The 72,089-nt window shown below is 42.8% G+C and overlaps 1 protein-coding gene across 1 annotated transcript; it reads left to right on the top strand.

Moving 5' to 3' along the window:
• Positions 1 to 24,543: 24,543 nt before the first annotated feature.
• On the top strand, positions 24,544 to 71,721 carry dmxl1 (Dmx like 1). Its single transcript, XM_079269552.1, has 50 exons — positions 24,544 to 24,661; positions 26,282 to 26,407; positions 29,623 to 29,700; positions 30,207 to 30,285; positions 30,385 to 30,529; positions 30,856 to 30,922; positions 31,184 to 31,362; positions 31,730 to 31,934; positions 35,963 to 36,137; positions 36,657 to 36,833; positions 37,016 to 37,257; positions 39,226 to 39,943; positions 40,263 to 40,384; positions 40,726 to 40,815; positions 41,342 to 41,444; positions 41,589 to 41,708; positions 41,990 to 42,208; positions 42,864 to 44,095; positions 44,341 to 44,599; positions 45,948 to 46,081; positions 46,262 to 46,448; positions 46,572 to 46,682; positions 47,738 to 47,907; positions 48,106 to 48,203; positions 48,355 to 48,520; positions 49,691 to 49,819; positions 49,928 to 50,066; positions 50,700 to 51,481; positions 51,884 to 51,982; positions 52,371 to 52,538; positions 54,086 to 54,277; positions 54,557 to 54,633; positions 57,210 to 57,331; positions 58,151 to 58,408; positions 58,832 to 59,034; positions 59,287 to 59,429; positions 59,695 to 59,780; positions 59,903 to 60,104; positions 60,623 to 60,740; positions 61,182 to 61,244; positions 62,562 to 62,648; positions 63,654 to 63,772; positions 64,156 to 64,303; positions 65,644 to 65,704; positions 66,113 to 66,240; positions 66,853 to 66,930; positions 67,091 to 67,182; positions 67,385 to 67,437; positions 67,990 to 68,207; positions 69,170 to 71,721. The coding sequence occupies exons 1-50, from the start codon at positions 24,575 to 24,577 to the stop codon at positions 69,401 to 69,403; spliced, it is 9,288 nt and encodes a 3,095-aa protein (XP_079125678.1). The 5' UTR covers positions 24,544 to 24,574; the 3' UTR covers positions 69,404 to 71,721.
• Positions 71,722 to 72,089: the final 368 nt, after the last annotated feature.

Raw genomic sequence — 72,089 nt, 5'->3', positions numbered from 1 at the left:
TGACCTCTCTTACACTACAGACGTATGCTAACATTTACTGCTGAACTTTTGGCAGTTTTGTGATTGTTTTAGTCAAGGTGCGTGGTTGAGTGGGTCCAGATCTGGGAAGTGGAGCAGCGGATCCCAGTTTTGGAGTCAGCGGCCACACGCCATACAGCACAGAGGGTGAGTTGACTTTGATTCATGTGATGACAAGCGTGCACATTTAATACACACATTTGAATACTCCTAGGCTGCATAATGTTTACATTAAAGAAGCAGAGTAAGGAAGTAGGAGAACTGGTAAGAAGACTAAAATGTGAAGTAACAGAAGTAGAACGCATCAGAAAAGATTTGCAACAGCAGATAGAGGAAAGACGAGCAGAAAGTAAAGAAGACGAGGATATAAAGAGAATGCAGCTGCGACTGCTGAAACTGCAAGTAGCAGAGGTCGACAGAGAAATCAGTAGAAAACATCTGGCCAAGAAACAGATGGCCGTAGCCAAGGCTCAGGCCTCACAACAGCCCCAATATCCAGCTGCACCCCCGACCTCATACCAACCAAATCCAGCAGTACCAGCCCACACAGTGGTGTACTACCAACCTCCACCACATTATAGAGGCAGAGGACGTGCACGAGCATCTAACAGAGGGAGAGGTAACTACAGAGGAGGTTATGAAAGACCTGTAGGTAGAGGGAAGTGCTACGTATGTGGGAGAGAGGGTCATTGGGTGAGAGATTGCCCACATAAAAGGAGAGGAAGACAGATCAGTGCAGCACCACAACATGCTCCGTTCCCACCACAACATCAGCAGTACCTACGACCAGGTCCATCTGGACCTCCTCCCATGAGACATCAACAGATGCCCATGCTGTCACCAGGACCATGGGGAGGTTCAGTGTATAGCCAAGATACATAGATGGTTGCCATGTGATCCCTTACAGCAGAGATATCGAGGTGAAGGGGGGATATGGTAAGGTGTCAAACATTTTTTGTAGATCCACATTTAGAATAGTTTTCAGTAAAGGTGCTACTCACAATTTTTGAGATTTAATAACGTCATGATAAACCACAACTAGACTTGCTAACTCTAGAAATTGAGAAATATACGGGAGCTCTAACTAACATGAGCCGAGTGTTGTTTTCTCAGGTGACAAACGCAGAAGCAGCAGCTGACGAAAGGAAGCAGGCTGACGTGTCACCAGGCAGTCTGGTGTGGATAAGAGTCCATGAGCGCAGGTGGAGTGAACCAAGGTGGACAGGTCCATGGGAGGTAGTATTGGCAACCTCACATGCAGAAAAGGTAAAATGGGAGCAACTTGGCACCACCTGCAGCGAAGGTAACGAGTGAGACACTCGCAGAGACAGGAGTGAACATCAGACAGGAAAATTTGAAGCCAAAGACACCTCAAAAGAGGGGTTAGACAGTACTGAAGATGACGTTTTCCCCACAGTTTAAGCGAGGGCGTCCAGTAGGAGACTCTAGGTTCAGTGGGTTATGGAAGTCTGTAATTATTTTATTCCTGAGTTCAGTAGTTTACCTCTTAGTATGTGGAATTAACCACAGACAGGAACCAGAACACATGCATGACTACATCAGGATTCGACATTTAGCCTCTGTAGCTAATCAAACCGATCTTAGACCACGTAGAGAGGCTTCTCTGACGACACTCACCTATGAAAATGTAACTCTCACTCTTATGTTCAAAGAAGGTACAACATCAACGGTCCAGTTCGACTTCTGTGAAGTAGTCTCCTGTCCCAAGTATGAACACACCTACGGGTGGATGTCCAAAACCTTGTGCATCATAAACTGACGAGTGTGGGCCTGCCACACATAAGTATGGGAAGCTGTTATCATATTATGCCTGTGATGTGTACAAAGGGGGTGGGTAGATGTAATCCTTTAAGAGTCAGTAGTACAGATTGTATTGTGTGTTCAGGACCGAGCAACCCCTAGCAACACCAGTTCCTTCAAGATTCAGACTCATAAGTCCTGAATTTAGTTGTATTTTAACTCTGTTTACTGATGACACTTTGCCCCTCCATCACACTTGTCAGAGGCTACACTGAGATTACCCACCTGTATAATATAATACCCCACCTCTGTTCAAGGTTACAGAGGGTCCATTTGATTGTATAGTCTCAGATACCGCTAAGGGCCCAATGTAGGTAGTATTATTGCAAATTATTGCAAATTGTAGCAACAGTCACAATGCTAGCAACTATCTATATAACAGTGTGTTAAGACAGACAGCACCTAGAGCTGATTTATGATGGTGGGGTGGAGGAAGAACCATATATCCAATCCAGCCTAAAGATTGGACCAGTAGATGTGCGTTGATGCAACTTGTATTGTCATTCTATATCCTGCCTGTCACTGATGCAACTTATAGAGAACTCATCCCTCCACGCCCACATGCTAACAGAAGATCCAAAAGAGATGCCGGTGGCCCGAAGGGAGCCTTTGATGACCAAGTGTACATAAGATGTCATAAGACTGCCAAGGGGGGTGTCTAATGACTTTCAAGCCAGAAATCAAATAGCAGCAGATTTAGAATCTGTTTTCTCTCAGAGGGTGATGACTAATAAAAATGTCGATTGGATCAACTACATTTACTATAACCAACAGCGTTTAGTAAACTTCACCAGTGACGCCATATCAGGACTGCATGCAGCTGGCGAAGACTAGTTTAAAGACCTTGCAGAACAGAATGGCATTAGATATGATTTAGCAGAGAAAAGTGGCGTGTGCCAGATGTTTGGGTCTGCGTGCTGTACTTTCATTCCAAATAACACAGCTCCTGATGGATCGGTGACCAGGGCTCTGGAGGGACTGACAGCACTCAGCCAAGAGCTAGCAGACAACTCTGGTGTCACGAATCCATTCACCGACTGGTTGGGAAGTATGCTTGGCCAGTGAAAACATACATTTTTGGCAATCGTAATTATTCTGTGTGCTGTCGTCATAAGCCTCCGAGTTGTCTGTGGATGGGGGTTCCCCTGCATCCGTGGACCTCTACAGGGGTTTATTGCTCCACCGATGAGCCAGACACCAGTCCAGGCAACCAGTTATGTGACGAGGATGAGGACGAATTGGAGCTTCTGATGGCCACAGTCTAGATGAGGCCACCAGCGGTGCCATAGCAGAACTTCACAAGCGGTTCCTGACCATCCTCTCGGAGATCCTGAAGGACCTGATAAAGGCCCAGATGGACTTCTAAAACATCCAGTGAGATGTTGGAAGTTTGGAAAATAGACGGATTGTTTTGGATGAGTATTTGGAGATTACATTTTTTGTTTAATTGGGTTATAAAGGGATTTTAAGGTGTAAAGATTAAGAAATGTAATTTTGTCGTGTAAAAGAACAGTCAAGGCTTCTCAGTATGTGTTCTCTAGCCTACAGGCTGTATCCTGATCCTGCCAGCCCCAAGACATGGAAGGCAGTGACTTTCAACGCACTCTATCTTGAAACGAACTGAACAGAAATACTTGAAATGATATCTGTGTGCATGAATTGTTTGCCTCTGTTTAGATAGATAGGGAGCCTCTCCCTGGATTGAGTAGGGGGGAGGTCTCCAGGGACATTGAGTAAATAACTACATTTGAATAACCAACTACATTTGAATAACTAACTACATTTGAGTAGCTAACTCACAGTGAACTGTGAGTTAGGGGGGAATTGTAAGAAATTTGAGCAAAAAACTGTAGTTAGTAAATATAATAAAAGTGTTTAATAATTAATAATTCATAATTAGTCATAATCATAAGGGTTTTGGAATGCATAATTAAGATAAACATAAAGTGATATAGGATTAAGTAGCTAAAAGTGCATAGGGGAATTTGGCCAATAGAAATTGAGATAGATGGAAGGGGAGGAGTCGTGAATTAATATGTGGGGGGGTTAGAAGTGTTTTTTCTGCCTCTTTTAGCTTGTGGATCTGCAGGACGGCTGTGTCCTGGGACCAGAGGTAGTTTTTTTCCAAAGAGGGTTAATATTGTAATATTTCATGGGAGTATATACTCCAATGTGTTACTGTAAATGTACTTACATCAGTGGAATTAAATTCCTTATAATTGTAAACCAGTTTTGGTAGTTATTATTGCAGCGTGTGACGACGGCACAAGGAAGCCGGCCACATGGCTCCGGCCTTCTCTTTGTTATGAGGTAAAAATTCTACCTTAACAGTTACCAGACTCAATGCTGTCTGTTCTCTTAGTGCCAGTCATTAAAAACAAAGCTGGTAAAGTATGTAGCCGAGAGAATTACAGGCCCATTGCTTTGGCCAGCGTCCTGTCAAAAGTCCTAGAAAGAATTCTGCTGGACAGAATACAGGACTTCATCACCTCCACAGATAACCAGTTCGGCTTCAAAGCCAAACATGGCACTGACTTGTGTATATATGCCTTAAAGGACATTGTAAACAAATACAGAGGTCGAAACTCATCACTTCTTATGTGTTTTATTGATGCCTCCAAAGCTTTTGATCGTGTTAATCATAGTAAATTATTTTTTAAACTGAGCCAAAGAGGTGTCCCCACATATATAGTGAGAATTCTGGCTTACTGGTATGCGCACCAGAGTATGCAAGTAAAATGGGGTAAAAGTGTGTCAGCCCCATTTGGGGTTAGCAATGGTGTCAGACAAGTTCTGTTTAATCTGTATATTGATGATCTCTCCAAGCAACTGAAAGCCTGTAATACTGGGTGCATGATTGTAAATACTCTGGTTAATCACATCATGTATGCAGATGATCTGGTGATCTTTAGTCCTTCTAGCGCTGGTCTTCAGCAGCTCCTCACTATATGTACTGTGTACGGTGTGGAACATGACATCAAATACAACGCCAGTAAGAGTGCTATCCTGATCTGTCGAACTAAAGAGGACAAATGTCTAAACTTCCCTGACTTCAAATTGTCTGACAATAATCTTGGTGTCTGTAGTGAAGTAAAATATCTTGGTCATTTTTTAACAGAACACATGTCTGATAATAACGACATTTCCAGGCAATGTGGTATGATGTATGCACAAGCAAACAGTCTCTCACGCAAGTTTGGTCTGTGTACAGATGGAGTGAAGATGTCTCTGTTCAGAGCATATTGTACTCCACTCTACTGCACACTTGTGGTCAAACTACAAAAAAAAAGAGTCTACAGAGACTTCAAGTCGCGTACAATGACGCCATGAGAATACTTTTAAAGAGACCGAGATGGAGTAGTGCCAGTGAAATGTTTGTGGCTGCACGAGTCAACACTTTCCAAACAGTTTTAAGAAATCTCATGTACAAATTCATCTGTCGACTGAATGACTCTGTAAATGGGATCATACTTGTTTTAACCAACATAAGGTTTAGCACCACACGCTACCAGTCCCAGCTGTGGCGACATTGGTACAGCTGTCTCTTTGTAAGGCATTGCTAGGCCTCTGTACTTTCATTGTTTGTGTCTGTTTTTTTATGTCTGTCTGTCGGCCAAACATATCTCGCCTTAAATACAGAGCAGAAGGCAGAAAGTTGTGTTAGCTCATTTGTGTGAGAGCAGCTAGTACTGCAATTGTATTAGTACGGCTCTAACCATGCACTTGCTGTGGGGGGAATAAGTTTGCCTGCTGGTGCTATGGGCACTCACTTGCTTTGCTAAATGTATATCCGGGTTTTGTCGTACAACTGTCGTGGCCTGCGTGTGGGCCAGAGGGTTGGGGATAAAGCTCGCCGCATGGTTGTTGACAACCTTTTGGAGAATTGTGACATACTATGTTTACAAGAGACATTCTTACCGAAGCAAGACTTGGAAAAACTCAACTCTTTTAATGATAACTTTCATGGTGCTGGGGAGTCTACAACTGACTTTGGCATGGGAATAGTCAGAGGAAGGATTCCAGTTAGAGCGTTAGAGGTGGGGGATGGGAGAACTTACTGCCTCAGTCCAGGTGACGAGGGGGGAGCCCCTCCTCTTGATGGACCATCATTTAAGCTCAGAGTGAAGCAGCAGGGACACCTCAGTATTCTCAGCTTCTCCTCTGACTAACAGGCCTGATTTACAGCCTTAAATGTTGAAAATTTCACATTTATCAGCACAATTAGTAATTATGCAGTTTAATCCTCTGTCACAAGTAAAAGTTCCCACAGACTCACACTAACTTTAGTGAACACTTAACTACAGAATGACTCTTCCGAAACGTTTCCAACCTCAATATGGCTGGAAGAAAGTTTCCATGCCCAGTTCACTAAGCTATACAGAGCCACATTACATGATACAGTTGTGCAGGGGACTAGACAGTTTGCGAGAGGCTGAGGCCTGTTAACCTGTCCCATTTAGGTACCATTTAGGTCACACCAGGCAGAACACTCTCTAAATGACACAAAAAAGATGTTCTGCGTCACACACAGCCACACCCACAACACACGTGCCTGGCTGCAAAAGTGCATTGTGGGTGACGTCAACAGCTCGTGCACAGGAGGGGGCAGCAGCCGAGTGAGCCGAGCGGAGTCAGCCGACACAAATAAAAATGTGATAATAAACAAAAAATCTTAATTAACAGATGTCAAATCATATTATTTGTCGAGAGGGACAGTCAAATTCTTTTTCCATAGTGAACTATGGATTTTTGACCTAAGTCGGCCTAAATACCCATAGAAAGCAATGGGCTAGGACCCTGACATTTTCAAAGTCATTCCACCTTTGCCCACAGATTAAATGGTGTGAATATCAATTGTCAATGGACTGTTTATTTCACCCAACAGAAAGGATTCTAACCAAATGACACTTATGTTCTGAAATGGCCTTCACCAGTCTTTTCTCCCAATTTTTACACTTTAATTCATAGTAGAGATTTAAATCCTTTTCCTCTTTAAAGAGAGGCTAGTGAATATGAATTCCCCCAAATTTAGTGGTCGTAGCTGCAAGTTAAGGTACCCAAACACAGCCCCAAAGGTCAGAATTGAGGCACATTGCCTTAATTTCCGGCTTTTTTTGGCAAGTGAGAAACGGGCCGTTAAATCTTAGTGAAAGGTTGAAACTGCCTGATTTTTGCAGAAATCATTCCCCTGTGATAACGTGATGCAGGATCTGAAGCAAGATCTCTGTAGACGCTTGGGAAAGCTAACTTCCGTTAGCAGCATGCTAATGACTTGAATCCAATTGAACCTTGAAGAGGGTCCTCTTTTGTCCATCATATGTAAATTTCATAAAAGAAAGCCATTTACAAGTGTTTGAAAATTGACCATTCGGCACTTTCCCCACCCACTCCCATCCGTTTCCATGTTTTCAACTCGAAAAGCATAAATCGCCCCATTCGGCACATGCCCCACCCAATGTACTGCGCTGTAGCTACTGAGAGAAGTAGCTACAGCGCATTATGTACGAGTTCTGAAGTCATAAAGACCTATTAGCTCATTTGTGTGAGAGCAGCTACCACTGATTTTAACTTAGCTACACTAGATATCTTTGTAATCTCTAACCCACTGATTCCCACAGTAAGTCATGAAACTATGTTGCATCATGAAAAAAGCTTTTTATTGTGTTCTGTAATGAATACAGCTATACACATCTACACTAAATGATACAGGAATGGAGGGAGTTTAGTGCCTACCATAGTTTGATGGAGGCTGAGGCCTGCTATTCTGTCTTATTCGTGTACACCCAGTTTCATCTGACAAAAGCAGTAGTAATCTACGTTTTTAACTTAAACCATAAATACTACATGTGTATCTCAACATGATATTTAATAAATATGACTGATGTACAGCAGGATCTGAAACACCAACTGTTGATAACAAAATCACAGTATATTGCTGACCACTTAATTTCCTCAATGCCGGAAGGTAAAACAGAGACTGAAACATTATTAATATACAATCTGACTTGCGATGACTGAAAGTCATTACTCACAACTAAGTTGTACATGAAGAAGACCTCAATTTGGAATAAAAAAATGGTGCATTTTACTTTTAAAGTAGATATCAGGATGGTTTTAAAACAGTTTCAAATGTAGCCAATTTGTACAAGTTATACAGACAAATAAAAAAAAAACAATTCAGTAAAAAAGCTACATTTTATTAACTAAAATAAAATTTCATATAATGTATTTAATTTAACTAAAACAACCTACTAACTGTCCTTCTAAAGTCTTTCTCTTGTAAAAGTTGCTCTGGTGCAATACATAGGAAATTCCACAAGGGGGCGATATAGAGTGTATAGAGTGTACACACACTACACACACTTCTACCCTTTTTTTTCTCAGTTTACTATGTTTCTGAGCCCCTTTCTGAAACTTTGAGAGAAGCATTTTACCACCCTCTAGAGGCCATATCAGTGAAAAAAAAGTGAGGACCGGCCTAAATGTCCTCACTTTGCATTTTGGTCCTCACTCCAAAGGTTAATAACTCTTGATGGTCCTCACAATGATGGCTGTGCAAACACACACACACACACACACACAGACACACACACACACACACACACACACCATAGCCTTAATAACGAGCCAAAATCAACATCAATTTGTCAGATTGAAAACTGCAAGCCCGCCACAAAACACAAATATCTACTTTGCTCACGGACTCTGACGCGCGAACACACATTACAGTGCAGACATCTAGATCACACATATATGCTCCAAAAGAGCAAAGCCAGTGTTTGTGAGAGGCTTTGGGCTTATCATTATATAATAGGAGGCCACCTGTGAAAGCAGCAGTGTGTGTGTAATGTGTGTAATTGCGCTCCTGAGTAGTGGCCTGTCAGGCTCCATTGTTGTCTTGTTACTGTAACTGCTCTGTACAGTGCTACGGGCCCAGTGCCAAACACTATACTGCTGTTCTGTAATATAAACGAATGCGCTCGTGCCTGCCAACCCCTTCTCCTCATCTGATATCATTGCATTTGCTCCAAAAAAAAAGGCGAAACTCAGTCGCCGTCGCGCAACCGAACCAGGCCGCGCACGTCACTGAGACGACATAATCGCCCTTGTTGCTCTCCGGGCTGATTTGCATTCCGTTCGTGCGGTTTGGTTAAGAAACATCTCATTATAAACAGAGCAGATCAAATGTGGCGGAGGCATATGTGAAAACGCAAACACTTCCCCGGCAATTAAGTGCATTCTCATATCATACATCTCGTTTTACTGTTTATTGAGCAGCAGGCTTCTTTTTCGAGGTCATTCAAATTCTGTGTGAGCGACGTGCACGTTTACTGTGAGCTGACGACACATGCAGGTGAATCATTATGGAAACTGTATGAAACCAGATGGGGGAGCATTTTGATCTGCTAACATCAATGCAAATTGTGCAACCAAAACAAACTGTTTACGCACTCCAACTCTCTCTCTCTCTCTCTCTCTCTCGCTCTCTCGCACACTTTGAAGTGGGAGAGTTGTTCAGTGTGGGAGGCGGGCGGGGTATAATTCGAGCTCAATGATGTCAGGATACACACACCAGTTACCGGTAGTTTGAAATCTGGAAATATGCTCGTGTCAGAGCTTATCTCACTTATCTTGCTGAAGTTGTCCCAGGCGAATTAGGACTCTGCGTGTGTGTGTGGATAAGCGGTCGACATAGAGCAACCATCAGACCCAGGACAGGGACAGACGGCAGGCCCACACCAGTGGGTTTTTCTACAGAGACCCAGCTCATCCACACCCATGCGTTTTTTTGTGTTTTTTTTCATATCCTCAATAGAATCACCCTCTTCTACCCTCCAACGCCTGGAACTTGATCTCATCATTACCTTCACAGTGTCACAGACATCTACTGCTCATTTTACTGGCCCGCAGCACCTCCCACAGCTAATTCACACCTTTGTGCCAGCCTGAGAAGGTACGAAAGGAACTGCGCCCACCTTCCTTTAGGCAGTGCTTACTGAGCATTGACATCTTTGCAGCAACATGCATTCATTTCCTGTGTCTCTGACACTTCACCCCACTTTTCTCCCTGTTGATGAAAATCTGTCACTCCTTACTAGTGGTTGAAGGAATACTCAGATCTTTTACTGTGAAAGTACCAATACATTCATGTAAAACTACTTTATTACAAGTAAAACTCCTGTATTTAAAATCCTACTGATGTAAAAGTGCAGTCTGGACTTTAGGTCTCTGGCTCAGGCCCCTGCTCGAAAATGACATGCCCAAAACGTATAGAGTGTATCTCTGCAACGACAAGGTCTACTTGAATAATATTGGTGTCATAACAAAGGTAACACTTCTGAGATGTCTTCATATGTTGTATCCATCAGTATATATGTGACTGGGTCAGAGTAAACGAAGATGGAACACAGCAGAAATGTAAGATTTAATTTCCGCATTACAAAATTGTACATTTCTTGAGAGAATTTCCCAGTTGCCGCCAAAACCTCGAGCAAACCATAACACAAGATCTGAGCATTACCTGTGTACAGACTGGTGCTAATGAAGTGAAGCAGAGCAAAGTTGGGGAGGTTTTGGTCGAGGAATGATAAGGCAGAACCTTCAAATTGTCCATTTGGGTACCATATGTGCCATTTAAAATGTTCTCATGTCATTTAGTTTAATGTACATATCACTGTAGTTATTAATTGCATCTAAATACAACTGGGTTGTTTTTGCAATCAATCAATCAATCATACCTCTGTACATATTCCCATTCAAAGGAAACCATCCATTGGTCTATGTGGATAGCTCTGGACTGTATTGAAGCACTATGCTTGTAGATTTAGTTTATGAATACGATGCATCCACAAAATGGAGACAGAGGGTTAAATAATCTTACCAATCAAACTGTGCTGACTGCCTGTTTACTCTACTCCAACAATACGTGTCATCAGCCAGTCAAATGTCAATAACTTATATCTATTTGGTTTTCTACTTGCATCTCTCTCTCGCCCTCTCTCTCTCTCTCTCTCTCTCTCTCTCGCTCTCCCTCTCTCTCTCCCTCTCTCTCTCCCTCTCTCTCTCTCTCTCTCTCTCTCTCTCTCTCTCTCTCTCTCTCTCTCCCTCTCTCTCTCTCTCCCTCTCTCTCCCTCTCTCTCTCCCTCTCTCCCTCCCTCTCTCTCTCCCTCTCTCTCTCTCTCCCTCTCTCTCCCCTCTCTCTCTCCCTCTCTCCCTCCCTCTCTCTCTCTCTCTCTCTCTCTCTCTCTCTCTGTGTGTGTCTCTCTCTCCCTCTCTCTCTCTCGCTCTCTTCTCTCCCCTCTCTCTCTCTCTCCCTCCTCTCTCTCTCTCCCTCTCTCTCTCTCTCTCTCTCTCTCTCTCCCTCCCTCTCTCTCTCTCTCCCTCTCTCTCTCTCTCTCCCTCTCTCTCTCTCTCTCTCTCTCTCTCTCTCTCTCTGTGTCTCTCTCTCTCCCTCTCTCTCTCTCTCCCTCTCTCTCTCCCTCCCTCTCTCTCTCTCTCTGTGTCTCTCTCTCAGGAGTCGTTGAGACCTTCAGCTGTTCTGTTGTCCTCCGCTGTTCAAACAGGGATGCAGTTTGCAAAGGTTCTTTGAAACCAAACCATGATGTTTCCTTCCCTAAACCTTACAAAGTCATTTGTTTGCCTGAACATTAATTGTTTCCTTGGAAGCGGCTCGTAATTTAACACATTACGAGAGGTCGCGGTCATTTCACGTAGGCTGTTTCTGTGAGATGGTGTTGGGTGGAAGGAAACGAAGGTCCTAGAAATGTGCTCCCCTCCTCTATTGCAGGAACATATTATTGACTTACAGTAATGAGACATAAGTCAACCACACACACACACGCTCACAATCCCCAGTTCACATCACACTTTATTAGAAATAAACCCACAGACGACCCGTTGCACGGCAGTGGGACCGCTGGAGTCACAAGCGTTTTGTTGTTTTACAGCCGGATCGATGCAGGAGCATCATTTGTGCCACTGCTGCCAGAGTCCAAATGCCAGAGTCCACTCACCTGGATCACACAGACAGCTGAGAAAGGAGCAGAGCCCACTTACAGTGGTAACTGCCAACGCAGTATAGATGGCCAATCACTGACTCTGTAGCTCTCCTCTCAGTGCTTAAGGAGCACTGCAGCCTGTTTAGTTTCCCCAAAGGGCGTAAAGTGGGAAAGCGTAAACACATAGTTACATCTAGAAATTGTGGCTAACATACTGCTGATTGCTAAACTTTTTCCATATGTGACTTCTGGGAGCACGGCATGTTAGCATAGACTGTTTCTGTCATCTCATATATTGCTACTCACTTGTGGCTCGTGCTGACAGGAAAGTGGGGATTATAAAGATCTAGTCAAACACAGGCTTGAGAGTGATACGGGGGGGGTTCGGAGACATTGTCCATGTCCAGTGCACTGTATGAGTCTGCAGCACTTCCAAGACTGTAAGAGCGATACAAAATATTATGTTCACATAGACGCGCCATTATTTTTCCAGTAAGCCGGTAAAGGCCAAAGAAAAGTAGCCTATTTAAAGTGCACTCAGATTTTAAGTTCATGTGCATTTCTAAAAGGACAAACTGCACTATATTTATTGCACTTCACTGGGAATGGCAGCAGGCCAATTAATCAACAGAGGAGTGTGTGATGATATTAGACAGCTGGACGGTTAACAAAATCCATCTGTTGAGATACAATATAAGTAGGCTACAAAAGACTGCTTAGGGGGGAAAAAAGTAATATTTTCAGTGAAACGGTGATGTCCAAAAGCTCAAATATTCAAAAACATCATTTTCACACAAAAAAACATCTTAGAAATGATTAAGTACGAGGTGATTTTTTTACCAAAGGGGGTTTAATGAAGTACATGTCATGAATACTCTAAGTGCATTCATTCGTTTTCTCAGGATGCAAATGTCATTTTGTATGATATTTTAGAGAAATTGCTTTGTAAATGTGTTGTTTGTGGCATATTACCCAAGCTTCCCAAGTCAATTTGATGTGCCACAGTAAAGTAAAAATGAATAAGATTACAGCGTATGATTTATAAGTATTGCAGTCTTGCACTCAGTTTTTTATCAGCGGAAACCCATTTCTGAAAATGTGGAGCCCAGAAAAGGTTTAAATTAATCATTCTTTTAACTGCACCGAGCCCGTGAATATGAAGTGTCTACCAGTGTGCTCCACAGTTAGACGTTTTGCACATCGGTCTACAGAGGTGTCCCAGCTGTATTTTAGGCACCGAGGCTCATAAGAAGGAAATAATTTAGCTGGTGTATATTTTTCACTCCAAAACCCTTGAGTCAGATTGTTGCAGAGGCTCATCAAACAACATCATAATGTGCAAACTGAACTCCAGAAATTATACAATATGAATTCATTGGTGTGTTTGAATAACAACAACTGAAGCGTTTGTCAAACAATTTGCACAATTGCCACAAATTGAAAAGGACCATGGTATCACAGCAACCAAAGCCAAATCAGAAATGATCAGAACATCAGGTAATGGTATATTCATTTGCTGGAAGATATTCTTTGTGTTCGTCGGTGTATTTCCAGAGTGCGTGAATACATTTTAGCCTTGTAGATGTGCGGGTGACTAAAGAGCAATGTTCAACAGATCCTGCATGATAGAGTGGCAGTTTATATATATATATATATATATATATATATATATATATATATATATATATATATATATATATATATATATATATATGTATACCGTATATATATAGAATACATTTTTAAAAATCTACAAAAAAAAACTAAAAACAGAACAAATCCGAGATTCTGTTGCCCCTCAGCCTCTGTATAATGATCATTAGTTTTCTCAAACTAGTTTACACAAAGACACACATGCATGTATACAGTACTTGTGAGTGGAGCGTGGAATATATCATTAGAAAACACTAGAGAGTGACAGTCAGATGCCCTAGTTATGAATTCAATGTTGTAATGATCCCTCGCCCACACACACAAACACACACGCGCGTATATACATGTAGTACAAACACACACTCAGTTTCAGAGTGTATACATCTTGATAATCAGGAGAGAGTAAGAATTGCAGGAACTATGAATCACCATTGTCACAGGAAGAGCTTTGACATTTTTCAGCACCACCCAACACGTAACACAACACCTTTCACACTATTTTAATTGGTCTCCAAGAAAATTCTAGTTGACTGAATCTTTTATTTTTGTCTTTTTTTTTACTCCAACAGCTTTTCAAGTTCAAGCTGCACTGCTGCAAGTAACAAACTGGTTTGCTGTCACTATTTTCACCTCTTAAAATTGACAAGTGGGCAACCCTTGTTGTGTGTGAACGCTCATTTAACAATTTAATTAAATGATATTTTTATTATAAATTATTATTGTTATTCTGCTGGCATCAGTACTAAGCTGTTATATTGTTACATATTGGCCAACACAGTCCTGAAAGAGGCCATGCTCTGCAGTGAATACGCTGGAACAAATATGATGAGATAATACGTGGATAAAATGTATCCTCCCTTCCTCACTGCAAAAATGATTTAAATCCTGTCAGTATGAAGTCAACCATTGCCAAAAATAATATCAGCTTTATTAGAAATTGGCTCTGAGTGTAAGCCTGGAGCATCTACGTCAGCAGATACAGTATATCCTGAATGTGTGTGTGTGTGTGTGTGTGTGTGTGTGTGTGTGTGTGTGTGTGTGTGTGTGTGTGCGTGCGTGTGTGTGTGTGTGATTGTCTGACCTGTAATGGCAAAATGATGTAAAGCATGGCTGAGTAAGGTACAGTAAGCACAGTACTGTAAGACAGACCAAACACACACACACACACACACACTGGGCCTCGCCCCAGCCAGCTTCAGTTTCCTCTGTGCATCCAGGTTTGCATGAAAGCCATGAATAAGTCAGCATTTCTGCATGATAGGTCTGTAACTAGGAGTGACAGTTAGAGAGCATAGTCTTTAGAATCTCAGATGGGACTCAGTGTGTGTGAGTGCGTGTGTGTGTGTGTGTGGGGGGGGGGGGGCTGAGTGCTTGTGCCTGTGTCCTACCCCCTTTTCCAAATCTACCTCACAAATGCACGTCAAGCTGCCGATGAGATCTGAAAGAGACAGAGAGAGAGAGATTGTTGCCGTCAGTTGCGAATGGAGCTGAAGGGTGAAGAGGGAATACCACCAAAGGGGTTCGGATAAACAAACTGGGTCATCGCATAAACAAACAGCATTATTGCTGGGTTTTTTATGGATCTGTGACAAAATATTATTATGAAAAAAGGTTTACTTCCTTTCAAGAATATTTTACCGTATTCCCATTTTCAGTACACACACACACACACACACGTTTAAAAAAAAATATTTTTATTTAGTTTTTAACTTTTCCTCGTTGATTTTGACCTTTTGACCCCATTGCGCATACACCCGCAAACACCAAGTTTTAGTTTCACGCATCATACTGATAGAGCTCACGTTTAGTTAAGAGGTTCTCTTTACAGAATTCAGAGCACTTCGTTTGCCTCCACGCGGATGTCAACACGGAGTCGGCTAAAGCAAGCAAAGGTAACAGTGCAAACAACAGTAGCACTGCAGTGGGTTGGGACGTCGCTGGCGTTATTAGCGCAGTGCAGAGCTAGCCCGGATATGTAAACAAAGCTCAGAGAAGCTCGGATTACAACACACACAGAGGAAGAGTGACTTCATTACTTGTGCAGGTAGATATTACTTACACTATATCTGTACATACTGGTGGGTGTTTGCTGAATCCCATACATTGAACCTTTGACTCCTGTACAGTCTCACTTCAGCTTGTCTTTAGTCACACTAATTTCCATTTCTTCGAGTCAACAGTGCTGAGGGTGCTGCCGCTGTTTGCTGCTGCCGCTGCTGCCGGAGGGACATCTCGTCAGGCAAGCGCAAAAGATGCTGTCATGTACAGGAAGTGGCCAATCAGACTGTACCAAGTGCAAAATCCGAAAAGTTTGCCCAGTCTTTACATTCCATCACACATTTCTTTTGCAGGAAGCATTTACCTGACATTTATCTCCTCGCTCCGGCTACATGAGCAAGCAAAATGTTTGTATGCGCACCATGGAAGTAGACTGCAGTGTACCTTCCCTCACCTTGTTGCACCTACAGCTGCAGATCAGGTGTTGGGTGGAATTGATTTTACGAGGAAATGATGCCGCAGAGCACAGTCGAGCTCGGGAGGACTACGACGGCATACAAAGTGGAAGCAGATGTTCCCCTGACATTGCGTATTATTATTCCCATCTTCATTCCCTTCACCCCTTGGTCCAGATCCAGATCAGACTTCGGCGTCTCAATTCTCCGCCTGAGCTCCAGCTTGAACTCCACCTGGACAGCTGGATGTGGATAGCTGATTTAATGACATGTACACACTGAATAAGTCATCCTGCCTCTGCTTACACACCCGAAGTGCTCATCTATTTTTCAGTTCAGGACATTTCTCTGTCTTTTCTCTGCCCCTTGCTGTGTGTAAATATATGCTGCTTTAATGCCACCGAACAGCAGTAAGCAACATATTATGGATTTCAAAAGAGTAATTCTTTTTTCTTTTTCTTTTTTCTTTGGAGTCTGCAGGAGTTGTTTCCGTGGCACTATCTCTACAAAGCGGTTGGTTGTGGCTGTTTGGCGGTGAATGGATGAGCGGTCCGCGTTACAGGAGGGAGAACAAATAGTTGAAATTGGACTTTGACCTCGATGAACCCCAGTGTTTGCATTTACTGCAAGCCTTCGTAACAGCACTCACTGAAGACAATGTGCTTCCCGTTCATCACCTCTTGATGTATTGTAGTTTGCATTCCAATTTTTGTCCACATCGACAGAGTGATGCCACCTTTAGATACATAATATCCGGCAGTTTTTACAGCGTCGTCGGAGAATTAATGCCATTATGATCCAGCCCTCCGTGTCCCCCCACAGAGCATTTGCTTTGAAATGCTAAATGATTGATGGGTGAGATGAAAGTGAATGTAGGTCACTGTGGGTGAGGGTCCACAGAAGCAGTATAAATCAGAGAGGCATAATGACCAGATATCATGGAGGATAATGGCCCAACGAGAGCCATTACAGGTATATTCAACATTCATCACCGACACTAAAGGCTGGATTGGACATTTCACCACAAACGGATCATTTGATGTTGTGGAGAATACTGACAGTGCATCGTTCATGACGTGATACCATGATTTTAGGTCAACAAGAGTGATTGCGTTCATGTGATATCCACCTAAATCACGGATCATTTAAGTGAAGGTAATACAAACGGGATACTTGGACATCACTTCTACGTGAGTGTGGTTTCTTCTGACAGGAGCTAGAGACGATCCCTTTGGTAAAGTGTATTTCATCTGTATCTGATTTGTGATTCTGGACTTCTGCTCTGTGATCTCTCCTTAAAATCCTGGGAAAATATTCTTGTCTCCTCATTAAGCGAGTTACCTCCGCGCTCCCTCAGACAGGAGGAGGCAGCCAGACAGAGAGTGATGCCGAGGCATCTGACGATGAAGAGACCCGAGCTCCAACAAAGTCGAAACGTATCCAGGCGTGTGCTGCTCGAATACGACTGAACCGCGGAGCGTCTCAGTGCTGACTAACAAGGAGGGATCCGCAGTACAAAGACGTGCACAAGTTTGTGAATTTTAATATCTGATAAGTAAGATGCAAATCGCTAACCTCCAGTTTTCAGTGGGATACGTTTGTTTGCTCATGTGCTGTTTAAAACGTGAGTTAAGTGAATGAAGTTTGCTCGGTTTTCAGGCAGCTACTGTGCCTTGCAAAGATGGCTGAGAGATTTCACTTATATTGACTCGGAACATAAAGACATCAAATGACCATCTCTGTTGCTCGGTTTAGTCAATACCCATACATTATTCTATCACGGTACATTGTTGTGTATCATGAAATATTCACGATGACATAACATCCATATTGCATTACCACTTGCCCCAGATTTTAGCTGTATTTTTGAGCTATCAGGCCTCACAATGCGCAGCTAGTCCTCTCCTCCCTTGCTAAAAGACTCACCAGAGATCCTCCTCTGACAGAATGCAGTTCAGTCTGTCTGTGAAAGCAGCAGTGGGTGTATCGCTGTTGCAATCTCGAGATCAGCTGCAGACTCAACAAAAGATCTCAGAAAGAGGGACCCCTGAGGTCTCAGTATCTGCGAGAGAACATGGCAGGAATTGAAATTGAGAGTGATGTAGAGCTATCAAAAGAGAGACAAGTAAAAGGGCTATGAAAGGATTGAGAGCTGGGGAACAGATGGAGAGGAGGGGGAAACAAAAAAAGATGTGAAAATCATAAAGGCAAAGTCAGAGAAAAAAGAAAAGGGGGTGGGTGCCAAGCATGCTCGAAAAGAGCTAAAGCTGCTTCCGAGAGTAAAGGTTGAAGAGACGGAGGAGAAAGTTCTGTTGTCAGCACAGAGAGGACGGCAGGTGATGGAAGGATAATGACAGAGGGAGGGGCCTGCTTGACCTCTGCCGACCTCTTCCTGGGAAGAGTTGTAGCAAAGTGGGCGCAGCAGAAGCAGCCCTGATGTGATGGGATATCCTGCCGGCTGCCTGCTAACCCCTCTTCCTCCTGGACAGCCTGTTCCTGTCGTATCCCAGTCACCTCTGAGGCTCAAGAGCAGCACAAACGCACTCATAGACACCTAGTGCGGTGACGCACACTCGCACAGATGGATACACGCCGCTAATGTACGCAGGCCTTCGCGCACACTGACTGCCAAAAACACACACACACACACACACAAGCACACACAAGCACAACTCCAGTTGACTCAACAAGATTCACAGCCAAGGAAGCAGTTACTCAGGTCACTGCATTATGCAGAAATGTATGACAGTGTTGAAATGATGGTGCAGAGGAGGATGAGTCGGTGGATTACAAACAAGGAAAGTCTGCCAGAGATGGCAATAACAAAAACATTATTATCGTGCAGTGCAGTGCAGCTGGTTAGATTTACTCAGAGCACACAAAGCCCATTGTCCCTCTCGGTGCAGTTTTACAGGTACCAAAATGAAAGCTGATCATCTGATGAGCGTTTAAAAGATAATGGTAATTACCTCTAGATGAGAGTATTCATCATTTATGTGATTACCAAAGCTGAGCGTTAAATGGTTAGTCTCCTCAAAAGAGCAGTTGGCTTCATTTGCCATTATGCTTCGCATTGCTGGTTGCTCGTGTTGCCCTGTCTGTCTGACAAAGTTCAGCAACTTCTGGGTGTTTCCCCCCCCTTCCCCCTGTGGAAAAAGCCCCCCCCCCACACACACACACACACACACTCGGGAAACATCAAAGCACGGCCACACCAAAACTTCAAGCCCATTTTGGCATTGCCCTCCTACCTCCAGATCCAGTAATTACAGCTCATACAAGACATCAACATTATTACTCGTCAAAACCGCAGCATAATAATACCACAAACCACTTCAAAGAGGCAACTCACATTTCAGGGGGAAAATAGAAAACTCATGGATTATGCATCAGGAAGGATTGAATCAGGCCTCCAAAGCAGCTGGGGCTCACTTCATGTTATCTGGAGCGAGACCCCAATTTGATGATCAGGATTTATGTTGGTGTAATTTGAAAATGCGTTTTACATGGCTGTTAAAACTGAGCAGGCCAGTGGTTTGAGGGGTATTTCTGCCTGCCTGTGTTTTTGAGTTTGCAATGTACCTGTTTCACATGTAACAGTCGGATTACGCAGCAACCAAGTGTGTGTTTGGTCGTGAGGTTAAATTGCAGCGACTTGACAGGTAGGACAGACTCAGCTCCTCAGCACGAATTTTTATGTATTTCAACACTGCCCTCTTGTGTCTTATGTGACACAATAATGTAAACAGTTGGTTCTGACTGTTTTTTTAAAATTGTTTCATATTATTTTATTCCTCCAGTTAGATCAAAATGTAACCAATTGTCACACCACAAATCAAGAATTTCATGACCATGAGGATATTAACGGATTTTTGTTTCCTATTCTGCCTTTCAAAGAGATTAAAGAAGATAACAGATGCATCAGATGCACACAGTCGTAGCTCAGTATCTTTTTTAAAAATAGCACACGACATAGATTACGAGTACCTACAATACACCTAATGAAGTATCGGTGGGGGAAAAAATCAAAGGTTCTAAAAACTATACACTGTCATTTGTATTGAAACACAAATAGTAACAAAAGTCACAAATAGATCAAGGCGAGAAGGAGGTTGCGTCAAAATAAAGAGATGATATTTTTAGGACTTTCAGCTCCCTATACCACTGAAATAACAGTTGCGGCTGAGAGTGCATGCTCACTTTAACAGAAAATGCAACATAATCATTATAGCCTTGAATTCTGTATCATCATCTGTTGCCATTTAGACCATGTTGTTGCACAGCAGGGAGCTTCAACACATAACATACACTCAACTTTATCATAGTTATATCCAATTTCAAATGGGAGAGTGTAGAACAGTCATTTTTCTTTTCTTTCTTTTGGGGTGTCTGTACTACAAAGAAACTGTTGCTGGCAAAGGCGCTCAAACACAAACTCAGAGAATTCAATACCACACTGAACAGTAATATCCTCTATACACCGTGGACCAGAGTTTGTCTGTGAAAGAATTCTCTTTTATTTACTCTGTGGATGTTGTTCAAAGTCAAACCCATGGTAGAAAACCGAGATGGTGAAACGAGATAGGGTGATGTTATTACACCAAGGCGGATGGTGTGTCAGTGTGTGTGTGTGTGTATAGAGGTGTGCAGGTGTGCAAGAATATAATGTCAATTATTTCATTTTTTCACATCTAGTGCACATATATTTAACTTGCAGCGATACAAGGGTCATGTATGTGTTTATCAAAACTGCAAATCATATTTATCACAGTGATAAAACTGCATCTTTAATAATGCAGTGACCTACTTCCTGACTGGGAAGTCAACAGTTTCATCATTGCCACCATCCAACTGCCAAGGCGATAAATGTCGCCAACCTTCCCTAATGTCACTGACATGTCAGTCATTTTAATTATTCATGGCGACTGTCTGTCCCGTTTATCTCCTCATGCTTTAATCGAGTAAGAAGCCTTCCACACCCCCACACCCTCCTCATTCATTTCCCCATTCAACAGTGTTTTGCCCATCAACAGTGGAGCTAGGGCACAATGTGCAGAAATATGTGCAAGTAGAAATTAAGAAGTGAGCTGGAGGCTAAATATTATTTTGCCAATATTATATCTTACACTGTGTATGTTCTGTGCTCATTAATTGTCATATTGCAATGAAGGAGTTTGACCATATTTGCAAGACTTGGAGCCACCTTTCACTCAACTTAATAACAGCCATTCATTACATTATCTATAAGTAATAATTTCACATATTTATACAGGCTTGAATGTAGGAAAAAGCTAAATATGTTCAGGAATACCGTAAAAAACAAAACTAAGAAAACATCTGATCATGAGATATAGACTAGAATATAGTCCAGTTCAACCATTGTAAGTGGGCAGAGGAAACTGGAGCCCAGAGTATTGAGCAACAGTGACACCCTGTGGTTATCTATAGGCATAATACAAGGACCTCTCACTTCCCACCACAAATCTGTTCCTCATCTCAGACAAGAACGGCGATTAAAATATGTATTTAGATTGAAGTTACATCTGATGACCAAACGTTGTAGAATATAATTGAACAACATTAAGAAAGTTAGAGGTTTAAATCGTAGCGTTAGTGGTGGTCCAGCAAAATGTCTTGGACCTAAACAAGAAGTTAAGAGAGCCTGACTGACACAGAAACATAGTACATGTATATAGGATAATAAACAAACCCTTGAATCTACAAATCATCAGACACATTTAAATTGTGTGTCACACACTGTGTGAATGCAGCTGTGAGAGGGATGTTTTTATTTTGCAGTGAAATACTAGACACATTGATAGATGCTGACTTCTCACCTCACTGTGGTGATGCAACATGTACCTTTAGGGTGTGTCAGTTCACCGTGACATCACTGGTGGGTGTGGTCACATGTTTAAGTTAAGTTAAGTTTATTGTCATTTACATTTACACATATACGAAATTTGTCCTCTGCATGGTTTAATCAGTTTATGCGTCCCAACGGATCTGTGTTTACTTAGCTCACATGTGCTGGTTGCTCATCTTGACACTGCGGATCAGTTAAATGGTGGTTGAAAAAAGCTATGTTCACCCCTTTAAGGTCACTGTTAAAGTAGTCTAGGTCTAGGATTTATATTTCTCCACATTTTCACACTGTAATTATGTATTAGAGCAAGGTAGCCTTAGGTAGGTTGGGCAAAGTCCTCCTCATCCACATAGGCTACTGCAAATAAAGTGCAACGCAGCCGCACCTGACGGATTCACTGCAAGCCTGTGGGCCTCGCGCCGATGTCACAACGCAACTACAAGGACCACAATGCATTGCAGCGAAGCGGTCATAATCATGACATCTTCAACGTAAGGAAAAGCTTCCCCTTTGGAAGCGTTTTATTTGCTAACCTCGGGGCGATGTCGGCTCATTCGTGTGGTTAGCACTTTGAGAAGTGTTTATAAAGCTACTCGTCTTAGCGAGCAGAGGTTGTCAGGCGCTGCGTGTGTGCCATAAGTGACCTAACGTAGCAGCTAGCCGTCTAGCTCAGGAGCTCGCTAAAAGAGCGCTCCACAAGCTAGTAGGCGCTAACGCCTGCTAACTAAGGAGACGTAACGTTTACCATTGGAGAGCTAAATTCATCAGAGACAGGAGCTGTTTAGGGTTATCTGTTATTGCTGTATCTGCAGGACATGTTACAAAGTAGCTACACGAGGTAAGTAGAACATTACGGTCTCTAACACTGCTCGTGTTACGGTGTTTCTGTTACAAACTGAACTGCAGATGACTATCGTTAGCTAAACTTGACAGCTAAGTTAGCGTCAGGATTCGACGACTGAAAACACGGGTAGTTAGCATGAGCTAATGTATGAAGTGTTTGCTTAAAATCAGTGAGACACTTAAGCAGCTGTTTGTTCGATGCCTACGGGTGTCACAGAGTTAGTCAGAAGTGGTGTCAATCGGTGTGTTTTGAGTGCTGGTGTGTGAAACGCTATCACGTGAGTCGCCGCAGCACGGAGAACACAACTCGCATGTTCTCCGGTCATAAACTATCCTAAATGTAATGCTGCACTTTGTATTCTGTGGCAGACCACATTTTGACATTGTTGGAAATATATTATACTGTGATGTAACGTTTGAAATGATAAGTGATGTACCTTGCCCCAAAAGTGAAATATAGCTAGCCAGCAGTATGTCAGGAAGGCTTCTGGAGACGTGATGTTTTATTTTGTGTATGTCAGGTGACTCAACTGTCCCTCCATGCGATACTTGTGCTTAGGACATCGGACTATACCGGTTCCGATCCAATACCAGTGTTTAATTAATAAGCGGGATGCCTCACTGTGTGGAAGTGACTGGGATGATACTTTTATGTGTAAGCTTACAACAGGCTTTGCTTTCTTAACTTTCTAAAGCGAAATCGAACACGTTAACGCATCAATACAGCAACTTAAGTCATTATTGGGGCGATAACCGTATCAGTATCGATGCATCGCTTCCTGCAACAAAGTTTAGTGTATGAACCCTGTCAAACAAGTTTTAAAACAAAGGAGACTGACCTGAAGTGAAATAAAGGTGTAAGTGAGACTGAGTCACTTCACAGACACCTGCCCTGCACCCTTTTCATAATGGCCATAATGGCCTCTATTGGACCAGCAAACGGAGGTGAAATACTGTACTTGCAGTATATATTTCTTAAGACAGTGCTGGTGTTATCGGTTGATACCCACTCAAATATTCTCAAATTGTAATGCATTAAAAAGTCTAGCTATTGCAGTCATACAGTTGCCTCTTTATTGAATACACATGACAATAATTTCCACCTGGGCAGTGAACAAAAGCTGTTAGAAATTCTTGCCCTCCAGAGATTATGCAACACTGAACTTCTGCGTCATCGGCTACTATAGCATCGCCTTGCTTCTCCGAGGTCTTGTGCAGCTCCCAGTAAGCACTCCCTCATATTTACCTTTGGTGTTTTCTACCTGACTCTAATTCCTATACATACTAATTAGTTCATCAATAAAGAAGCCGACTACGGTTGAGTCTCGGTGAAAGAACCCTTGATGATAACCAGCAGACACGAGTGGCATAGGTTTTAAGATAAGCAACCAAGATCAAGTGAGCTTTCATGCCATTTTCAGCTGTCTGTGTTACGAAAGGATTTGATGCTTATTTGCAGTGAGTCCTCTCACAATACTACCAGTATGTTTTCATGCAATGGTCCCATTGTGAGGCAAATTTCATGGAGTTTTTGACTAGTGCAGAAAAGGTTAAGGAACACTTGATGCTCTGTATGCCCACAATATAATTCAACAGAAACAATATGCATCTATTTCCTCCTTAATAACCTCTCACATGCTGAGCATTGAATCAATTTGCATTCAATATCCAGGAGGTAGTAATATGCTCTAGTAGGGACGTGTACTGAACCAAAACATTCTCTGTTTACATCTCTGTTTTTGTCTCTGCCCTCCTCCTCTTCCGTAGAGCAATCCTGTAGAGACACTGAAGTGAAATCACAGGCTACAGGCGAAGATGAATACGTCCTTCCCATGGTTTCCCGTGAATCTCACCTGGAGTGGGAGGGCGTTCTGAGAAGCGAGAGAGCGGAAAGTAACACAAGGGGACTATAAATAAGAGTCATGAATCTCCATCAGGTCCTCACAGGCGCTGTCAACCCCGGAGACAATTGTTTCTCTGTAGGGAGCGTCAACAATGTGCCATTCACGGTAAGATATTTCAGGCTCTACAGGGGGCTGGGTGGCCAGGTGACCGTTTCCTAATACACAATAAGAATAAATAGATTTACATTGGTTTGGGGGTTAAAACATTTTTATTGTCAATAAGGTGCCAGGGTGCAAACAAATGCCTCAAAATAAGTAACATGTCTTGTTTATTAAAAAGTGCCAGGGGAGGATCCCCGCGACTGAGGTCCAGGCTAAGCCCTGGATGTTACTTACTGGCCCCTGGCCTCATGTCATTTTGCAAAAGTGGCCCCCAGGACAAGAAAGTTCAGTATCCCTGTTTCATACCTTTTTGTTAAAGAAACATTTTACACTTCAGAGCTATCACTATTAAAATAAATATTTTTCTTTATGTGGCAGTTTTTCTGTTGTGAACAAAAAAAAGCTCTCATTAGTTCTCATTACTCTCACTCACTGCTAACTTTGCGTGACAATTATTCTCAAAATAGTGTCATATGTGGCACTGGGTGCATCAATATGTTTAGATGATGTAGGTGTCTTTCTGTCAGGCGAGGTAGCACACCTCTATTGTAAAGCACTGCAGGAGACAACCTAGGATTAACTCACTGGGTAGGGAGGGTACGAACCAGCAGGAGGCCTGAAAGACGCAAACCCCACTTCCCACGCAAAAGCTTTTATAAAAAAACAACTTGACAGGAGAATGTGCGCACCTGTACGGAAACTCTGACCCATATGCACGAACACTATGGAGACGGGAAATTGGCGACACAGATGGTAGAAATTAAATGTGAGAGGCATCATTATATGTATAATGATCTCAATATCACACATGCTTATCATAAGCAGTGTTATTTGCGCTCGTGCTAGTGAGCCTTAACTATTCCATAAGCACTTCTCAATTGTGAAAGACATAAGCCAGTTATAATCTCAAATCAAATGTTGCTCAATATTTCATATTTGCTTTCTGCACCATCACATTCTCCGCCCCCAGAGTGCAGAGCGGAGGGCCGCACTACAGACATGCGTGATCTATGTTATGCGTTACTTTCTGCCTTCTCTTTGTCCCACAAAGGCCTCAAAGAGCTCCCTCCATCATACCTATAACAGATAGGGATGTGTTAGCGCACGCAAATGCTTTATTTTTTTCAATGCTAACTGCATTATAATGTAGCCTATTTCCTTGTGCAATGTTAACTGATATATCAGTTTTAGGTCATGCTTAAAAGTGCAGAAGCTCATCTCTGGACTGCAGGACGTCCTGAAGGTCTTAGGACTGTGTCTGAAATTGAAAGGCACACCGCTGACTGCTTTGGCACTGTGATCTCAATGGCAACTCTGTGAGATACTGCCGCGATGCTATTCAGAGAGTGGATCAATAGGAGAACTATTTCTGTTTGCCCGTCCTCTTGTGAAGGAGACAGAGTCACGGTGAATCACAGCTCATGTGAAGATCTCCCTCTGAGAGCCACAGAAATAGAGCATTGAATTCTAATCTTATCTGTTCGTGCTCCAGAGCTGTCGTACGTCGGTTGTTTGATGCGGCCACACCGGCCCCCCCCCCCCCCCCCCCTCATGCAATCCTTTCTGCGTGGATCCGAGTGACCTCTTCATCTCTCTCTCTCTCCCCTCCCTCTCTCCCGATAGGCCTATGCGTCAGGTTGTGACGTGGTGATTTTGGGCAGTGACTTTGAGCGACTGCAGATCATCCCGGGGGCCAAACATGGCAACATCCAGGTCTGCTGTGTCGACTGCTCACTGCAGGGTGGACAGGTAAGAGTAATGGAGTGGTGTTCTCTCCTGTTGGGCCCTCAGACTGAAATACCAATCCATTTTTGTTGAGCACAAACATTGCAGTTTAAATGAATGTGTATCTGTTATCGCTGGGAAGGTAAAATATTTAATTGTATTGTAGATCAATGGGAGATAAAGAATTTGCTACAGAAAATGTTGCCACCATAATATAATTCATACCCAACGTTTTAATGCTGTTCATTGGTTTGAAAGAGATCAAACTGCACACATTCCTAGGGGGGAATGTGTGGTAGTCGGGCTCAGTTCAGTGTCAGCAGAATCGTATCGATCTGATGAATCTCGCCCAAACGCCGCTAAAATGTCCAGGACTCTGTTCTCAGATTTAGTTTTAGATTGTATCTTTTTGTTGCCGGGTACATTAGTGGCAGGCTCTCTCATGAAGTGTTCACGGCTCGTGTTTTCAGGGAAGAGATGTGTTTGCAACGTCAAGTCTGTTTTAATGAACTTTCGCTTCCTGTTATCAACTTGCAGTGAGAAAGAAATCCACCCTGTAGATCCAGTAGTAGTACAGCAGGCAATTTCGCTGATGTAATGCCACTGATAAGCTCTTTAATGACTCCAAAATGGGTTCAAGTGTTGCCACAAACAAAAGGTCTGTTTTTGTAATTTATATCTGGGACAGATCTGCATTAATGTTTTGTGGTCTTTATGTTTCTTATTGAGCTTTGGTCCGAGTTAAGCTGTCGCACAAGAGAATAGCTTGTGTATATACTTTCAGGTTGCTACAGGACTAGTCGAGATACGACACTTGCTGACTCGCTGATAGCCCAGCTCGAGCTGCTTTGGGTTCTTTGAGTAGTTTATGCTTTTGGAACTTTACCTTTTATAGAGTGATGCCGTAAAAGCTAACTGTGAAAGATCAGATCTGAATCTATGCAATATCTGTGCTAAATCTCTGCAGAGTTTGTTGATAATAATTGTACCAGCTTGCTTGTATTGTTTTAATATCCGTGGCATTGATGGAGAAAGTTATGACGATATCACGTACTTACCACCGGTAGATATAGTGCTTTATAGTGTTTGTCTTTTTTTATGGAAGCTACAGTCACTGTATTCACGATTCCGCTTAGTTACTGAGTAACTATGCTGCAATCAAATAAAAGGGAGAATTCCAGTATTACAACACCTTTATACATTTGTAATTACTATAATATGTTACATTGTCAGTTTCTGTTTGTAAACACAGAGTTTAAAACTTTCCTCTCCAGCTCAACGAACGAAGAAGCGAGTGAGAGAGAGAGCACATCAGTGGTCAAGCGAGCTAGAGAGCGAATGAAAAGAGAGGCCGGTGATCACGAGAACAAAGCCGTGAATCAGAAGAATGAAACGTCACCTTCTGATTGTATCACGGCAGTGACGTTCTAAAGCACACATGAACACATCCGCACCTCCTCACAAACCTGTGGGAAGGTGCCGGGTTATGAACGAATGCAGCCCAAGGCACGCTTCATCCTGCTGGTTATCCGGATCTCAGCTCAGTCACTGACACAGTCCAACGCAGCGCCACACAGCGGAGAGACTGACCGGAGAAACGCATACAAACAGAAGCACCTTAAAACACCCTGCGACGTAACGACCCCTCTGTCGCCTCGGTGCGTCACAAAGCTGCGTGGTTCCACCTGGGAATCAGAGCGGGCTGTACACCCTGCTTATTGACTGGGGGTTACCCACATGGGGTCCACGGGCTGTTTGCTATCGCCCCAAAATGTCCTGAACACAGCAAAATAAGAAGTGGAGAGAAAATACACCGCCACTCACTAATACTGGGTCGTTATTAATGACTGGGAGATTATTTTTAGGGAAATATTATATCTATTAAAGGCAGAAGTCATTATTGCTAGCCCATCACTGTAATTTGATTTATTTTTTAATTGAGGATTGTGGTAGTCTTGTTAAAACTGCAGGGAGCAACACCAGAGTTCATTAAAATGAGAGAGAAAGTGTGCACACCAAAATCCTTCACCATTCTCCTCATGTGATGTTTAATCCAATTCAGTCGGGTCAGAAGTAACCTCGCATGGTCTAGATTCTCGTTTAAGCATGCTCAGTCGGTTCCACCTCTTCATGCTGTGATATTTGCAATGCTGTTAGTTTACACAGCTTAGTTCTGCACACCTGTATGTTGGCACTTCAGATGCATTTTATAAGCATGAATGACCCACTGCAATGAAACATGTATTTTCCTTAGTCATTACATTGAAGGTGTAATTAGTCCAAATTAAACATTATTGTGGGACATTACTCAAATTGGAGCATAACATAATCACTCAGCTGGGGTATTATGAAAATCTGACCAAAGACTAGTAGTCATAACACAAAAAAAGGATATTCAGTTTTTTGCAACTCACATTTTTTCCCTTTTTGCTGCTCTCATACTTTACATTACATGCATACTGTCTGTTATACAGCGTAGACGTGTTACATTTTGCTCTCCACTGGAATTTGATTGAACGTGGACTGTTTCCTAAAAACGGTTTCCTTATGTATCATCATGCCATGAGCCATTGTCTGTCTCAAAAGATTTTTTGAGACTGTGCATGTGATTGCTTTTGTGTGTGTGTGTGTGCGTCGATTAGATGCACATTAGTGTGTGTGTGTGTGTCTCGCTCCTCTCACGGTATTCATTCAGTGACAGTCGGCATATTATTTTCCCCAATAGAGACAAGCTTGTATTATCCAAGACCCTGACCTTATTAAGCTTGTTAGTTGTGTTCACTGTCAGACATTCAGTCAGTTTAACATCGTGACTGTGGCTCCCATGGAAAGCACTCGAGCATTTAGCCCTAAGCAGCGCATGAACGGGAGGTGTGCATACTGCAGATAAGTCAATGTTTACTAAACACTGGGTTGATATATCCTCAAGGTATTTTGTTGTTTTTCCAGGTTTTTTTTTGCTCCCAAACAGGATCTTGAACAAGGACCTACACTCATTGTTTACTGTCTAAATCTTAAAGTTAATCGTATTTAAAAACTTTAAAGTAATTCATTTCACAAGAAAAGGTTTTGTTTTTTTTAGTTTAAATGTAATTGACGACAATAATTTGATGGTTTTAGAATTGGAATACAATATGCGGAGTAATTTGTGATTCGTGCAGATATGTTTTCAGTGACACCTTTTCACTGTATCAGAAAACGTGTTGATATTTAACATGTTTCCTTGTTCCTGCTGACAGATTGCAGCTTCCTATGGAAGCATCGTGTGCGTCTTTGAGCCCGTTCAGCATCCAGATCAGAAAGACACTTCACTGACTGTGAGTTGCCAACGTTATCTTCAGGACACAGTCATGCATGTATTAAGATCATCCTGGAAAAACAAGGTTTCTTTCAACAATGTTCTCTTGATATTTGAAATGGAGCAGAATATTAAAAGTCATTGGAAAGTTACCAGGAAAAGAGGTAATAATTCAGACGCATGCACTCTTCCTGAAATATTATATGAAGTCACTGTGACATTTGGCTGTTTATTCCTGGTGTATACTGGGTGCAGACGTTTGTGATGTCGGTGTTGAATGCCCTTCTATTGTTAGAGAAGTTCAAGAGTAGTCATAAGGAATGGAAAGATTAGATACGACTCAGTACCTCTTTCATTGCAGAAGTGGCCTGTATTACGGCTGCTGAGCACATGTGGCTCACATGTGATCCACGTCACTGTTGGTTCTTGTTATGCAGTTGTAACTACTGATACAAGGGACTAAATTAAGTGATTCATTTCTTAATCTGTCAGTTTTTTTAAATATTTGTATTTGTTTCTGTACAGAAGTTGAACTGCCAATGGCAGAAGACCGGTCAGTTTGTATTAAAGTCTATGGTGCGATACCTGGCCTGGCACCCCACAGGTAGTTTCATACAAAGTTCTCTCTAAATGTAACAAGATATGCAATTATATCCTCCATATGATGCAAGACATGTCTTTGAATGTGTTTCTGTGTATCCAGGCAGCATGCTCTTAACCGGCTCTAGTAGCCTCCAGTTATGGTCCAATGTTGCTGGAGTGAAAGATGAAGCGGAGGACGGGGGAACGCAGACAGAAAGGACCACCAGAGAGACTAGTTCTGCCTGGATGTGCATCTGGCAGAGCAAGTAAGAACTGATTAGAACAACATCTGCACACAAAGCTCTCTAACATGGGGATTGAGTTGCTTGCCTTTTTATTCTTTAAATGTACTCAAACTGGTTATAACTTATCAACACTATTTTTAGTTATGTGCTAAATGGACAATTTAGTAAAACCAGCTTAATATTTTTTGATATTATCTGTAATATATCTGACTTTGAATTTAGTTGTAATTGATTAATTTCAACATATTATAATCTGCCTTAAACGGTAGCCATTATTTACTGCCTATTTTATATCTGAAAAGAAACATGTATTGAGAATCTGAATACATGTCTTTGTTTGTCTGAAGGATGGCATCTCAAGTCAGTCTAATGAAGTTCTCTCCTGATGGGGAGTTCTTTGCTACTGCTGGTCGGGTAAGTCGAGCTTTTAGCAGGATTTCACGTTCTCTAAAGTCATATGCACGACATTAATCAGACAGAAGCAGTATTATAGCGGTGTATATAGTATTATGTGGATACAAGTTTATGTTTGCATTGCCAAACACTGTAAGCTTGAAAGTAATTGTAAAGCAACTGACCAGTACCTCCTTTGGTGTTTGTTGCCTACAACCCGATGGCTCTAGCTTGTAATGGCACATTCAGCAGCGTGGTATCAATTCTATCTCTCCTCCTCAGGATGACTGCCTGGTGAAGGTCTGGTACAACACCACGAAGTGGAAGCTGGGTGTTTCCAGACTCTTCACACCTCCAGAACCCAGTGACCAGGGAGACCTGGCCTTCTCCTTTGTCTACCTGGCCCATCCCCGCTCCGTTACTGGCTTCTCCTGGAGGAAGACCAGCACGTACATGCCGCGGTACGGACGCTGCCAAGGCAACATTTCACAGCCGCCTTGCCGCAGCCATGATTCATATATTTTCTCAGTTAGTTCAGTTTGACCTAAGCTGACAAAAGTGAGAACAGCCTGTCAATAATTGATTGCAATTATAAACCATTGTCCCTTATTCCACCTATTCTAATTGTTGTAACATTTTCCTTTTAAGTAAATCAGAAGAGACGAGGTTCAGACATCTTCTTTGTCACCAGTGTCATTGCGACTCTTTCTAATCTTCACTTTCTGACCTTTTACTGCAGCTTATCTCACTGAAGGTGTTTCTGCTGTCTGTTATCAGCACATTAGATGATGATCATTGCTGACATCCTTCCTTCGTCTCTCCTAACAGAGGCGCGGCGTGTAACGTCCTGCTCACCTGCTGTAAGGACAGCGTGTGTCGGCTCTGGGCGGAGACGCTCCTGCCGGGTGACGGCCTCCTGTCGGGTTACCAAAACAACCACGCTTCTGGCCAACACGGTGACACACCCAGATGTGGTGGCCCCCCCTCTAGCAACACCTGCAATGGGAAGTTGCACGGAAGGACGGCACAAGAAGTGAGCTACTCTAATGTAGGTTTTTGTTCTCTTCATTATTATTTTGTTACAACTAGCTAAAACAAATGCAGTAAATTCTACTTTCATGACGGTTTTAGAGACTCGTTGCTTCAACTTTATTGTCATTTCAGACGCTGTAGTTTGGTCGAATTGTTTTGCATGATATTGAATGCTATTAATAATTTTGTTTACCCATATTAATACAAATGAGGTGGACAAAATGTTCTCTCTCAAACATAATCTGGTTTAATTCCAGAGCACTTTAACTTCAGCTGCCAAAATGACCTGAAAAACTAAACATTATAATCTTTAAGGAAGAATTGAGTTCTGGGCGGTTGTATTAAATGCGTAGTTATAGATGCGCGTTTCTAACAAAGTGAGTGTGTCTCTTACTAAATATAATAACTACATACATTTATTTAAGAAGAGCGCAGGAAGTTGATCATTAGATCCCAAATCACACCATAAAAGAGAACTTAAAATTATACAGTTTTCTATAATGATGTGTAATATTTCTCAATGCCATTATCAGTTCGTAGATTAAAATTGACAAATGTACACAAAAGCTGAATAATCAAAGGAGTGCTCGCAGCAGTCAAAACAACTTTATTCTGTCGGAATCGAAAGCATTATTTTTAAATCTGTAATCATGAGAATATTGTCTGTTGGTCCCAAAATGCAAAGAGAATCGACCTAATTTGACTAATAGTGGAGAAATAAAAGGCACAAATGACCTCTGGTCTTCTGTATTGTCACTCCTGCTAATGACGGACACCCGGGTGCTGCAGAGATGACGGCACAAAAGGGGAGAATGAGATAAAAGAAGAAACAGCGGCTTAGTGGAGTTCAAAGAGAAACTGAATTGGCTATCAGACATGAAGGTGCTTTTTGAAGCTTAAGAGGTTTAAGACGAGTGCCGGTGAAGAATATCGGCCTCCTTTCTGTAATCTGTGGAACACCTCAAAATTACAACTTTAACTTTTGCTGCTTGTCTTTCTGTTTCATTTAGCTGCTGTTGGTTCACATCTGTAATGGAGGGGTCTTCTACTTTAAGTGACTTGCGGGGTCGCTGACAGCCTAGCTGGTCCTCAAACACAATACTTAACATCCATTTTGATGTGGACATCAAAATGGTTGTGGATCTCACTGGCACTTACAGAGCTCAGGGCTCATTAGATTACAGGCAAAATAGGTATGCTAATTTCCCCACTGCGTGTGGAATTATTCATTAAAATATCAGTCTGTGCTGCATGATCCAGTCTGGCGTAACTCTCTCTCTCTCTCCCTACAAAACTGAATGGATGGGCGAAACTAATATATCTCCATTTTAAACTCTTTAACTTTAGTGTGATGCCTCAGGGTGGGATGAGCAGTTCAAGTTACCTCACAAAATCAATCAGGATGATTAAACCCAACGCTTATAGATAAGGATGTTGTTTGAGAGCCTCCTCAGGAGACAGTGATATGGGATTTCCACCACAATCTCATTTTCTACATATTATACCATTCAAAATGATTCGTATATGCTTTGTATGGAATGTTATGCATTCACTTGAGAAAACAAAAATATTTGCCCTGTTTTTCTAAATTATTGAGATAATTCTGAGAAAAGTTTTCATGGAAATATAAATGTGACACCTCAAAATCCCTCAAAAAGTAAACATTTGTTGAGTTGAATCAAACGGAGGGAGAGCGACTTCATCCTCTGCTCGGGTAGACATTACTCCACTATATCTCACGCAGATGATAGTTGTTTGTTGCTATATTAATGTTCACAACGTTAAATACAGCTCCTTTTAAGTAATACGGTGTTATTACTTTATCAACTTTGTCCAGACACCTCAGGCCTTTGCAGTTGTTCAGACGTGACTCTGATGGGCTGGACATTGCAGTGCAGCTCCAGGATCAGTTGAACCGATATGTCATGCTGATGCTTCATGGATTTAGCCTCGGTTGCACTCCTGTCATTCTTAGGTTTCCCAGTTCTGGATTAAACTAAACAGCAGGATATGTTTGCTTCCATGAAATTAATATTCATAAGTAAGTAACGTGATGGAAGAAGAACTCGGATCTTTTACTTCAGTAAAAGTAGCTATACCACGATGTAGAAATACTCTAAAGTAAAAAGAAAACAACTTGCATTCAAAATCTTACTTAAGTAATTCCTAAATTATTAGCATCAACATATACAAAGTACTCCTACTGCAGAGTTGCTTGTTTCTTTCTTTTTTTTTCTTTTCTTTTTTAATAATCTATATTATATAATTGGATTATTATCATTGATGCATTACTGTGTTCATCACTTTAATGTCGCAGCAGGTAACGGTGGGTCTTATTGTAATTACTGTGTATACTGCTGGGGCGCTTAATCTACAATGATGCATAATTATTATTGGCTTCCATAATTTTGTAGAGTAGAATTATTAAACAGCGTAAAATGGAATTATTTAAGTAAATAACAAGTAATTGTACTTGGTTACATTCCACCACTGAGTATATGAGAGCTTCCTGCAGGATTCTGAGGTATTTAGTTATGCTTTGCGCCTCCGTAGTTTCGTACTGCTTTGTGAGTTAAAATACAGATGTTATACATATTTGACTACGGACGTCTTTGCGGTTGTGATGAGCACATGCATCTCAATAATACTTGGAGAAACTGCAGCCCTACAGCTCTATTACATTACTCATGTTACAGCGAAGAAGCTGCATAAAATCTGTGGAAATGAAACTCATCGTTATGTTAAATAATCTCCATGAACCTTAAGATGCTTTATCCTGACTGCTGTTACAGTTTATAACCTTGTCGTTAGCATTAACAGAGGCTCAAGTCTAGAAGTATACACTTTACAAAGTTTACATGTTACTGCAAAAACAACAGAAATAAAAGAAAGTACCAAATACAGTTTAACTTTAATTCCACTCTTCTCGGTGTTCTCTACCCATAATTGCTCGACTGACTTTGAATTACGTTTTTTAATGTTGACTGAGATTCTCTTCTCCACTACATTAAAAACTTAGAACATGTGGGCTTAACCGTGGCAGTCCCAGTGAGCTGCTGATTTTGCGGCAAGTGATGCGATGTCGTGTCTGATCCGTTTTCAGTTCATTTCTCCCCACAAAAGTTATATCTTGAATATTTAACACAACACTATGAGCTCTTCGTTCCAATACAAGACAGGGAGGAAAATAAATCATTCAACTGTTGCTTTAAATTTCCAATTCAATGTTGTCTTTTTCAAATAGTCCAGCCACGTAACTATCCATTCATGTAATGAAATGACACCTTAGGCTCCTCCTCACCCCGGGAATATGCACAAACATTAATGCTTTGCTCTAGTGGCGTTTAACAACGTAAACCTGGCCAGACAGAAGCCACAGAAGCCAGTCTCAGAAAATGGTTAATTAAAAATGGTCGTATGTAAAAGTAGCCGACAGAAGTAAAACGCGTGATAAACTCCAGCTGGTGTCACGGTGATAAACTGTCACTTCTCTCTTTCAGCTAGATTTCTGATGGTTAGTTTGATGTTCAGTTTCAGATTCATGTAGGCTTTTTTTTTTTGGCTCTAAATTATATTGAGTTTAATGTGTTGATCAAAATGTGTTCATGTATTATTACTTTGACTTTGATGCTAAGTTCAACAGTTCTTCAGTAAGTACAGTCTGTAATAGCGTCAGATATGCTTCATTCAGATTTATTGGTTGTTTATCGCCGGTAAATTGGCTTTTTATTGCTCCAAACTATCAAAAGAAATCCACTAACGGTCAACCTCTAAATTGGGCAGTTAACCTAAATGTTGTTGAAGCATCTATAACATTGAATTAAATTCCCATCCCAAATACACGCATCTGTCCACCAGAGCAGCTCTGGCTGAGAACTGAAATGTGGTGTAACAATCCCGCCCCACCCTCCAGAACAAAGTCATTTAAGAACATCCAAATCTCTCTGGAGATTCATGCAATCTCTCGTTGTCTCATTCAACTTTGTCTATTGATTATCTAACGTGAATAATGACTGTTTTCCCTTCCAGTTGAACTTTCAAGAATCATTGCAGGGCTCCTTTTACCGGGACGTCCCGCAGCCGTCTCTGACTGGCTGCCTGCCTCACCATCAGAGCCGGCACTACAGCCACAAGAGGAGCAGCGTGCCGCATGCCAACGCTCTCTGCCACTTCCACATCGCTGCCAGCATCAACCCGGCCACAGGTCAGACTCAAACACATCACTTTCTGTGACGAGTTGAGAAACCAAACAAACTCTCCAAATCAAGTGAAGGAGCTACAAGATGGTGCTTCTTAAAGAGGAGAGAACGTAGGACGCCTCCAGTATTGCGACATATTAGTTATTCCTGAACCATAGAGGAAGCATATAGTTCGCTCTGCTTGAATAAAATCAGCTGCAGGTCGGAGGCAAAAAATGGTGCAATTTGTAAATTGCCTGAGGTTGTTTATTTAACGTCAGATTAACTTAACTTGCTTAAGCATGATTTGTGGGGCAGACCTTGTAGATTTTGTGAGCCCTGAGGCGGAGAAGTCTTGTAGAATGCTATGTGAATGCTTGAATTTAATTTCAGCATACTGTCAGCATACTGTCAACCATGCTAATATTCATGAAAGTTCATTTTACTCCTGCATGTCCCGAATGTAATGTAACTTAAATCTCTCGTATTCTTTGCCTTCTTTTTCTCAACCTAACCCTCTTCATCTCGTCTGGTCTTGATCACAGACATTCCTCTGCTGCCCTCCATCTCCTCTCTGAGTTCTGTGGATGACGAGGAACCTGGAGGTCCGTTCACCGTCCACTGGCTCAACAACAAAGAGCTTCATTTCACTTTAGCTATGGAGGTCTTCTTGCAGCAGCTCCGAGGCAGCCTGGAGCAACAGGACGAATGCTCCCATGAAGGTACAGCAAAATGTTTGGATCAGGCGTTAATACTTTCTTTGAAGCAGTGTGTGTATGATGCTGGAATAACACTGTGGAAACTAGCCTGCAATCTAAAAGCCGGACCGTTACATATTGCAATAGTCTTTCACACTGATTTTCTGAATTCACACGTGGGCACTATGATTTGCATTCTCTTCCAGTGCCTGACGATGAGGATAACGTTGATGAGGAAGATAATAGAAGCGGGCCAAGTGACTCGCAGGGTCCTGAGGCTGCAGAGCTTTCTCTGGCAGCCGTGAAGCACCAGGTGGACGTGTTGTTAGAAGAGTGGAATAAAGGGGCAGACATGTTGTTCAGTATTCATCCCATGGACGGCTCTCTTTTAGTCTGGCACGTCGACTGGTTAGATGAATACCAGCCAGGCATGTTCAGACAAGCTCAGGTACGCTCACTGTTGATGTGGTTTATGTTTTTCATCCCCTTTTCGACCGCAGGAGCTTTCACCAGGGACTAGGAACCTTCTGAGGTACTCGTTGTGTTTCAACTGCCGGGACGAGGGAGCATTTCTCGTCTTTTTGATAACATTCAAAGTAAAGTTAGGCTTCTTGACTCGTTTAAAAATTCAAAATGGCCAAAGAGAGAGGGATTACGCGAGAGAGCTGAGGTTTATTTTCTGATTGTTACATTTTAAAGCACAAATAAATAACCCTCAAACATTCGATAGATGATTTACTGTGTAGACAAACACTCTTCGTTTATTTATCCCCCCCTGTATTTCATTCATTATGTTAAACGGGCATCATGCGGAAGTAAATGTCCTCGAACGTGACAAAACAAACCTCAGTGACCACGAGTGGCCCTCGACAGCCTCTGAGGGCCTGCGCTACAAAGCCAGTTCAACATAACCAAAAGATATTCTGGGTATCAGGTTTAATGAACCCGAACAACCGTAATCCAGCTAAACGGTCCTACCAAGCTGGTCATCAACTCATTAGATCAGGATTTCTCAATCCGGCTGAGAGCACGGTTACATAAATGGGACGTGTTTGCAGCATATCACCAATCACAAACATGGACAAGTACGCTGTAAGCAGAGAGGCACATTTTACAAAAGAGAAAACTACAATATCAGAGAAATATGAAGAAGTTAAACACATAATTCAGCCTGAAAGTAACAGTTTAAACTGACAAATGAAGGAAGGACAGTTGGTAAGACGTTGCAGGTGAAAGAATACGGCTAAAATATTGCCACACGCCATAATAACACATCTGCCAGACGTTCATTTTACAGAATACACACGGATAATTTGCTGATCTTGAACATAACCTGCTAGGTTAGGTGTTCAGCATTAGAACTACTGTCGGAGGACTGGAAACCTTCGAGTAAACTCTGACGGTACCTCGCTAACCCCAAATCCCGCTTCGTAGTACAGGCCTCAGGTCAGCACACGGACATCAATGGGCTGAAGGAACTCTCGTAGATTACTGCATCTATAAGAAATGGCTGTTTTTTCTCCTTCACACGTGTCTGAGGAAGATCTTGTAGATTGAAGCGTTGCCTTGAAAAAGGAAAACGATGAACTATTTATTTGGAGCCGAGAAGTGTGAATACCTCCTTCTCGCCCTGCAGTTAAGTTTTTTTAAATTTTTTATTTTTTATTTGTAGATGTTTTATGAACAAACTTAATCCCTCAAGATTGATAATAAAATGCATGGTGTTATGATGGGGAAACTACAGCAAGCAAATATTATTTTATTTTCTCCTTTCAAATTAAATGAACATTGTCAACAAAGCAGACTTTTACTTGGTCGCTCTTGTTTGTATTTCTCAGGGAAATAATTAATTTGTCTTTTCAAAAGGGTTGTAAATCATTTTGGCAGCTGTGATGGTCCAGTTGTTTTAATGACTTCTCATCCAGGCGTTTAGTCAATTCTATTCCAATTATGCGTGACTTCATATCAAATTCATAAGTCTCTTGATGCATTTTATTAGTGGTGAAATAATGAGAGCCTCGTGACGTGGCAGTTAGTCACTCAAGCAAGGCGGCTAAAAGAATCCACGGTTTCATTGGCATTCAGGTCGAGTAGGCCTGACTGCTTACATTTGATAAAACAGACAGGGTCCTGGTATTATTGTTATCTGCATAAGTATTTCAAATCATTGTCATTTAATTTCTGAATGGAGAAAAGGAGAGTTTTCGCTTTGTGTTGCAGGTAACTCTTTTCTAAAATGAGCTCTTGATCTTCAGTGCCGTTTGTCATTACCATGTTCACATTGAACCCAAGCTGTTTCCTAATGTACGCTTATTTAAAGCTAAATTACAATTACTTGATTGACCGAGCCATTCTTATCAGGAACCTTCCACTTGCTCTATATTTCATTGCTTCGTTGTCTTTCTTTCTCTCTCAGGTGTCGTTTGTGTCCCGTATACCTGTAGCGTTCCCTGCAGGTGATGCAATCTCCTTGAGCCACAGTGTGGTCATGTATGCCTGCAACAAGAACGTGGATCTGGCCATCCAACATGGCAGACAGCGGCCACCTGGGAGCACGCTGCCTCAAACCAAATCTGCTCTGATAAGCTACGGGGGTCAAGGAAAAGCTGCACCCAGCAGCAGTCTCCGACTAAGCATCTTCACCCCCAACGTCCTCATGATTTCCAAACACGCTGATGGCTCCCTGAACCAGTGGGCAGTCGGCTTCGCAGAGGACTCTGCTTTCTCCACTGTGCTCAGCGTCTCTCACAAGTCAAGGTACTGTGGCCACCGCTTCCACCTCAAGGACCTGGCCTGTCACTCATTACTGCCTCTGCTCCTCACCACCTCGCACCACAACGCCTTGAGGACGCCAGAGGCAGACAGCATCCTGGCCCCTCCGGACGCCTACTCCTGTGGTTTCTCTCATCCACCATTTCTGCCCCGGGGATCACGACCCAGCCGGGGATCCCTGGGTGCAGTGACTCAGGACCCCAACGCAATCTACAGTGAACTGATTTTGTGGCGAGTGGACCCTGTCGGCCCGCTGTCTTTGTCTGGAGGGGTCTCCGAGCTAGCTCGGATCAATTCCCTCCATGCATCAGCGTTTGCTCAAGTAGCCTGGCTGCCCACATTCATTCCCAGCAGCTGTTTAGGTGAGAAAAATATTGTTTTGTTGTGAGATATTTTTTAAAGCGACAGGGGATACTCTGCAATTTAGCCATTTAAGTTAGTCTCTTTCTTTTGTTTACCAAACAGCTATTTTGGTTCAGTAATATGAATGAAATTATATTTTACTGAATAAATATGATTAAATGAGACTAGCGTTGGGACATTGGACCAAATCTCCATTGATATCGTTTTTAGAACAGATCCATGAGGGCTTTAAATATCTAAATAGTATCTCACTAATAACAGTTTCCGTGGTATACATAGTTTATCTGACTGTTTTTCTGTCTTGCTTCCTTTCTTTAGGTGTGTACTGTAACTCTCCCAGCGCCTGCTTCGTAGCGAGTGACGGCCACTCACTCAGGCTGTATCAGGCTGTTATTGAAGCTAAGAAACTCCTAAGTGAGCTCTCCAATCCAGAGATATCAGTAAGTCATTAAATAGGATTCTCAAACTCTGCAGGGTATAGTCGGCATCGCAGTGACTATTTTTTAACCACAACAAATCTGTGTCCGCTTGGACCTTTTTAAAGAATCAGTGAGGCAATAATATGTTGTCGATTTGCTGTCTTGTCACTTATTTAGTGTTAATTACAGAATCCAGCACGAAGTGACGGTTGATATTTAGTTTTTATGATTTATTTATGACAATGGCAGCAGAGATAGTAGTTACATTTTTCTCATTTTCTGAAGCACAATTGGCTCACTGATTGTATGTTTTGACATAAATGCCCAAATAATGCGACTATATTACGTTTGTTTCTCTTTAGAAATATGTTGGGGAGGTGTTTAACATCATCAGTCAGCAATCCACAGCCAAACCAGGGTGCATTATAGAGCTGGATACCATTACTGACTTTGTAAGTATACATAAAGAGAAACTAATTTCACTAACTCTCTGACTGTAGGCAGACACTGTAAACATCTTGGATGAAAAGGTCATTAACATGAACGTCTCCCCTGAAATAAAGCATATATGAACTGTAACATGTTTAAAAGCCACAGTTTAATTCTGGAGCATTGGTATTTGGTAGCATAAAGTCTGCAGTAGACTTCTGTGAAAGGTCAACCATGACATAATAAAAACCTTCTCTCGTCCCCTCAGGCCGGTTTAGTGCGGGTGTGCGAGCATGCACATCGGGTGTGCGAGCATGCACATCGGGTGTGCGAGCATGCACATCGGGTGTGCGAGCATGCACATCGGGTGTGCGAGCATGCACATCGGGTGTGCGAGCATGCACATCGGGTGTGCGAGCATGCACATCGGGTGTGCGAGCATGCACATCGGGTGTGCGAGCATGCACATCAGCTCCACAGTGGAGGAAGCATGTTGTTTAGTGTCTGCATCGAATGTATTTTCATAATGGCTGCTGTTGTCCTCCACAGCAGGGGAAGGAGACTCAGCTCCTGCACGTGTTTGAGGAGGATCTGATCCTCGGCAGTGAGAGAACAGAGAGCACACAGCAACCTCCTGATCCTCCTCACACTGGTATGGACAAAATCATTCTTAAAGCTACTTATACATGTGTATATTATTGAGGTTTGATACCAAACCTTTGCACCACCTTCAAACACATTAACAGCCGCCCTGTTCATTAATATTCTGCGTGCGTCTGTTTTTGTTCCCCTGCAGCCTCCAGCAAGGCGACGTTCTCGGCACGTTTTTTCCTTGTTGTGGTCGAATTGACCCCGACAGGTCGCTCGCTCCTCCACATGTGGCATCTTCATCTTGCTGCTCGACCCATCACCATGGGTGGGTACTTTGAACAAAAGACTTAAAGTTCACAGGGTGTGGGGGCAAAAAATTGTATTTACCATCAAATAAAATAACTGACAGTAAGACAGTTTTTGCCCAAGAACTGGAAGTCCATGTAGACTTTAATTGTTTTTGAACACACTACAGAATATATTTATGGACTCCTCGACGCAGATTACTTTAATTCAGTGTCTGTCACAAAGTAATGTTTTAAAACAAATCATTTGGGAGGGACTTCAGCTTTTCTAAATGTTATTTCCCTCTTCCTGTCACCACAGAAGAGACCACGAAGGAGATGGACGGGACCTCAGCTTATTCTATGGACAGCTCTACGTTTAGCTTTGACACTTTCGGTTCTCCAGTAGCTCCGAAGAGTAAACCCTGCACTTCTAACCTGCAAAGTGCCTGTCGCCTCAGCCTCACAACACACAGGTTATACAGCCAAGAGATGGCTCTGCCTGAAGGGGTGGAAGCAATCAGTGTTACACCCTCAGCAGGTGAGGGACAATGAAGGCAAACGCACTCGCACACAAATGACACAGGTCTATCAACGTCTTCTGGTAGTGAAGTGCAGCTTGGAGCACACAGTCCCTGAGCACAACACAAGGCATTCCATCCGGGCAAGTATGCCAGTCTAATAGCAGAACTCAGATAAAGCAATTATTACCTCTGAGGTATTTACCAACACCAGTATTGACAAAGGTGCAAATTGTTATGCTGCCATGGAAACATTTCCATAGAAAACATTGATTGGAGTTACCTTTTCAGGAAAGTAGTGACATTTCTTTTTTGACAAACAAACCAGGATATTTTTTCAACAATTTTCATTGGCACCGTGGAATTTTTAAAAATGTATTCTATTGTGCTCAAAATGAATAATGTTTTTCACCACTGTAGTTTTAGAAAGCCGACAAAATATCCGGAAGACAAGATTTTTTTTTTTAACTGACTACTGTTTTGCCTGAGTTCTAGATGACTTTAGCCTGTTTATAAACTGTGCTTGTGTTGCCGCTGCACAGCATAGTATATCGAAAATAACTTTTGAAAACGGACAGAAATCTTTGAATCGATTCAAAGACATTCACAGAAGTTTGATAAGATATCGCATTTTGGAATAACTTCCTTCCCTAACAGTGTGTTGTCTCTTCCCAGGTCACTTGAGCGTGTCGTGTTCCCTGCCAGCTGATCGTGTGCCCTACCTCCTTGCTACTTCCTGTTCCGATGGGAAGGTGCGCTTCTGGAGGTGTAATGTCATCGCGTCAGAGCCTTCCAGTATGGACAGCTTGGTTTACCAGTGGGAGGAGTGGCCTCTGCTGGTGGAGGAGATGCTTCCCAACAGCAGCGCAGTAAGCGTGCAAGGTCGACCCATAGAGGTCAGCTGCTGCCACTCTGGACGGATTGCAGTTGCCTACAAGCAGACACCAAATGCACCTCTGAACTCAACACCTTACCTGAACTCTCTCCAACTGTTGAGTTCTCCTCCTACTCTGGCTTCCTCCCCTTATGTGCACAACAACACCACCCACTTGACCCCAACCCTGACTGTACAGCCTTGCCCAAATCTCACTCTAAGCCCCAACGCAGCAAACAGCAGAGAGCCGTCGGTCCACATTGGCATCTTCCAGTGCGAGTCCACCGGTGGTTCACAGTGGAATCTAGAGCAGACCATAGTCCTGGACGGCACGGATCCCTCAACCGGAAGTGCCAATATTCCAGGTAACTCGGACCTCCCTGTACCGAACGATGACTGCCCTGGTTCTACTTGTAGGAGCCTGGTTCATTTGGACTGGGTCTCCCAAGAAGATGGGTCACATGTTCTGACTGTTGGTATTGGGACAAAGATTTATATGTACGGCCGTCTCTCTGGGAAGCCTCCAGAACTCGTTTTGACATCCGATGCCAGTAGAGACCAGAGCTCGTCGCGCCTGGTTCTGATTCGATCAGTCGATCTGGTCTCCTCCGTCGAGGGCTCGTTACCCATTCCAGTCTCCCTCTCCTGGGTAAGAGATGGCATCTTGGTGGTTGGCATGGACTGTGAGATGCACGTCTACTCCCAGTGGCAGCCTCCAGCACCATCCAAACCCAATGCCCCGACTGCAGACACAGATATCAGCAGCAGCGTCTCCTCTATAATCTCAGCCATCAGGCAGAGCCAGGAGGACGGTCTCAGCTCCGGGGCCCCCATGTCTTCACTGGCCCCTCCCAAAAAGGCCCTGACAAGATCAATGATGAGCCTGGCTCAGAAACTCAGTGGGAAGAGAACAGCTTATGACCTGCCTGTCGAGATGGAAGATTCTGGGCTTTTCGAAGCAGCTCACCAACTCTTTCCCACTCTGCCTCAGTACCATCCTGTACAGTTACTGGAGCTCATGGATCTAGGGAAGGTTAGTTCAAGAAATATGTTAATTACGGTCTATACTATGTTACTTTTCTAATTAGATACATTTCTTTAATTTAAGCACAGTCTCTAATTGAAATGACACGTCAGTTTTGTCTGATTACGTTGTATGTTTGGAGCTGAAGGTAAGCGCACCAAAACGTTTTCAAAGAATTACATTTGCCAGAAAATCGATTGTTGTGATTTTATATTTGAAAGATAAATGTGTAGTAAAATGTGTCTTATCTTAAGGTTCACCGTGCCAAAGCCATCCTGTCCCACCTGGTGAAATGCATTGCTGGAGAAACGGTGGCCCTTAAAGACAGCACCACCAATCCTGAGAAACGTGTGCGCTCTCGAACAATCAGCGCTGGAGGAAGCACCGCCAGGGATCGCAAGATGTTCAGCAAAGCAGAGAACTCCGCCCCCGACTACACGGAGATAAGCTCCGTCCCTCCCCTGCCTCTGTACGCCCTGCTGGCAGCCGATGAGGATACATCACCAAAACCTGGTTGGTGTAAAACATGTGGTTCTAGCACAATATTATTCAGTAGTGAGTAGAAAATAGTTATTTCAGTGGTACTTAAAGGAGTGGGTAGGCAGTTATTTGGGGGGTGTCATTACATGAGTCCATAATAACATCTCAGCGTGTTATAATTAAAGTGCTCTAAGAGAGAAAGACGTCTGCACCTCCTATCTGCTGCTCTACAAATACAGATGTGTGGGCACGTCCCTTCAGATGGGGAAAGCCGGATTCAACGGCGGAATAACCTGTAGAAAAAGTTCTGTTAGCCGTAGCCAATGGCTCGCAGCTGATTCAAGTTCATGTGTGCAGCTAGCTGAGGCTCAAATCACAGTATGTCCTTTCAAAAAGCTTTACAGGCCCACAAGTTTGCAAACAAAACCGCTATATAACTGCATAGGGATCATAATCGCCTTTTTTAAATGACTGGCTAGTACACAGGATACGGTATGAAGCGCATGCATATACCCCTGATCGTCTGGTGGGAGGGGCTTAAGACAGGGGTGAGCTGCAGGATAAGGGCTGAATTTACAAATTCTGACGCTTTTTTAATGTTTTTTTATTTTGCCTTTCCCGGAAAACTGCCTTCCCCAGCTTTATCAAAGGCCAATTAAAGCACAGTACTAGAAATATGACAAGTTGGAAAATGACAATCAGCCAAGCAAAAATGGACACAGTATATTTCATTGCTTTAATTTCCTTTTTTTTTAAACAAGAAAAGTACTCTGCTTCAGGCTACAAAAGCCTCTCCTTAAGTGTTTTGTTGTTGTTGTTTTTTTATTTTACTTCATCAGGTAATATCAGCCCTGAACATAAAGCTAGAGCTCAACCTCTGAAGTTTCTTTGAAAACCAAATCAGTTGAAAAAAAACGTCATTCTTGGGAGGTAGAGATGCTTTGAGATATTGGACGATACCAACCTTAAAAGACTGCACTGGTGGATATCAGCTTGATAAAATGCAGTAGACTGTCGATTATTGTTTAAACGTGTAACTTTGTAACTGTTAAGCTTTGTCAGATTATCTTAAGTCTGACAAAAACAAAGTACAAAAACAGGGAAACTGTATTTACAGGGGAAGAGCCACCCTGCCTCAAGGTGCAATAGACTGAGAATAATATCCGACTCTTTGGTCTTCTTGTTTTTCCTCATTGTTTCTCTCGGGATATGAAGTGAGAAGAATGAAAGCAGAAACTTTTAAACAGATAAAAAAACGTCCTGCTCTTCGGTATTTAAATTTATTCTGCCATCTCTCCAGCTGGAGGGGAATATTTTTCTGCACGTCTTTTATGAAATACATGTCTTGTGTCATTTCGCTCTGTTTTCTGTCTCCCTACAGATAAAGTGAGCAGTGTGAGTGGAGATAGTGGACATGGTTCCAGTCACACTGATGTTTATGACGAGCTCTTTCAGACACCCACCATTGGGGACCTGGACCCCCTGGAAGACGATCAAGAGGAAAAAGGGAACAAGGTCAGTTTCTGTTTGCTTATGTTTGGTTAAAAGAGTTTCTCTAAAATTGGACAGCAACATTTTTATATCTTTTTCTATTCCAGTGTGAATCTTAGACATGCACAACGGTGCATGTCTAAGATATTTCCTGCCAGGCAATTCATTTTACAGACTGTCCTCCGTCTGGTTCCCTGTCTCTAGGTTATTGACCTGTCCCAGTACAGTCCGACATACTTCGGTCCAGAACATGCTCAGGTTCTGTCCAGTCAGCTCCTTCATTCCAGTTTGCCGGGCTTAACCCGTATGGAGCAGATGTCTCTCATGGCGCTGGCTGACACCATCGCTACCACGAGCACTGACCTCAAGGACAGCCAGGGCAAAAGCAAAGGTACTGCAGGGGAAATATAAACGTCAAATAAGGGCTCTTCCAGTAGATGCGTGCTCCATTCCACAACATCATTTACTTATGTTTTCAACTAGCAATAAGAGCTTTCTGTTATTCACTTCCCAGGTGGAGAGACGCTGGACGAGTGTGGTCTGAAGTTCTTGCTGGCCGTCAGACTCCACACCTTCCTCTCTACCTCGCTGCCTCCAGCACACCGAGCACAGCTGCTGCGGCAAGGTACAGTGGTCTTCCAACTGCTGTAGCTGGCACAAATGAGCAGGCAACCACTGTAACATTCAGCTCACTGTACAGGGCCACTTTGATAAATGTTGTTTTTCCAATCCAACAAGACTCAGATTAATGTCCCTCAAAATTGGCACACTTTATCCCAAAGGCGTATCTTTTATTTTCACCTTTTTATATGATCTTGCAAGACTTAATGTAAGTTTCCAGCTTGCCACCTTAAGAGCTGTCTCCCGGCACTCCTTTCAGATACCACCTAGTTTACAGGCCAGTAACTCTATAAAGATCTCTAAAGCTACAAAGATGGAGGGTTACTGATGGTCTCCATTGTACATTTCTGACAGTAAAGGTCTCAGTGAGAGAACAACAAGCCATAGTCTATTCATCATCCTCAACTATTGCAGTGAAGTCACCCTTGAGCAAAGCACTTACTGTGTTTGCAGCCATAGAACTCCTCAGTGGACGGCAATACAGCACTGTAGCTGGAAGAGGCAACTCACTGTTGACTAAGTGGGCACACTCTGTGCTCTACCTGGTCGCCTAAATGAATTATAAGTTAACATAAAAAGCTTTCAGCCAAGTTGTAAATAATCATAAACTAAATTGTTTTATACTTGAATGATAACACTCAAAGCCGGCCAACGTGCACCTGCTCATCCACAGAGGATTCCCGATGATAGAGCGAGTCACCGAAGCTGTCATCAGGTGATGGTCCTGCAGTTTAATTATAAACAAAACCGTCAGACCATGAGACCAAACATATTGAAATATGCAGATTCTGATATGTTGAAAGTCTATCATGAAGTGATGCATTGGTCAGTGTTTTTTGATATCTGCCGCATCCAGCCGACCTGACCTTTATTGTTGAATAGCAGCTAAACGAGACCAAAGATGATTTATTAAGAAGTGCTTTTCTTTTCAATAAAGTTACACCAGCGATTGTCCGACGAATGATAATTTGGTCAGACAAGATCGTGCATTTACTCACTACACCGCGTTGATATTCTCCCTATGAAATACAGAACATTCCCCGTTTCTTCTCTCTTCAGGCCTGTCAACATGTCACTACGCCTGGGCCTTCCACTCTGAGGCTGAAGAGGAGCTGCTGAACATGCTGCCCGCCCTACAGAAGGGAGAGCCCACCTGGCCTGAGCTGCGCTCCATGGGTGTGGGCTGGTGGCTGCGCAGCACCAACAAGCTGCGCAGGTGTATTGAGAAGGTGAGGCGGCTAATTACATTGATTTGTTTTCATTATCAATTTAGGAGTCTTTGCGCAGATCTTGAAAAGTGACCCAGGGTCAGTTTCGCTAACTCCCTGAAATTACCCATAAAGCAACATTTTGTTCTGTGAATAAAACTGTAAAGGCTGAGGAGGTGCAAGCGCTTAAGTATTTTTTTCCCTCCTCCTCTTTGTCAGGTTGCCAAGACGTCTTTACAAAGAAACAATGATCCTCTAGATGCAGCTATATTTTACCTCGCACTGAAGAAAAAGGCAGTGGTCTGGGGATTATACAGGTAAGGCAAAGCTGACATCATTTTGCATGTGAAATACCCACACGGTCCTCTAAATATCTGCCCCCTACCCTTAACCAAGATTAGTTCCAACGCGTTGCTGAAAAGCTATGACACAAGTGTTGTTTTGAATCCACAATGCCTTTCTCTCCAGGTCTCAGAGGAATGCCAAAATGACAGAGTTTTTCCGCAACAACTTCAGCGAGGACCGGTGGAGGAAAGCGGCGTTGAAAAATGCGTTTTCTCTGTTGGGAAAGCAGCGGTTCCAGCATTCTGCAGCCTTCTTCCTTCTAGCCGGCTCCCTGAAGGACGCTGTGGAGGCAAGTGGAAAATAGACACGACACACTGTTTGCGAGAAACACTTGTTCTTTCAACTGCAAGTGCCACTTGTCAGCCTGCTAAAAACCTAAGTTAGAAACCTTGCTTTCAGCATGAGTAATGTCAAGTGCAGTTCATTTTTATTTATAACATTTCTGTAGCATTGGAGGTGTGTCCCTTTCCCCCCCCCCCCCCCCCCACAATTCATAATCAAGGGCAGTGTTTGATGATACGGTACAAGCAGTGAAGGCACATCCACAAAAACGGATCTCGCCACCAACATTCCTGTAGCGTGCAGCAATCTTTTTATTATTGATGCAGCTCAATAGATTCCCACAATGGTGTCTTTGTCAAGAGCTTTTAGCACAATGCACTGAAGAACTATTGATGTTGGCACTTGACTCTTGGGTTTTGCCGTCTTTCCTCCTTTTTGTGAGAAGTTTCAATAGCATGTTACATTTATGCAGCAGCAGCACCGCATTCTTGTCGAGGCTTCGTAAATGGGGACACGAGCAACTACCACTACTCTATGATGTTGATGTGTAAACTTGTATATTTATGCTTGATTCTTAGACTGGCTGCTGTAGTTTGAAAGATGTCTATATCAGCGTTAGTATTTCTGCCATCTATCAGGGTTAAGCCATAAAAAGCACACAGCGCTCTATCATATTAGCTCACATATCAAGGGGGCTGGTCTTGTTTGCTTCACCTTTTAGTCATCAAGGTTATCTCTGTTTAGAAAGTCCCTGAAGCAATGAGTCACATTATTTAATCTGTGTGAGTAACTGGAGCTTTTCTAAGCATTTAATGGAAATGAGCGTCACCCAGGCAAAGGGCTATCGTTGACTTTGTTTTGCCTCTCAGGCTGGAGGGAGTCTCATTGAAATGCACCTCACGCCTTACAAGTTGGGAGCAACTATCTACAAACTCTTTGCCGTGTGCAGAGACTTTTATTATTCCCACTTTCTTGCCCTGTCGACAGATAAACAAACAAGAAAGCCGTAACTTCAGGGGATCATTTTGTCCAACTGGATAACTGTGTGTCAAGAATATACATTATTTGTCTGCTTATGTCTCGTCTTATCTCGTCCCATTCATTCCTGAGGCAATAGCTCAGAAACCATTTCTAAATGATAACGGACTATGGCATCTTGCTTTATTTCCTCTTCCAGGTGTGTATAGAGAGAATGCAGGACCTACAGCTTGCCCTGGTGATCACCAGATTGTACGAGTCTGAGTTTGAGACAGCGTCCACCTACAAAAAGATCCTCCAGAGACATGTGCTGGGACAAGACAAACAGGTTCAGAATTTGTGAAAGCTACTCAGAGTTGTTTGACTCTCAAGCATTTTGCTTATTAATACACTGCAGAAACCACAATGAGACATTGTGATTCTCTGTATTTTTCAGATTCAAGCCCACAAGGACCCGTTCCTGCGCAGCATGGCTCACTGGGTCCTGGAGGACTGCAGCAGCGCTCTGGACACTCTACTTGAGCAGCCGGCCAACTGCCCCAGCTCTGGGTCCACTGAGAGCAAATGTGATGCCGGTAGGTCTGCAGTGCTCTCATTACTGTGTTTTTTTATTTATTTATTTATTTATTTATTTATTTTTTAACCTCTTTGCAAAGGTAGAATTAAGGTTCAAGGGTCATTGAGTGCTTCTCTGTAACACATGGTGCACACAACAAAATGCCTATTGTAGCCTCATACATTGACACTACATTCAAAAACATTTGAACCCCAAGAAAGTAAAAATAACTGACAAAGTTGAATTTCCCCCCTGGCATCAGTAACGTAGATCTTCTACTTCTTAGTTGAGTGGATAAAGTCGACTGTCAGAAGCCGTTAAATATCTCATTACCCTGTTCACTTTATGGACATTTCAGGTCCAACAAATGCAGCATTGCAAGTAAAAACAGAGGGTCGACACCGTGAGGTGGAATCCAGCTTCTACAAATACTATTTTTGGTCCTTTTAAGTATGTGAAATTGCACAAGTAATTGCAGCATATAATGGACACACAAGATCATTTAAATGAATAGATGAACTGAACTTATTATGAACCTGATTTTGACTCAAGAGGCCAACCAGTCCCAGATTAACATCCCTGTGCTACATGTGTTTCATAAATGATGTTCTCAAAGCACATTCAGAAAGCTTTCTCTTTGTATCCGTGACAGGTTCCTCTGCGGTGTCTACATGTAACCCAGAGGTTTTCAACTTTTACACCTACCTTCGAACCCACCCGCTCCTCCTCCGTCGCCATTTTGCCTCCTCAGACAAGGCGAAAGTTGGACTGACTGCTGAGGGTCGCAGGGCCGACTCCATTAGCCTGGAGGAGAGGAGACTGTTTTTCACAGCTGCATACGCACACCTGCAAGCTGGCTGCCCCATGCTAGCACTCGAAGTGCTCTCCAAGATGCCCAAAGTCCGCAAGCATTCCGAGCTGGCCAACCAGACCGACACAGTCATGGCTGCTGAACTTAGTGTTGGGAGCAAGAGCGGACAAACATCGAACCCGGGTTTGTCTCAGCCGGCTCTGAACGGCTACGAGTCAGACGAACACAGCTTATCCAACAGCCATTCAGATTCAGTGTTAAGTTTTGACTGGAGCCAGCAGTCACTGACGCATACAGATGAGCCCCTGGAGCTGAGGTGGGACAGTGACAAAGATGAAGAGGAGGAAGAAGATGACGAGGATGAAGAAGAAGAAACAAAAAATGTGGATGTCGGCTGTGTGTTCCAGGACACGCAGGGTGCCATGTCGCCTCTGATGGTGACGGGGGAAGACAGTGAGGACTGCAATGACTTCCTGGCTCCGTCTAATGACATCTTGGCGGCCCAGCTGAAGTTTACAGCCTGCCTGAAGATTATGACCAATGAGCTCCGGACGCTGTCAACCGGTTATGAACTGGATGGAGGGAAGCTACGTTGCCAGCTCTACCAGTGGTTGGAGAGAGAGGTAATTGCAGCACAGACTTATTTAAACACATATACAGAGTTGACATTCAAGTCCATAATTTTGTAAATAGATATTGTTTAAAATATCCATTAGGTGATGCACTTGTCTGGCTGCACCCTTAAGTTCACTCAATAAAACTTTTATGACGATAACTCCCACACATCTCTTCTGTCTTTGTGTTCACTGTTTCAAGATTGTATCTGTGTGCGTCAGTGTACATAAACATCAAGTTGGTCTTAACGCCAGTCCAGTAGTTTTCTCTTCTGAAATTGTTTGCCTTTTCCTGTTTGACAATTTGGTGCAATGTTTTGCTTTCACTCCCACACACATGCAGGATGAAATCCTTCATGATAAATTGATTGTAACAATCCATTTATTTATTTTTTATTCTGTTTAACGCAGGTGGTGGCTCTCCAGCGTTGCTGCAGCTACAAGCCCTGCTTGCCAGAGCTGTCTGTCCAGGGTGATGCCCCCGTTTCTGGGTTGGTGGAGGAGGAACAGGTGGGTGTAGATAGCTGGCAGCTTCTAGATCTGTCAGATGTTCATGATGAAAACTCGATGCAACCCAACAGCACAGTGTGTGTTGACACAGTTTGAAAAATTGTATGTTGAAAAGATTGTTGCTCCCTTTTTCCTTGAATATCTCAACATCTTCTAACCTGCTGCTGTGAAATAACCCTCTATATCAGTTTCAGCAGCAAACTTGAATAATATTTACATACATACCGTATATGCTTGGACAGTACACATGCATTTACAGATAAAAATTACATTTCAAAGACTCATTAGTTTATTGTTGTTGACAGAACAGATTCTTCATTTTTTTTGTGACATGGTTATCTTGAGGCCTGTTTATTTATAACTAATGAAGTTCAAATGTCTCTTCCAGCCCGGGAGTCCTCATGGTGACAGCCAGAGGAGCAGGAGACACTGGCTGCAGAGTAACCAGCCCTTACTGAGGATGTTTCTGAGCTACTGCAGCCTGCATGGCTCCCACGGTGGAGGACTGGCCTCTGTGCGCATGGAGCTCATATTATTGCTTCAAGAGTCTCACCAGGTAATTACAACATGCAGAGATGCAGCCTCCTTGGTTGCCAATGCAACCTAAGCAAATGGACAAAATCGGTGTGCTGTGAGTGAGGGGGGTACAATGCATTGGCAAGTGGCCCAATATTTAGTGGCCAGATGTATTTGGTGGAGAGACCTAGTGTGTAACGTTACACCAGGGAGAAATTATGAGCATGCAAGTCACTATCTGTGGTCACGTACAAAACGTCAAATACCCCGACAGAGACTCCAAGTTTAGTGTTTTGGTTAAACAAGTGACTGTGTTAACTGGTGACTCTCAGCTGACTGCGTCTGTTGTTGCTCGTTGGGACGGCAGCTGTTAAAAACACAAGCATGTAGGTTATCAATTTGTAATGCATATTCATCTGTTTATTATCAACTCAAACATTTACATCAGTTACTTTGAGCAACCACGGCCACATTCGACTGAAAGTCAACAGCCGAACATACAACAATCAGACATTGTGGTGCTGATTGTTGAGTGTTTTAATTCAATGTTTTTAACCTTTTTTCCCTCTTTTGACATGGCTCCCCAGCCAAAGCACCACTTCTGTTGCTGACACTGGCAAGCGGAGTTGCAGTATTATCAGTATCATCAGTTAAATAATTTAACTGATCACAAAGAAACACAAACCTGAAGAAGCCATCTGAAAGCTTGTCTTAATGCAAGCAGCTTCCCGAGAGACGCTCGCACACAGACTCACTTTTTGTGCACTGGCGATCACACCTCCAGCGATGAGCTGGCAGCTTGTGCTGATTCTCCGTTCTCCTGAGGCAGTTACTGCCTTAGGCGGACTATTCAAAGGTTGAGTCAAATTTTAGGAGGTAAACAACTCGATGAGCCAGCGTGGAAACAATGTTCTTGAATGATAGCACAGTCGACAAGCACTGGGTGTTCTGTCTACTCCCTCACTTTGATTTTGAAATAAAAGTGAGTTTCTTTTGTCTGGTCCCATGCTTGTCAAATATCTCCACTGTTATCGAGGACATTTCAGTATTTTTCCTTTTGTCTTAACCTCAGACGGCCTGTAGAGCTTCTGTTAAGGAGGTTAGTGACAACAAACATAAGCCTGTGGTATTCTTGCACACACAGACTCGTGTTCAGGGATCTGGTAAACAAACACAATACCATGCACCCCTTTGTTGTCTTCTCTTTGAATGTCATTCACACATTCATTGGAAGAAAACATCATGCACTCTATTATGAGGTATGGGATCGTGTATGACGTATTCTGACTCTGGAAGAGTCTCTTGTTTCACAAATCAAAGCATCGCCTCTCATTTCCCAGGTTTGTGAGGTGTCTCTTTTACCCTCCAAAAATGATAAATGACAAAGTTGAATACATCTGCTCTTATTTTTAAGGTTATTATGGCGTAAGTGACGTGTAGTTATGCATATCCCCCTATTATTTACTGTTCTACATGATCAACATTGTCTAAACGGTATTTCATTGGTTTATTTCATTGGTTTGTTAGTGTACCTGCTGTCATGACTGAACCCACATTTCAAAGTTTCTCTTTGATCTCTCCCAGCAGGATGACTCCACTCAGCCAGCGGTGATGCCATGTTGTCAGCCAACATCTATTCCTCTTCTGATGGCGTGCACGGCCAACGTAAAGACGGTGGTGGCCAATCCCATCGTGTACCTGACCAATCTGGCTCACGACATCTTGAAGACCATCAATTCACTCGACTCTCCGCCACATCCGGATGTGGTTAACAATGAGGTGAGGCGGTCTGTCTGTTTGAGCTGGTGGAGAAACTGGGACACCTTTGCAATGTGAATTATCAACAGTAAAATGTTCCACTCAGTACAACTATTTTCAAAAGAAACAAATGTTAGAGATCATATTATCAAAATAATTGTTCGTTTGAAAAAAATGCAGTGAACAAATTTTAAAGTTGTGTATCAATAATTAACAAATGGGTGGTCATGTGGTGTTTCATTTTGATTGTGTTCCTGCACCTGAAACATGTATTTTTTTATTTTTTTTAACTTATTTCAGATCTATGTGATGCACACATTGGCTGCCTCCCTGTCAGCCTGTATATATCAGTGTCTGTGTGATGGACACACCCACAGGTCAGTTTCCCAAGCAGATACATTTTAAGATTTTTAGGTACAGTGTGTAGGATTTGGCCGCATCTAGCGGTGAAGTTGCAGTTTAAAACCATCTGAATCTTCTTCCATGTGCCAAGCATGCAGGAGAACTACGGCGGCCGACGCGACAACGCAAATGGCCGTATCTAAAGGCTGTTTGTAGTTTGTCCCTTCTGGGCTACTGTAGAAACGTGTGTATGTAGGCGTAACTGCTAACGAAACCTTGAGCTTTTGTCAAGCCATCCATTTCTTAGCAATAATTTGGGGCTCTAGGGAAATGAATCTTTGCATATCCCTTTTACCCACGGTTTGAAAAACAATGCTTTCATTCAGCCTGACACAAAAGGATTTGAGTTCAGAGTGGGTATCTACATTGCAGCATCTCCCCGAGCAAGCGTCTTTAATTCTTTATGTGACTTCAAGTGATTCTTATCTTTGATACAACTTTTTCAGTTTTTACACGACTCCATTAACGGCACTAGCCGCCACTGGATTATTCATCTATCAAGAGTGATATAACTTTTCTCAGCATTAACATTTAAAAGACAAAATGCCGGCAACAAAACAAATGGTGTGTGTGTGAGAGAAGGTTTTTAGACTTATTGGAGCAGAATAATAAGATGAGGAGGAAGCGACATGACAACTGGTAGTAACCAAGCACGAGGGTTATGCACACATACCGTACATCTTTAGTCAAACACTACAAATGTAAAGCCAAAGTGGAAAATGCTTTTAAAGAAGCCTCTTTTTTTTCTTGTTATGGAAAATCATCTGAGCACATTTTTACGACGAGGAGCGACATCCGGGTCTGAAAAGTGAAGCTAACGTTCTAATGTACAGCAGGGGGCGACTCCTCTGGTTGCATAAAGAAGTCTGATTGTAGAGACAGCATGGCTGCCTTGTGATTGACAGGTCGCTACCCCGACTCAGGGAGTTTTATGTACTTCGCTCCGCCCTCTCAGGCGACTGGTTGCAAAAAACAAGACAGCAAAAAACAAAATGCTAAACTTGAGGCTTCACACCACCGTGCCTTTGTCCACTTCTCATATACAGTCTATGGCTTTAGGCTGCTTTTACAAAGCGCTGAAGACATGGGAAGAGACAAACGTGTTGAAGTTTGCATAACAAAAATCTGTCTGTTTTGATCTTGTTGAAAATGATTTATGAGAGCTGCAAGGCTTCTGTTTGTCATTCTTATTGTAAATACTTAATCAGATTTTTGGATTTGACAGATGGGTTGGAACATTGCTTAGTTACGACACGTGTGTGCGTCTGTTTTTGTGTCAGTGTGTGTATTTGGCCTACAGCTGTGTGACCTCCTGTCATGGTTCTGCCAGATCGCTTGATGTTGTACAAAATACTTTGTCTTTTTTTAATGCTTGACCCGACCGGGACCTTTAAAGCCACAGTGCTGTGGCCAGATTTGCTTGTAACAATTAAATAATGCGTCAAAAAAAGATTCTTCTTTAAACGAAAAGAGAAAATGCATCAGTCCTTCAGAGCAGGGCTTTTGGCCTCTGTATTTCAAACCTTACACAACTCAAAGCAATGTGATGAAACGAGCACTTTTGTAATTTACTCATCTGCCATTTTCTTAACTCACGCACACACCTATCACATACTGTTGGGAGTGGATCAGCCCAACTAAATTAGCAAGGCTAGTTCTAATTTAACACCGTCTTTGTTATGGTAATTATGATATAACTCTCCTGGTGTGTTGCTGCAGAGGTTTGATATAATTGTGCTTCTGTTTCTTCCTCTTGAGTGTCAGAGAGAGAGTGTGTGTGTGTGTGTGTGTGTGAATTTTCAGATGTAGGTTGCGGGGGTTGAGTGTTGCTGACAGTGTTTGATGCATGTTCTGCTCCTTTCTCTGTGTCATGTGAACTTCAGTTCCATTTAGTCAACTGGCAGGTACAGCCATCCATATGAAGCCTAACTGCTCAAGAGGTTTCTGTACATTTACAGTGTTGTGCGTGTGACATTATGGATTGAATTTGTGTAAGACCACAGTGACGGCCAATCCTCCATCTGAATGATTTTGTCTTTCAATTTTAGAATCCGTTTTGAGCCTTTTACTGGATGTTAAACTTCATAGACTAAACTGTAATCTCGAAGATCTCTTTTTTGTTGTCTTTAGCGACACCTATGGCAATAAGCGGTAAATGCAGAGGTGTTGTTGGATCTCACTTCCCAGAGATCCAAACGGTGTCAATAATTCTCGGGAATGTCGCCAGAGACATCCAAGTTTGTAATACTGCAAATGCACGGGCTTAAATTCGTTGAGATTATTACTTTAATGAACACGAGGTAGGTTGTGGGCCTGAGAGACGGCCCATAAGTATGTTCATATCTTGTAAGAGGTTGGCAGTGGTGCCGCTTACTTAGAAACACCATCACAGAGTTCCTACCAAACTTAAAACATTGAGACATTATATATATATATTCACACCACCTTTCCCTATTTATTCATTTTTATTTCACTTTTCACTGCAGCAGTTCTGGTTTAATATGTGCCCTGGCACTGACTGTGCCTGGTTGCTTTCTTTTGTGTCCCACAGCCATGTGAACCACTTCACAGGAATCGTGTATCAGAGTGTGCTGCTGTCTCAGAAGCAGCCGCTCAGAACTGTCAGCATGGATGAGGCTGTTCAGCCCAACACTTCCCCTGCACAGTGGCCAGGTAAATCAGCCAAACCACACACGTCTTTTGCATGAAGTAAAAGAAACGAAGCGTTCAACAAAGCTGTGTCCTCAATGACGTGTGTGTGTGTGTGTGTGTGTGTGTGTGTACATTTATTTAAAAAAAGGATCAGTAGGAACCTGGTACTTCAAGTGAGTCGAGTTGAGTCAAACATGCATTGGCAATGACTCATCATTTCCTTAAACAGCTGGGCTTTAATACAAATATTTCTCAGAAATCCGGTTTGCTGGAGACTATTTCAGCTCCTGATTAATACACATTTGGTGCTCTAGTGAGTATTCACAGCAGCAGCAGCAGGATGGATGGTGTGTGCGTGTGTGTGTGTGTGTGTGTGTGTGTGTGTGTGTGCGATTGAAAGTAGAGCCCATTATAATGAAGTGGTTTGCCTCCCAGTGCAACAATGTGGCTTTGATGGGTTTTGAGTGGTTATTAGAAATGAATAAGGTGGAAACGTTGCATCAATACAATTGATTACTTATTCAATCTGAATCTGTAAAATATTTTCCATTTGCGGTTTATTGTCCCGCACCTGAAACTATTGGGCTGTATGTACACATATATCATATCTCAACTTATTCAAGAATGCATTTTGCTTTTTGTTTCTTCAAATGCAAACGTGTTCTTGGTATGTTTGTGTGCATTTTTTATTTTATTTTTTTCATCCGGTTTTTTATTAGGTAAGCTGAATATTTTGTTCACTGGGGGGGGGGGATGCATTGTTTTGTATTTTACACATTTTGAAAGCTCTCTTGTCCTCTCCCTTCCCCCGCTGGTCCCTCTTGTTGTCCCTCTCTCCAGGTATCTCCTCTCTGATCCGCCTGTTGAGCTCAGCGGGCGAGGAGAGCCAGCCAGGCTTAACTGTGCTGCTCTGTGAGATCCTGACTGCTGTCTTCCTCAGTCTGTTTGTTCACGGCATGGCCACTCACTCCAGCAACGAGCTGTTTCGCATCGTGGCCCACCCACTGAACAGCAAGCTTTGGATGGCGGTGTTCGGAGGAGGCGCCCGGACCCCTGTCATCGAAAAACCCAGCAGCCCTGCAAGAACACCCCCACCAGGTTGGAAGGGATTAGTGTGGCCCATCTAGTTTCCTTTACTGCCAGTCTGCCTGAGTGGCTGTCTCTCTGTGGGGTTTTCTTTTGGAGGTGACCCAGTAGCTAAATTAAATCAGCTCTGCTAAATTGATTGGGTTCTAGTCTGTAGGGCAGAGTGAAATCCATCAAGTTATTAGTGTAGGAGCCGTTTACCTCACGGCCTGCACTGCTCCCTCATGGTTGGCAGAGGAAACCTGATGTAATGCAACTGTAACATGTGTGTATTTGATAACATCTTGGCATTTTGAACTACAGTTTTCTAAAATATATTTTAAGGAAGCTATTGCAATATTTAAAGCTTGTCGTATGTACTGTATATGATGTGAAAATTTCACGAATGGGTTACGGGTGTGATGGTAGCTGGAACACTTTCTCTCGACACCCCAGCCTCACCAAGCGGCTCAGACAGGAAGTCCAGACGGTTCAGGCTCCGGTCGTCACGCAGTGGATCCAGGGAGGAGTCTGGCATCGAGCGGGAGGGCCCATCCAGTCCCAAGCATGGCTCTGTGGTGGAGCAAGAAGCTGCCTCCATCTTTAAAGAGCGATTTGTCCCTCCAGAGCTCAGCATTTGGGATTACTTTATCGGCAAGGTAATCTGGTGAAACGCTACCCTTGAGTTGATCTGGAGTGTATTCACCTTTCATCTGGATAATGTTTCACATGCAGGGTTCATTAATAGCATCATTATATTTTCATCTCACTACGTTAATCAGCTATATATTCAACCTGTACTGAAGTTGACTGGTAGTGAATGAAAGCATATTTATTTTTCTCTTTAGGTTGTTTTTTTTTTTTGTTCGGCTACAACAGTGTGTCTCTATCTTCATTGTTGTGTCTTTCAGCCTTCGCTGCCACCATCAGAAGACAGAATTGAATATGACTCAGAGGAGAGCCAGGACAGTCAAGAGGAAGATGATTATGATTACGAAGATGTGTTTGACCCCAGCGCTCCGCAAAGAGCGCATTCGAACCACAACTCATACAGGTAACGAGCGACGGCACCGAGTGGATGTTACTGCAGAGTGACTCATCTTCACCTCAATTCATGTTGAGTGAACCCGCGTGTGTTTACAGCCGTTTGTGTCTTTCCATTGATGTATTGTATTCTGTTGCACTGCCTCTAAACTGCTCCACATTCAGTCTCAACACACTTTTAATCCCCTAGTTTTTCGAAAGGAGCTTTGGACCCATTAAAAGTGTTCATGCTCAGAATTGTGAATCTCACTTTGAATGTTTTTGTTCCCTCTCAGTTGGTGTTTGATGCGACTGGCTATGGTTCAGCTTGTGTTGGTCAACCTCAAGTCCTTTTACCCAATGGCAGGATATGATCTGTTAGGTAAACTCTAAAATACTCTGCACACACTGCTCCACACTAGCGTCCGGGATGTAGCCGAGTGCTGCCCTATTTCTCACTGCCTGTCTTCGCTAATCTAATTGTCTTGTTCCGACTTAAAACAGATCTGCCTGTGGGCTCTCCTCTTTGTCACGCTGTGCTGAAGACGCTGCAGCGATGGGAGCAGGTGCTACAGAAAAGGCTGGAGATCTTCGGGGGCCCCCCTTCAAAGTACATCTCCACCCCCCTCCAGGATGAAACGGCCGCACCGGGCCCCGCCCTGCTCAGACACAAGGCCTTGTTTGAACCATCCAACACCCCGTTCAGGTACCACCGTGAGCTGGGGATCAGTGGAACAAGTACAAAAATGAATAAGAGACAGTTTTTAAATGTATTTTTTATTTTAGACATTAGTGCTTTGTGTTGGCAAAGCAACAGACTTATCCTTTATATGGCTTCAAGTCTACAGAGATACCCTTTAGCTTTTAAACATCATGAATAAGTGATGCTGTTCAATTGATTAGGGTTTAGCCTTCCGCACCAGATATATCTGTTTGACGCATTCACACCAGTGAAATGTGTTCGAAATAGTTTCTCAAGATCTCCGTAGATTCAAAGCAGTTTCCCTCAGCTGATGTAACCCCTATTGATTCCCACATGGCCCGTACAGTACGCACTGTAGGGATTTACTGTACGTGCATTTGATGCGTTTTGCCTTCAGCACCAAATATATGGAGTTTTCAGATCGGCACCAGTCACACTGATCCGAAATGATATCTTCCAGCACCGTTTGTTGTGCTCCAGTGAACTGATGCAACTGATGAAATGTGTTTCATTATTTTCAGGTCCAGCCACCATTCTGCACTGCCAGTGAAGCGTCTCTGGCAGTTTCTGGTCAAGCAGGAAGAAGTGCAGGAGACTTTCATCAGAAACATTTTCACCAAGAAACGGGACCCGAATGAGGTACGCCATGTTTACGCCATGTTTACGCCATGTTTACGCCATGTTTACGCCATGTTTACACCATGTTTACGCCATGTTTACGCCATGCCAGCCTTCTGCATGAGCTGTCTCCGTGTTGCACAGCTAGTACATTGTATTAATTGTCACAGAATAACACATTAACTATCTTGCTATGATAAAAATCCACCACAAACTGCATCATTATTGTTTTTACCTCCCTGTTTGGGGCACTTGTGGTTTTTTTCGTTCTGCATGCCAACCCCATGTATTATTACCGCCTCTGGTTGCATGTTGATGCTTTTAATTTGATTCCAATAATTACAACTTGTTTGATTAACAGCACAATAATTCAGTTACTGTGTGTTTGACTGCATGGTTCATTCCTGGTTGTTGTATGTTGTGTGTGTCTTTGTTCCTGTGCTGCTTCCCCAATCATTTAAGTCGGGTGAGGACCAGACTGACAATGTCAAATGTTCAGGGATGGAGGAGGCGGGAAGCAATCAGGTACTGCTGCTTCAGAATAATTGTGACTTTTGTGTCTGTGGCACCAAGTCATTTGATTATATCCTTACTCTCATTAACTTATTCTCTGATCAGATACTGACTTTCATTAATTATGGAAGCTAAATCTGTAATTGATATGTTTACATGCATTCCTGCTCTCTGGCAACTCTAAACAAACTGGTGTGATGCTTTTATTATTAACGACGGCACTTCTGATTCGTCGAGACCCAAGCTTATGCAATATTGTACTTGAAACATCCCATCACCATGTTGTCGTGTGAGAGGCACAAACTGTACCGTTGATTAGGTAGGAGAGCATGCACATCATCTATTCGCCTCCTACACTAGTATAGTAAATGTGGCCCGTCGCATATAATCGAAGAAACATAAAAGTTGTGATCTTGACAGAATTACAATACGCATATTTTGTGGGCCATGAACTCTGACTGTTCCGGTCCGTGTTTGACATTAATCTTGCACTTGGATGTCTAAATATCCATGTGAATGGGAGCCATGAATCTCAAATTGCGCTGTACATCGATGCTTCATAGAGGTTTCTAATCTGCTGGCTCTCTCTGTGCAAGCTGCCATGTTGTAGCTACTCCATTTGGCTCTGTTTTAAGTAACCCGGTCTCTCAGAGGACATGCTATGAAGCTGAATAGCTTCTGATTAATGAGCCACACACTGTCGCAGGGAATCTGCGCCCCACGGGGATTACGTGCTCGGCACAAATGGCAAACTACCATATTTTGATTTCTGCAAGTCAAGTTTTACTTTATTCCATCTGACAGAAAGAGACGTGGTCTTTTCCCCTTGAATAGAAGACTTTAATTCAGTCTCATGCTCAAACTCATTTTGAGTTGCGTCAAAATCTTACATCTCTATACAATATGCATAGCTACAGTGTAGCCTACTCTGCTACCGCGTCGCCCCGGAGGAGCTCTGTGGCACAGTGTGTGCTTGATTGTTGTGCTCATGCTATCCAATGGCACTAACCCAGTTATGTTGGCCGCTGTGGTTCACAGGGTGGCCTGTGGCACCTCACATGTCCTCTCCTATCCGCTAAAGGCAAGACAAACTAACACAGAGTGCACGTACTACAGTGTAGCAACCAAAGAGTCTGTTCAGCTTGAGCTCAACATCACCTCTGTCTTCTACAGCAAATCTTTTGACACCTCATTCATCAACTCCTCTAATGGATCTCGTCAGGTCCTTGGTTCTGTAGCATGAAGGGAAATGTACTGTATCTGATGTTATGGCTGGTTTACCGATGTTTTAAAGTGTCTGTGTGTGTGTGTGTGTGTGTGTGTGTGTAGACTGGGTCAGATCTGAGCTCCCCCGGAGGAAAGGCACGCATCATCCACAAGGAGTCTGACATCATCACGGCCTTTGCCATCAACAAGGTACAACTCTTTTACCCAGATGTCCCTGAACAGCATAATATAAACAAGATCTAATAACACAATATCACAAACTGATGAGCATATTGTGTTTCAAATTAAGAATATAGAGTATATGAAACTATTTTAAAGCTGCTTTTATCAATATTTTTATATTAACAGTGGGTCAAATATCAATTATCGAAGGAGCCACTTGTAACGAACCCACCGAGGGTAATCGCCCCTCTGCCGTCTCTCGCTGAGCTGTAAGGAGCTATTTACTGTCTTAAAGCTCATCGTTTTGGTTTCTCGGACCACAGCTTTACCGCTTCAGTTCAGCGTGACAGCTCTCAACCTCGTTTCTAACGGAGAAGGTCAGCGACTAGCCGAACATAGTGGCGCATTTAGCTGCTCAGGAGTATGTGGAGACCAAAAACAGAGCTAACAGGAGAGTGAATATTGACCGTAACACGAAATAGATGTTAATGTTTGCTGTGATTCTACTTGATGTGTCGAAAGGCATCATTTGCCGACTCAATCTCAAAAGATGATGATATGCGAGTGTTGTGTGAATCGGTTAAAACTGCTGTAAGTAGTTTAAGCCCAGATGTGCGCGGTACCTTTACGTGTGTTACAGATGTGCCGCTAACCAAATACAAAGATGTATGAAACTGAGTTTTTATGAACATTAATGTCAAGTAATTTGCTTCACTTTGACCAACAGATTCAGAGCAGAACATTAAAATTCATAACGAGTATTAAATTCTTTTGGTTATCGTAGCTCCTTTGATGTTGTTGAGCCTGTGTTTGATATACGAAGAGGTTCATTTATTTAAAGGGTAGCAGCGGTGCTGGTGATCAAAGGAAGGTGCACCTCAGGTCATTATTAAAGTTGGATGGGTTTTTTTGTGACCGCGGGCAGAATAGTGGAAAACGTCACATACCGCCTCACTCTATTTTCCTCACCCTTATCCTCTCTGTCACCCGCCTCACCGTTTCCCTCACTTCCTGTCTCCGTTTGCCTCCCAGGCAAACCGTAATTGTTTAGTCATGGCCTCCACCCATGACATTCAGGAGTTGGATGTGTCATCCATCTTGGCCACACAGATCTTGACATGGATCGATGACGATGATGCAGAAGTCAAAAGGTAAGAGCAATCTCTCTCTGTGTGTGTGTGTGTGTGTGTGTGTGTGTGTGTGTGTGTGTGTGTGTGTGTGTCCTCATCACACACCTGTATGAGTTATCATTGTCCTCCCTACATGTTAGTTTCTCTATAAACGCACAGAAAATATTGTCCTACAAACAAAACAATGCTGGCATAATAGTGGTTGAATGTTGCTGTTTCTCTATTTCAGTATTAATCTTACTTTGCTAGTTGAATTATGTGTCTTTCCATTTTAAGGATTATTAATCTTACCTTTCTCAATGAGATATTCAACTGTTAACTGCTGAACATGTGTTTTTGTCGTTGCGTTTTAAGATTATTAGATATTTGAAATACCGTACCTAATTACTATTCCGTCTGCGTAGTGTCGGCGGTGATGACTTCCTGGTGGTCCATGCCCGCGATGACTTCGCCGCCCTCCACGGCACCACACCGTACACTCACAGTAGCCCCGGTACACCCATCAACATGCCGTGGCTGGGCGGAGTGCAGACGGGCCGCGGTGCAGCTGTGGTGAGCTCGAGACCTGGAGCTGAATCTGATTAGATCACCTGAGCCGTTTGTTTGCCCCGCCTGTCTTCTGCTTTGTTGGAATATTTTCATGATGTCTGTTTGATTGAGGAGCCGTGTGAGTTGTACACTTGTATGATACTGAGCTGATGACCATATCCCAAAGCAAGCAGCTTGACACTAAATTTGAATGTGGGCTTATTAATACGGTGTATAATACAACATATTGAAACGGGCCAGTTTGATAGGGGTGATAAGGAATATATAGTAAATGAACAGAGAATGTATTTAACCATTTTGATAAGAGTTTTTGACATTTTCACTATGTTGTGACAACATATATTTATATATATGCGCAGTGACTGTTGCCACGGGTTTCTTCTACTCTTCCCTGCGGTTCTGCTTTGATTGATGTTGTCTGCTGCTCTGGATCTGCCCTTCCTTGTACTCAAAGAAAAATCCTCAAAGCAGTTCAGATGAATTAATAATTCATCTCGGTCTGGACTGAGTTTGCCAAAAGCACCGTGGCTGCTAACATTAGCTTCCCTCGTTGACTTCCAAAGGAACAAAGATGTTGCTGACAGCTCGAGACGCCATGTTTTATGCTCGTCTGCGACGGAGAAGTCGTGTTACTGAGCAGAGGAACCTGGCAGCGGGGAGGGGGAGATTGGTTTTATTCCGGTGGTAGCAGGTTGTCTTTGATTCCACGCTGCTGTGAGTCATGTTTTGTTGGTATTAACCAGCGCGCTCATTGCTCTTGATATGCATACTGGACAATAAGAGCCACTCTGCATCTTAATTCTTTTTCCAACCAGTCAGGCAGAGTGCACAAGGTTGGAGCAGGAACACATTCAGACACGATGATAAATAATAATACTTGGCAGGCTGTTCATGTCTCTGGGCCACCAGTCGTAGTAAAAGACCGGAGTTCTAATATAGTAAGACAATTGATTCTATATGCTGAAAGAGCAACCATCCCTTTATCCGCTACGTTAAATGCAGCATTAAATAAGTACTTTTTACACCTTTTTAAGTGGATTCGAACAGCCGAGTACAGCTGAGCCCCTTTCAGGCACGCACCTTGTTAAGTAAATGTTGTGGCGCTTTTGACATTTACATAAAAGTTAATGACAACCCATTAGTAACACGGCATTAGTTTAACAGATGGACGACTCCAGCAATGGATGTGTTCTATGCGTTTAACTGTCTACGGTGACATGGTTCCCTGAATGTAGCATAATGAAGATCTGCGTTGTTTTCAACTGATGTTCTTCTTCTCCTCTTCACTTTTCTTCTTCTCCTCTTCACTTTTCTTCTTCTCCTCTTCACTTTTCTTCTGCCAGATGATAAAGAGAAACATCAACAATGTGAGGAGAATGACCTCCCATCCCACACTGCCTTACTGTAAGTACCACTCTGTCAGTAGATTAAAGGTGCTATCCAGACATCATGTTCCTCATGTCAAACAAAGAGAACAGCCTTCAGGGGATGATTACATCACCCCGAAAGTTTCTCATATGTAGAAATTCAGAAAGTGGCAAAGTTTTTCTTTATTTTCCTGCACCAGAGTGCTGCTATTGATCTATAGAAGTGAGCCCGATGTTGTATTTTTCAGTCAAACTGCAGAGTGGGGTTTGTGGGTGGAATAATTCCCAGCAGGTCAGAACGGCTGTTGTGTGTGAAATAAACTGTCAGTTATAAAACGTTGGGAACAAAGACATGCAAAGAGCTCACGTTGGGACCAGAATGAGATGCGCTGGGAAATGAGCTAATGGCACGTTCTGTGTTTTTTTTGGGGGGGGGTTTTTCCAGACCTGACAGGAGCTCAGGATGGTAGCGTTAGGATGTTCGAGTGGGGTCACTCCCAGCAGATCATCTGCTTCAGAAGTCCAGGCAATTCCCGAGTAACCAGGATACGATTCAACCACCAGGGGAACAAGGTAATGTAGTGTCTCTCTCTCTCTCGCACACACGCACACACGCACGCGCGCGCACACACACGCGCACTTCTATGTGAACTGTAGAATTGACCGGGCTAAACGGTTAACTTCCACCATCCAGATGTCCTACTATTCTGAGCTTTGCGACGCCAGCCTGTCGGATTCAGTAACGTTCTCCCACTCTGCCGTTCAGGCACAGACCACAGTGGGGAGTTTGGCTTCGGCACATTTAGTTATTCAGCTGAGAGTGATTCAACGGCTCTGCACTCAGGCGCTCGCCTCCAGCTAATAACTTCCTCAGATGGTGCCTCTCCTGTGCCAGAACCATCTTATCTGCCTGTTCTGGCCAAAAAAAGAGTGAAATATGCTTCAAGAGAGGACACGCTTTGGTGTTGGTTACGTAAGTGGCGCTTGAACTCATGAGGCTGTTGACGTGTTTTTTGGAAGATAATTTAGGAGAGAAATCCAAATCACCAGAAGGGAGAGACTGATGTCAATGGGTGCAGCAACACAGAAGGAGCACACGGCAATATGTTTCTGTCTGTCTGCTAAAATGAAGTTAAAAATGGTCCAATCAAAGTCTGATGGCAGCTCTCTGAATGTTTCGTACAGTTTGGTATTGTCGATGCTGACGGAGGTCTGAGTCTGTGGCAGACCAACACAAGTGGGAACGCACCGAAACCGTACCTGGTAAGAACACGTGCTGCCTTTCAGTCTTTTGTTTTGTCCGTGTAGACGTTCTCAGTGTCCTCACGCTTTCTGCCTGTCAGCCTTTATTTTTGTTTACTCCTCTCCTGCGTCTCCATTAGTGTCACCGTTACTATCCGTCTTCTTTGTCTCTCTCTGCCAGACGTTGCACTGCCACAGCAAGACGGCTCACGACTTTGTCTTCGTGGGCTCCTCCTCCCTCATTGCCACTGCAGGTCTTTCAACAGACAACAGGTATGAGAGAGCTGGAAGGACACTCTTGTTCTCCAGTCTTCTTCGGAATCTGTTCCCCCAAATTTAATTCTGTTTCATTAACTTGTAATGAAATGCTGTATTATCTCCGTTCAGCTCCACTGTCCTGTGGCCGACGGGGATAATGACCTGTCCTTTGATTAAGAGATGGACACTGATCATCATTTATTTTTTCACTCCGCAGGAACGTGTGTCTGTGGGACACTCTGGTGACGCCTGCGAACAGCCTTGTTCATGGTAAGATGCAGCACAGGAAGAGCCTGTCGTACTTAAAACGGCTTCTTTTAGGAATCTGCTCAACAATTAGTTGTGTTCAAAGAGTTCAAAACCCAAAGTCCCCTCGGCTTTTGAAATGAATACATTAATCGAGATAACTGGTGTATTAATTGATTATTAAATATAGTACATATTATTTATTTATTTAATATTAAATGCATTTATTTAATATATATTATTCAATTTATTTAATATTTGTTATGTAACATTAGTTGAAGCCCTAAATTTTGCACATGTGCAAAATGTAATAGTTGATGAAATAGCAGATGAATAAGGAAATCTGTGGTGTGAGACATGTCATTTTTATGACCTACGATACGATTGGTTCTCAAACTTTTGGTTTTGATTTTGAACAACTAATTGTTTAGTTAATTAATTCTGACTACAAATAAAAGACGAAAAACTCTTCACTAAACAGTCTTTATTTCCATTCTTAATGTTTCTCTCAATTGTATCGTCTCCTCTGATTCCTCCCCCCCCCCCCCTTACTCGCTCCCCTCTCTCTCTCCTAAGCTTTCTGCTGCCACGAGTCCGGAGCCACCGTGCTCTCGATGGCCTCCAGGCAGCAGCTGCTGATCACAGGTGGGAGGAAGGGCTGGATCAGCGTGCTGGAGCTGGCCCACAGGCACCAGCGTCAGAGCTTCCAGGCCCACGACTCGCCTGTCAAGGCGCTGGCTGTCGACCCGACTGAGGACTGCTTCATCAGCGGATCAGCTGAGGGTAACATTAAGGTATTTTGACCAGTTAATTAAAGCAATTTAATACATTTCTACTGAATACATATGACACGTTGACAGTGAGGGAGTTTCAGTTCTGTTATTTTCATTGAATGTAAGAAAAGTGATTAGCTGATTGCTCTCAAGGTCCGGTTTAAGTGGGTCGACACAGGGAAAGGCAGAGGTCGGCATTTTGACTGAACAGGCAGGAGATGTTCCTGTCTTCAGCCAGTACATTTGCTGGTCCTTTTATCTTTTTTGCCTGAAATAACGATCACACTGTTCCAAGGATGAAGCCACTGCGTCACGCAGACGTGCAGGAAGTGGTGCAGTGCACGTCTGCTGGAAAGAATGACTCATTCCTGCTCAGAAAATCCTCCAAAACCATTAACTGTGTAACATGGCTGAGCTGCAAATTTATAAGCTTTTAAATGGTTGATGAGAAGCCTTGGAAGTGGAAGATTAACTAATATGAAATACTTTATCAAACAATAAAGCTTCCAGGATGGGAATACGAATCCAACAATGCGAGTTGCTTTCCCCATTTCAGTTTTACATAACATGTTATTACATTTTCTGTCAGGTGTTGATATAATGTAGAAATAATGATTCTATATTTCTTTGAATTGTCAATGGGAGTGAAGTTTTACCGATTGCTCGATCACAAGTCTTGAACTTCCACTTTTCCCACTTTCTTTTCTGCCATTTCAACCAACCGATGAGCTGTTTTCGGTCTTTTCACGTGAGGAAAATGACGTCACACGAACGACTGCGGATCGTTAGCAACACAAACATCGTTAAACTTTATAAGAAGAGTGTTTTCTTTTTTTTTTACCGAGAAGAAATGTTTCCTGCATAACCTCAAGGGAACGGTCGCAGACTCCTTGCTAAATATACAGAATATCACCCGCCTGCTTCTTTGAGACGCTGTCAGGCAGCATCTCTGTGCTCACTCTTCTCTTCCTCCCTGTGCTCAGATCTGGAGCCTGGCCACACAGTGTCCGCTCTACAACTTCCCCAACGAACACGCTCGCCAGTCGCTGTTCAGGAACCTCGGCACGGGCGTCATGCAGATCGAGGTCGGGCCGACCAATCACATCTTCTCCTGCGGCGCCGACGGGACCATGAAGATGAGGGTCCTCCCCAACCGCTTCAGTGTCATCAACAACAACCACGGCAACCTCAAGAACGACGTCAAGTTCATCATTTAGAAGGAGAAGGTGGTCAAAGCATTTCGTTAGAATAATGTCAAGTTGCCAGCAACAAAACAAACCTTAATGACAGGAACAGTTGCCGTCATGCCGTGACAGAACAATGGCCGCTAGTGTTAACAGTGTAAATGAAGAATGGATTTACAGACTTGTGAGATCCGGTGAGTGGATTGATCCGATCCGCCGCTCTTTGTGCGGGACATGAACACGAGCCGAACCAACTGCAGGCGCCTGTGCGAGTGTTTTAAACTGTAGTTAAAGTGGGCAAAAGGGTTTCGACCAAGGCTGCCGTCACTCAGAGGAAACCCAACGAGAGACACACAGGCAGCTGCAGATTCTCCCAAACAACCTGCCGCCTCAGTGAGGACCCAACAGCACATGCAGGCTTTTTTCTTTCTTCTTTTTGCACAGGAAGTGAGGTTGTAGAAGGAGCAGGACTGACAAAGAGACTGTGAAGAGTCTAAAGCTGCAGCGTTGTGTCACTATATCGCCTAGTTTATATTCGTAACTCAGTCACGATGGTGGAAGCTGGAGTCACTGCTGCAGCGTTACGGTGATAGAGTACAGTAGACTGTGTATCAATCCAGGACGCTAAGCTAGTTCTTTAGGGGTCTCAGCACACTGCAGTAAGGCCAGCGGGCCTCGTACGAAGCACATCACAAGGATCCCCAGCGTTTGTTTTCAACACAAATGAGCCAGCTTTTGGTTAGAAAAGTAGAGGACGATCAAACCAACACTTTAGGAATTACAGGACGTCAATTTCCCATCGCTATTATCGTTTCACTTTTTAAATTTAGGGCGTTTGGCTTCTCCCGCCTGACTTGAAACGAACACAGGAATCTGAGTTTTATAAATAAGCACTTCTCTCTGAAGCTATGCAAACACACTTTCTGCCGGAGGGATGACGCTAGATGAGACAACAGACGACGTGCGAGAGATTATCGATCTCGTCATCTAGCGTCAACTCCACCAGAAAGAGAATACGCATATTTCCCAAAACGTAGAGAAATGGGACGTTTTCTTTTTTTCACTTCAATGCGACATTTCTCTTACTTCATTTGCACACACACATGACGCTAAGTTATACGTGGTGGGATGTGTATAACTATACGAGGCTGGATAGCAGTCCACGCCTTTGGTATGAAGGTTCATATACATGTACAGTACGATATTAGTTTATCCCGGCCTAGATTAAACCAGTGGTATATATTTATTATTATAAGTGTCCTTAATCTCTGGAAACTACTTCTACCATGCTGGCACAGTACTACTGTACTGTTGGTCCTGATCATATTAGTTAATGAAGTTAAATTAAAGCTACTTTGTGTGTGGGACACCACCAATAATCACTTTCCTGGCTGTTTTATTTCCTTTTTCTTTTTTAAAATGTTGAATATGGAGCTTGAGACCATGCAGCGGGAAGCTTTGCGGTTGACAATGGAAAGGCTTTGAGGTGGGGCACTGAAACGCATTTTAATCAATCTACTATTGTGTTGTTGAAATGTTTTATTCCAGTAACAATGCGCTTCCCTTCCAGTGACTCCCAACACTTTAATTTCCCATATGGACCATGATTGAAAACTGCCTTTTGGAAACAGTATTGTTTGCCTTCATTGTATTAGCCGTCTTTATCTGGCTTGATGTTATTTCACTTTAGCTTAATTATAGGAATTCATTTACCTACGTTTTTTGTTTTTTATCCAAATGCAGCACATTGCCTTCAGTACATGCTTGGGAACCGTGATCTAGGTTTGAGTGTAGTATGACGTCTTCCACATGAGGAAGAGGCTCCTGCAGCCATTTAGTCTGAAGGAATACAACCCGCTCAGCTGTCTCCCCGCAGCGCCTCGTGCTGCTGGAGGGAAACAAATGTACATCCGCTTTGATTTCAGGATAAACTGAGGAAACTCCTTTAGATGAAGCAGATTTATTACACGTATGTACATACAGACCCATAAACTAGGCTTCTCATAACGACGAGTCGTAGATATTACAAAGGCCACTTTCTGAAGAATAGCGTTCTGTACAAATGCAGGTATATTTATGAAACGTGTTCATATTTAGGGTTATAGACAGAGTGAGCAAAAGGCAGATGTAATGTTATTTCCTGCTTTCTCTCTTAATGGGTCACCATTTCGTTCTTTTCTTGTCTTATTTCCTAATGTGGTATTGATCAATAACGTTGCAATGTTCTTGGTTTCCCCACAAATGAAAGTGGTAAATGATGTGTACTCCTGCAGCAACTGGAGATTAAGTACTTTTTATCAAAGCAAAACTATATGTACTCCTACCAAAACTGTAGAATAAAAATATTTTTTATCAAAGCAGGTGCTTTTCATTTTTTCTTCGCCAAAATGCTGCTTTTCATTTACAGTCTTCATGAACAGATCATCTCACTCACTCGGCTTAATCAAAGACGCAAATTAAACTTCTTTCTGTGACTTCTTCCCTTTACCCTCGATCTTGCAAATGTGAATTTGATCAGATAACTAATTTTATAAAGATGGCATGTACGGTAAATCGATGTATTATATACAGAAAATGTACCGGTGTAATAAAAAAAAATGAACATTAGCTCAGATTATTTTTTTTTTTTGTAATTTTGGAAACTGCCGTCGATTATATTAGTGATGAACAAACGTCTCTCACGAGGAGCCACAAAATAAACAATTGCTGACCAAATGAT

The sequence above is a fragment of the Melanostigma gelatinosum genome (genome assembly GCF_949748355.1).
Source record: "Melanostigma gelatinosum genome assembly, chromosome: 6".
NCBI lineage: Eukaryota > Metazoa > Chordata > Actinopteri > Perciformes > Zoarcidae > Melanostigma > Melanostigma gelatinosum.
This window is presented reverse-complemented; position numbering and strand designations above follow the sequence as displayed.

Excerpts from the sequence above, each read along its gene's own strand:
- dmxl1 (XM_079269552.1), top strand. The coding sequence starts at position 24,575 with ATGAATCTCCATCAGGTCCTCACAGGCGCTGTCAACCCCGGAGACAAT. Across the intron at positions 29,701-30,206 it reads AGAAAGACACTTCACTGACT|AAGTTGAACTGCCAATGGCA; the intron begins GTGAGTTGCCAA and ends GTTTCTGTACAG. Across the intron at positions 44,600-45,947 it reads GGATACATCACCAAAACCTG|ATAAAGTGAGCAGTGTGAGT; the intron begins GTTGGTGTAAAA and ends GTCTCCCTACAG.